This window comes from Neovison vison, chromosome 1 (genome assembly GCF_020171115.1).
Source record: "Neovison vison isolate M4711 chromosome 1, ASM_NN_V1, whole genome shotgun sequence".
In the NCBI taxonomy this organism is placed as follows: Eukaryota; Metazoa; Chordata; class Mammalia; order Carnivora; family Mustelidae; genus Neogale; species Neogale vison.
This window is the reverse complement of record NC_058091.1, coordinates 134254842-134326726: the sequence shown is the minus strand read 5'-3', so window position 1 is coordinate 134326726 and position 71885 is coordinate 134254842. Positions and strand designations below refer to the sequence as shown.

At 46.1% G+C, this 71885-nt stretch overlaps 1 protein-coding gene across 1 annotated transcript; it reads left to right on the top strand.

Annotated features, from left to right (window-relative positions):
• The first annotated feature begins 15612 nt into the window (after nucleotides 1-15612).
• NEDD9 (neural precursor cell expressed, developmentally down-regulated 9) lies at nucleotides 15613-71279 on the top strand. The gene is made up of 7 exons (XM_044258918.1): nucleotides 15613-15777; nucleotides 35346-35792; nucleotides 61157-61258; nucleotides 61954-62055; nucleotides 63436-64680; nucleotides 66007-66096; nucleotides 68941-71279. Exons 1-7 carry the CDS (start codon nucleotides 15766-15768, stop codon nucleotides 69448-69450), a joined length of 2508 nt encoding a protein of 835 aa, XP_044114853.1. The 5' UTR covers nucleotides 15613-15765; the 3' UTR covers nucleotides 69451-71279.
• The last annotated feature ends 606 nt before the right edge of the window (nucleotides 71280-71885 follow it).

Below are 71885 nucleotides of genomic sequence, written 5' to 3'. Positions count from 1 at the left end.
ATGAGGCTTGATCCCAAGACTCTGAGATCATGACCTGAGCCAAAGTCAAGAGTTGGTCGCTTAACCAACTGAGCCACCCAGGCGCCCCCCAGAGCCGCATTCTAACAAGAGCTCCAGGAGACGGGCATGCATGAGAAAGTCTGAGAAGCTATGGTATGGGGTCACATTGGAGATCTATGTTTTGTTTCATTTTGTGTTGTTACTTTTTCTTGAGAAAATTGGGAGGTAACTCTTTAGGCATCAAACGAGCACCATGGGATTGGCCATTCTAAAAGAGAGATTCATGGGAGGCCTGAGTGGAAGCCCAGAGACTCAGGGAGTGACGAGAGTGGCCCGAGCTGTACAGCTGGGGACAGACAGTACAAAGGGATGCTCATAGTTTGAAAGATACATGCGAAGCGTAAATATGAGCACTAGCGATAGGTTGTCAGCTAGGGCAAGGAGATGCCAGTTTCTGACTTGCTACCACGGCTGAATGTGGAGCTATTCTTCTGGGGAGCTCTGGAGAATGAAAGAGAGCCAAGGGTCCGTGACTTGATGTGACCGTGAAGAGTTTCCGTGAACACTGATGAACACTGGGGTGTAAATCTGTGGGACCGTTTTCGTCAGGGCTCTACCAGAGAAACAGCACCAATATGACGTGTGCAGATATAGAAAGAGATTTATTTGATGGATATGGCTCATGTGTTTGTGGAGGGTGGCTAGGCCCAAATCGGATGGGGGATGCTTAGGAAAGAGTTCAAGTTCAAAGGCAATCTGAGAACCAGGAAGAGCCAGTGCTGCAGATGACGTCCAAAGGCGGTCCTCAGAAATTCCTCCTGCTCAGGGAAGGTAGACCTTCTGTTGTATTCAGGCCTTCAAGTGTTTAGATGAACCCCACCCACAAAAGCAAACACCCTCACAGAAACACCCAGAATAATGTTTGACCAAATATCGGGACGAAGTGGCCCAGCCAAGTTAACCTATAAAATTACCCCACCCGGAAGACCGGAGAGTCTTCGGCATGGGGACGGGTGGCTATGGAAGCATTGTGAGTGGAGGGGGCATTGCCTGGGGAGAGAAAACCAAGGGAGAAGCTCAGAGCCCCCGAGGAGCGTCAGTAAGTAATGGTCAGGGGACGAGACAGCAGGTAGCTGGCAAGAGAGACAGCAAAGACACTTGACCAAGTTCTCAGAGACTCTCCCATCAGGGACAGCTGTGTGCTGGGCCGCCCAGGGGGCAAGACTGGGCCTCTGTCTCCCCTCATGTGAGTTACCAGAGCTGGAGAAGGTCAGAGGAGCTCTGGCATTCGGGAGGCTTAGTGCCAACCGGGGAGCTGATCTTGAGGTCTGGAAGAAGCTGCTGCTGGACGAGAGAGGCTTCAGGGAAGCCAAAGGCCTGAAGTTCCAGTGGCTTTTCCATGGAGGCCGCAGAGACTGGGCACTGGAGCAGCCGTATACCTGCCCCTGTTTTCTGGCTGTTTTCCGTGAAAGAACAATTTCCTCATCAGGGTACTTTTTAGGTTTTTAGGACCAGTTCTAAGATCCATGGCTGCACAGTGTTCAAAAGAAATAACACAGTATCGGAGCATGGGATCTGAGACCAGCAAGCTTTGATTAAACCCTTGCTGTGTGTCTTGGGGAGGACATTCACCTCTCTGAACATCAGATTCCATCCTCATCTGGAGGATCGGATTCCTAGCTCCTGCCTGATCCTTACGGTTTAGATGACGTCCTTGCTAGGCTGGATCCAACAATGATAAGACCTTACAAGGTACATACCAAGACAGTAATGTCCTTGTCCCTGTAAGATAGTGTTTCTCTTCTCTCTCTAAAGCCTTCACTCCCCAACCCTCTCCGACTCACCAGGCACTTCCCTCCGCCCCAACCTTTGCTTTCCCTTTCTGTATTCAATTACCATTTTTTGGTTGTTATCGCTCTGCATTCCCTCGAAAGTATTAAATATGCATGTGCATTCACACAACCGAAGCGATCCTTTTCAATGCATACAGAAATTTTAATGAGCAATCTCATGTTTGTGCCAGCTTTTGGAATGCTGCTGGAAAAAAAAAAATGCATGAAGCCCATTATAATTTGCTATTGCCAGGCAGAAATTAGATTGCTGGCCGTGGTTGCCAGGGTAGGGAGGGACAAGGAATCGCGAGACTGCTGTAGGGGAGTGGGTTTCTCTTCAAGGTGATAGAAATGTTCTGGAATTAGTGATGATGTGTGCTACAACCCTATGACAATCCCCAAAACCACAGAATAGTACAGCTGAAGATGGAAAAGTGTATGTATGTGAATTGTGGTTCCATACATACAAATGGCTATTGCCTAGGTCAGATAGGGGATTGCCTGCTTCCAAGGTCAACGGTCAATGGTAGACATGAGGCACCCGCCCCCAAACAAGACACAGCCAGGGGTTCACAAGCGATACACAGCAGCCCCGTGATGCCACTGTCCACGGCAGGCTGTGAGCATCCCACAGGATTCAGGAAAAAGACTCACCAGTAGAGGCTGGAGTCCATGTCAAAGAAGGAAGTGAGGCTTGAGCTGAGGGTCGGGGAGAAAGAAATGCAGTTGAAGAAAGTGAAGTGGGACGCACTCCAGAGAAGATTCCAGAAGGAGTGAGAAACCATGGTGTTCCTTTTCTTCAGGAAGACTGGTTCCAGGGAGGGGCAGAGGATGTGGAGAACCAGTCTTGGCCAGACAGGGAAGAGTCACATTCGATAGCTTCTTGCTGCCCAAGCTTTGTCTGGATTTGGGAGAAGATCCAGGACTGAGTTCAAGGCCCCCGAGCCGTGCTAGACGGTCCCCTGTCATTCCTTCTGAGGCACTGGGTCACCTGCATCCTTTATATCACAACCTAAAGATCTCCCGCTCAAAAGGAAACATTTCGATGGCCTGGGCTTTGCCATTTTTTTCTTTTACAAGAGTTGACTAAATTCTGTTGGAGAGAAATGAGGTTTCTTTGTTTTAAAGAAATGCAAAGCTGCAGGGCGGACGGGGAATTCCTAGGCAGCCATCTTATTGTATGTGGGTGCGAAGTGTAAAACCTTCATTTTTTTGGTAAGCTGAGCAAAGCCTGGGTACTGTGGAAGCCAAATACATACACACAAGCATTAAATTCCACTTTGAAGATGCAGGGCAGCCTTCGTGGGCATGTCTGGGGCCGTGAGTCTCCGGCAAAAAGGTTGACACAAAGTCTGGATTTTTCTGTGACCAGGTGAACTGGTCAAGTGAGCGGGTCAAGCCCAGAGCCCAAAAGGTCACGTAGAGGCGGCTCGTTCCCAGGACCTTGGGACAGACCTACCTTTGCCGCTTTGGTGGGTGAACACGTCAGGGAGAGAAGCCGTAACGCGTCTCCTGAAACCTCGCGCCTCTGCCCTGCTGGCCGGTTTATGTCCACATTCTCAGATTCCATTTTGCTGGAATAGTTGGTAAGCTCCCTCCAGAAGTCTGAGTCTGTGACACTCTGTATCCTTCAGTATTGACATTATTAGTATTTCGTTAGCGGTGGAGTAGAGTGTGACGGCCATTTAAATACCACCCCCCAACACACACCCTAAAGTACTTGTTTGCCCCGAAAAGAAGTGGTTTGGCATAAGGTGCAAGTTTTTAAATATCCATTTTCCAGAACTCTCAGTTAAATTTATATACATATACATATACAAAAAAAAAAGGCTAAACCATGTGGAATGATCCTAAGTGAGTATTAGTGTTCACTGGACTTCTTATTCCATCTTATGGCATTTTATAATAAAATATTACCAAGCTCATAAAGAGGCTTTTTTTTTTTAAGCTCCATAATCTTTCTAACCATAACAAAAGGGCGGTAAGTACATTGTACAAGAGTGCGATGGAAAAATGTGCTAAAGTATTTCCATAAATCAAATGTAGTACTTTGGCATTGACTCTAAAGCATTAAATTTAGTAAATTAGAACCAGATGATTTTAAAATAGAAACTTACATAACTTTACGGTGTGATTTTTTTTTTTTTTTTCTACACGAGTTTATCTTCATGAAGTCCTCTTGGCTGCTACCGTAATAGGTATTTAAGAAGGAAGGGCAGCATCTGGGTATAGTCATCTTTGTAATTCCCAGGGTGCCTAACATTCTGGTGGGCAATTAGTAAGCATCGGTGGACGGATGAGTGAAATCTCGGCAGTGATGAACAAGTACAAGTTAATTGGAAAGGCGATATAATATAAATATTTATACGGATCTATAGGTAGACGAAACACTGCTACCCCACACTTCATAGTAAAAATATGTCTGGCTTTTCCTTTCCTTGTGAAATCTGTGTCTCTCAGTCAATGAATTTACAATGAAAGAGTGGATCTGCTTCTCATTTGGGCCACCATGACCCCAACTGCCATCACGCTAGGACGTCCCTATATTTATGGGCTCTATTCTATTTTTGCCATCATAGAAGCTGCAGAAAATGTTCCTTTCTGTCATTTCTCCCTCTCCTCTCACACACAATTTCATAATGTAGCTGATATCTTAAGGACAAGCTAGGAATTCAGCGCAACACATAGACCGAGAAAATCCTAATTGTGGTGTCACATTTAGGAGATACATATAAATAAGGGACAGTCTTTGCCCTTTAGAATAATACTTTCTGGCAGAAGGTTAGTCAGGACACCGTAGCTGCAAATAAAAGAAGCTCAACTCTGAATAGATTAGGCAGAAAAGTGTGTTCATTGCCTTACGAATTGGGTTGTCTAAAAATGAACGTCAGGTATGGCTTGATCCAGAGGCACAGACAACAGCCTCAGTGTTCTCTCCATTCCTCCACTCCAAATATCTTTTGTTTATTTTTGTATGTGGACTCACTCTCTCTTGCTATAGACACTCTATACAATGAGGAAAAGATATTCACTACCAAATGTACATTTATACATTATGATCCAAAGAAAGAGAGGTCCTCTGTCTCCAAGCTTCTTTTACAAAACCTCAAAGAAGATCTCAGGTTGGCTCTGTGAGTCACATGCCGATTTCTTGGGCCTATCTGCGTGGACAGGGGAATACCTTTTATGGTTAGATCAGGCATGAGTGGTGGTTGGGGATCTTCATTAGCAGATGAATGGAAAGAAAGGTATTTATGCCATAAATATTGAGGATGTGGGATGGATGTGGGAAGAAGGAAGGGGAAAAAAAAAACAACAAAAGATCAGTCTGAACTCTGATTCAAGCACCTGAGACACAATCATAAATAGAAATAGAATAGTTAGAAATGGACTCTGTTTCAGTGGGAAGTTCATATGTATGTTAACCAGAGTTCTCCAGAGAAACAGAACCAAGAGGCATGAGTGCGTGCATGCATCTGTGTGGAGAGAGGTTTTAGAGAACTGGCACATGATTGTGGAGGCTGACAAGCCCAAAATCTGCAAGGCAGGCTGAGAAGCTATAGGTCCAGTTAAGAGTTGAAGAGTTGATGCTGCAGCTCAGGTTCAAAGGCAGCCTAGAGCAGAATTCCCTTCTCCCAGGGTGACTTTTGGCTCTTGGGACCTTCAACTGATTAGATGAGGCCCACCCATGTGAATGGAGGATAATCCACTTTACTCAAAGTCTACTGATTTACATGTTGTTCTCATCAACAACATAGTTTCAAGCAATGTCTACACTCATATTTGACCAAATATCTTGGCACTGTGGCCTATCCCAGTTGACATATAAAATTAACTGTCATAATATGTGAATAGGGAGGTACTTCTGGACTATTTGGGTGTGGTAGGAAGTGAGTTTGGGACTCAGAAGACAGGCCAGGAGATCCGATTGTCATCTACCCAAGAATGAGAGTGGAAGTCGCTACAGAGGATTGATACATAATGGGACAGCACAGAAGAAAACAGGCTGAGGACAGAACCTGGTGTAAGTCCTGCCTGGAAAGCAGACTTAAGGCTTGGCGAGGGCCATGGAACAGCAAGAAGAGCCTGTGGCCGTGGAGGTGGTGATGGAGATATTGGAAGCCAGGGAAGGCAAAGGGTCCAGGAGAGCCCCCAGCATGGGCAGAGGAAGGCCCCCAAATGTGACCAGCAGAGTCCCGCCTACCAGGCCACACACCGCCCCACCCCAGGTCCACTAAAAGAGTGAGGTGGAGAGCAAGCCCTTCATAGCCCAGTGACAGTTAGAGGGGGGCCATTTTATATCCCTGGATTCCAAAGTAAAGACAAGAGACAAGGCTTGTATTCCAGACGTCTTTTTTATTCCATTTCTCTAGTAACGTATTGCTAAGTATCTTACACCACAACGGACTGATGTGTTGTAAATGATTTGGGAATGGAAAGTCCCAGTACGTCCCCATAGAAAGCCTGAGAGACGCTGGCCTGAATGGTGGTCCATGGAGTGGACGGCAGAGGCCGAGGAGACGAGGCCCACATGGGAGGTCAGGCTCCAGACTGCTCACTCTGGCCCTCTGGTCATGGGGAGCGTTAGAGAGACAGTGCTCGGCCTGATGCTGGAGGAAGAAGTGGTGCCCAAGGGAAGGCCCAGAGGAACTAGGGGTATAGTGGTCCCTGCTCGCTCACCCACACTTATGAAGGATGAAAGTCTAGAGTTCTTTCACAACTCACTTGGCAGCAAACCCTGACCTGGCTTGGCCCAAGGTGATGCATATTCTTCTTTTACCCAACTTGGCGTGAGTCTTTATACATCTTCCTGCTGAAATATGAATGCGTTTGCCTACGGGAGGCTGGCCCCAGGCCCACTGGGAACTGTGTTGTCTGGGGGATAGGTCAGTCTGTGTTTTTAAATCTGAAATATTCGGAATCCCATAACACGTCTGGCCTCTGGGTTTTTGAACAAGGAACTGTGGCTCTCTATTTAGGATAAGGAAGTCCTGAATGTACCCGGAGAGAGCAGGATATGAGAGATTAGGGTTAAAATGAGAGAAGGGGGAGTGCGAAGCTGAGTCCCAGGGTGGGCTTAGGGGAGAAGCAGAAGCACAGCCCTGACTGGGCAAGGAGGAAAGAGATTTGTTTTCCTGGTGACCAGAACGGCATGGGAGATGGCTTTGGAAGATGTACGAGTGATTTCGAGGTGACGATATCTGGATCAGGGGAACACGTGGCCCCAATCTTCTAGGGGCAGAATGAGCAGAAGCCTTGCTTCTTCCCCCAGATCTCTAGCCACTCTGAAGACCAGAAGCTCCCAAGGCTGGCCAGAGCATGAATCACGAGAACCACAGGCACCAAAGTTCTAGAAACCCTTCACAACACCCCCCTCTTTTCCACCCCCTCGTTTGAAGTCTCAGGGTGCCAGGACATAAGTGAATGATGGAAATTTACACTCAACCTCCCTAAGCCCCTGTGGTGTGAGTGAGGGAGCCTCAAGGTCTCGGGCAGCCTCATTAATTAGCAGGGCTCCCCCTTGGCTCTTCTTCGAGGAAGAGAGCTGCTCTGCATTTCTCAGCTTCAGTGGGCGGAAAGGAACGCGCCGTCCACACTCCACATGGCAAGTCAAGGGTGGACGCCCGTGTCTCCACCGCCGCCCCTTGCCCAGCCCACGCTGGAGAGGCATTCCTCTCGCAGACAAAATAAAAGATTGCTGATAGCTGGAGCAGTTTGTTTGCTTTCTAAAACGAATCAAAGTCTTCAAAAGCTTGGCTTGAACAGTGCCGGCTGAGCTGTGTCCCCACATCACATTCCTCCAGTCCTGTCGTCCCCCCTCCAGCCCCCCCCCAAGGCCCCCGCATTACTCAGATTCCTTCCCCTCTCTCATCAGCGCCAGCTGGCGGCCACTGGGGCTGGCTAGACAGGCCCGATGCCCTGGGACGGGGCCTGCTGGATGCTCAGTGGCCCCAGCTGGTGAGGGCGGCAAGGGACAGGAGGCCACCTTCCTTGGAGGACTGAGTTAGCTGACCCCTCTCAGGGCCAGGGGGGCTGGGGAGGAATGCATCCCCAACCCCTGAAGAAATGCTTTACCCTGTACCTTCCAGAAAAGTGGTCATCTGGTGTTTAAAACTCCCACCCCGCCCTGCTCCCTGATTCTTGCCCACCCCACCTCCGCTTGCATCTCCCTCCTGCCCACCCTCACCTGGAGCTAGGCTGGAGGCTGGATGCGGAAGGTGAATTTTAGTGGCCAGTGTGTCTGGAGAAATAGACTGGAAAAAGAACCCCCGGCCCTTTCCAGGCGCGTCGGGCTCACAGTCCCTAAGCGTCTCTTGTTTACTACGCCTGGACAGGAGCACAAAGCAGAGAGGCAACAGTGTATCATGTCAAGTTATCACGTCACCTCGTAGATACAGATGCAAGGAGAGAACAGGAAGACTTCAGACTTGAGAATGTATAAAGGAAGAACAAAAGGGAGCAGGAAGGAAGCTTGGTGCGTTTGTCCTCTCTTAAAGGATACGTATCACATAGCAATGTCCTTGTGGCGGGTACATCCACCCATCCACCTTCTGCCCAGGCATGGAATTTCTATCTACATGTTTGTGGCAGATCACCTTGACCTTTGTAAAGATCCGTGGTCTGCCATTTCTAGCAGCAGAACAGACTTCAGTTTCACATAATGAATGGTTTATTTGGACAACCTGAAGCTTGAAATAACAGGGTACCTTACAGCAAGAGAAAACGGGAGCGAGCCTTGCCCGCAGCCTGCACAATTTTACCAGTAAAGCCCTTTTGTTCCACCGAACCTCATCCGTGTGCCCAACTGGAAACTGAAAGAGCGGAAATGTAAACCTGCGCACATTCGTCTTTCTCATCATTTCAGCCCTAAATTAACTCCCCAAATCCTTCACGTGGAGAAAATCCTAAATGCTAGAATGGGGCCTCATCCTTGCCTATCATATTTTACTAGACTTGAGCAAGGTTGCTTGACATATAATTTAATCTGTTTTGTTTTTTATTCTTTGTGGGGGGAAAGGTAGTAATTAAGGATTCCAAAGTTATAATAACACTATTAGGATGTACATATAAAACATCAAAAACTTCACAATTACAGTTTTTCCAAAATCACGTCCAGGTATCACCCATAATCACCAGGGGCGATTTACAAGGAGTCTATGTAGGTTTGTAGTAGTGTGTTGATGATGCAGGATTTCACGCGTTCTTTCATAGGTTTATAGAGGACTGATGGGGTCTAAGACACGCCATTTTAGCACTTCCCCCTCAGGAAAATTAAAAGCCACCTCGAAGAATCTGTGACAGATGGCAGAAGGCAGTGGGAAATGGGGTAGAGGGAAAAGGACGGTTGATTTTTTATAAAGGAAGATCACAATGACACACTGTTAAACTTGGCTCAGTAAAACAGGGTGGTGAGATCTTGTAAAGTCGTCACAGTGTGGGAATCCATCATGTCGCGTTGTAAAGAGAACTCTAGAGGATTCATTTCTATTCTCTGCTGTTTCGAGTCCTACCCCTCCCCAGTGGCTCGTCACTGAGTAAGAGTAAGAAGTCAGAGGGCACCAAATCAGAAGTAATTTGGGGATCATGAGTCAACAAGCCTTTTTAACAAACAACATCCTCCATCTGCAGAAACAAATATTGTAAGACAATATTTTGAACAACTCTTTCAGAAAACAGAGTTTATCCTTCAGACACTATCGTTAAAAGGGAGGGGGTAGGAAGAAAAACCTAAATAAAAATAAAATCATTGTTAAGGGAGGGGTTGGGTGGGAAGGGTTAGGATTGGGTGGCCTTCCTGGGTCTCTTTTATCAAAATATTAGAGGCGAGAAAGTGAATGAACACTCCATTTCCCAGCACACGAAGAAACAAGTGTTCGAGACTATATCTGGAACATCTCTTTAATAATAGACTTTCATTCATTCCAAGAACTTGACCAGCTCAACAGATTAAAAAAAAAAAAAAAAAACAAGCTATTGCCTACGGCGAGAGATGTCCTTTCCCCTGCTGGTTGAAAAGTGACTTATTTTTTCCATGTTGGTATCAGTGAAGGTTGGGAGCATGGACAAGGCACAGGGCTCTGGGAAGATGTACCACGAGACTCAGTTGCCTACATAAATCCTTCCCCAAGTGGCTTGAAATCTCATCGCAGAAAAGCAGCTCTTCCTTCCAGGAGAAACAGTAAGGGCAACACCTAAGCACTAAATGACAAGGCATATGTGCCACACTGTGTACGCAATCATCTGGGAGATCTTTTAAAAAATGTACAAATGCCGGGTTCCCACCCCAGGCCCACAGAGCATTCATAATTGCTTTGAAGAGGGTCAGCTTTGGAAAGCACCGATGCAGGGCAGAGGTAGGGAGAGGGACAATGGCTGGGGAAGAGATCAGCAATGGAAAGGAAAGGTCTCATGAAGGAGACGGGTGCAAGCAGGGGAAAGATGGGATCTAGAGAGGCACGATGGTTAAGGGAGATGGTCTAGACAAGCCGGGCTCGATAAGGTGTGTCACAACTTGACAGCTTGCTCTTTAGCTGGGTTTAGTCCCACTCTGAAGGACAAGCTACCTTATTGAACTAACTGACAAGTAGGGGCTCAGATAATGAAGACTCCCAGGGGATACTGGGGGCCAGTAGCGTAATGGCAAGGACCCACAGACTCAGGAGCCAGAGAGCCTGCCTTCCCACACCAGACCCCGCACCCCTCCCCTGGAACCTTGTGCAAGACATGTGACCTCTCTGGGTCTCCAATTTTGTTACCTGTAAAATTAGGGTTGTCATATTAGAGAAATATTCAATGAAATCATGTTTGTGATATGTAGCACTGTGGCCTGGCAGCTGGGAGGGTTTCCATCAAGGCTGAGTAGGACAGGGGTTGGTGGCTCGTCTTTGTTTAGGGAGGTTTCTGGAGATTTGCAGAATGGAAAAGTTGCTGTGTTGGATTATTTTTTTTAATAATTTTGGTTTTTGTAGATTGTTTTCAAACTAGAAATGGTAACACATGGCCCTAGAAGGGGTATTTCTAGATCGCTTCTCTGTAGATGTGGAAGGATTTATACTTGAGTCCGAACTCAGAGATAGATATATTTTGCAATATTCTAGACTATGGGTCAGCAAATATTTCCTGGGGAGAGCCAAACAATACCTTGGGGGGAGCAATTTACAACCACCCAAGCCTGCCATTATAGCTCAGAAGACACCGTATAAAGGAAGGGATGCCTGTATTCCAATAAAACTTTATTTATAGACACTGAAATGTGAATTTCATGTATTTTTCACATCTCCCAAAATATTCTTCTTTTTATTTTTTTCCAACCATTTAAAATGTAAAAGCTATTCTTATCTCATCGGTCATACAAAAACAGGAGGCCCACAAGCTATAGTTTTCAGACAAAACCATGTCCAAGAGCCAGAACCAGAAAGAGGCCTTGAGTTGGCTCTGAAAAGTTGCATCTTATCTCTGCTTCTTATCCATGGAAGCCACACTACTGTCTTCAAACTCAAGTTTTCTCCATTCCTTTCCTGAGTATCACACAGAACTTCCAGACAGTAGACGTTTTTTGAAGTTACTTCTGTCCTCTTCTTCGTCCATTCATGCAGGAGACACATGAGTCCCTGTGAGGCATGAGCCTGCTGGGGACACAGAGATGAATGAGATACCACTCTGTCCCTCTGAAGCGCACCTCGAAGCTGGGGCCCCAGAGATCAACCAATATTATGGCACAATGTGGAAAAGCCTTATAAGAGGGCCGTGTTCCAAGAACAATGGGGGCATAGTGAACGGAGGGAGGAATTAGTTCTGAAAGGAGGAGGTGGGCAGAGTGGGGGCTGTTCACGAGGAAGCACAAAAGGGGTAGTGTTGGGACTCGGCTTGATAGCAGACGTGTGAAGGGAGGACACGCTAGGCAGAGGGACCCATCTGTGCAAAGTCAGGACAGTACAAGGGTGTCTTGGAATTGGTGAGTTCCCCCAGTCTGGCTGGAGGGTGGGATGGGGGTGGGGGGATGGGAGGGGATGAGGCCAGAAAGGAAGGGGGGGGTGTCAAATTATAGTCTATGCCAAAGTCGGCAGATTTTGCTTTTAAAGGCATTGAAGGGTCCCTAGAGATTTTTAATCCCAGTAGCCACGTGAGGCACTCTGGACTCTAGAAATTAAACAGTAGCGATGTGGAAGATAGATTCCAGCAGGGAGAGGAAGCAGGTCAGGAAATGACAAGGGAAGGACTGGAAAAGATCAGAGGAGAGAGACAGAGAACGGGCCTGAAGCAGAGATTGCTGTTACGAACCAACATCGCGGCACCCTGTGCAAGGCCCCCAGCCTCGGAGTAGCTGCGTCCCCTTCCGAGGGACCGCTCTAGATTCCTGAGCTCGCTGCCTGACCTCCCACATTCTGACCTTGCCCTTCACTCTTAGACAGCAGCCACATGGGTTCCTCCCGAGTCGTGCATAGGAGAATCTCTTCCCTCTGGCATCCTCTTGATTTCTGGCCGTATCCACGCCCGGGTCCAGCAGCAGCTGGAAAATCATCTGGACGGTGCCTGGTGCAATGCCCCTTGCTCCTGCCTGTATCAGTGTCTGGGGAAATAGAGCCCTTGGCCGACCAGCAGGCAAGTGGCAGGGCTGAGAGCTGCCAAGATGTTGGTGAGCACAGGGTAGCTGTTAAAGTAACAGCTATCTGCGTTATGTAAGCTGCATTAAGACTCAATATTTTAACCAACAGCCTGCTGCCCTTGAGTGTTTACACAAAGGGTAAAAACACTGAGAAATAGATCACATCATTCGCTGCTCAGATCAGGTCGATGATTTCCTCTGGCACTGAGAGTCCGGCTGCCACCACGCACCTGTCTGGGTCTGCTCCACCCGAAGCCCAGGTCCCCGACTCTAGGAACACTGGCTTGGATGCTGGTCTTAAACATACCAAGCTCACGCCCTTTCCTTTGTCTGGAATGTTCTTTCCCCAGATCTTTGAGTGGATTCCTCATGCCATTCAGATTTCTGCTTCGATATTACCTCTCTAGAGGGGCTTCCCTGACCTCTCTCTAAAAGAAGACGCTTCCCCACCCAACCCTCTTCTGTTTTCCTTTAGCAATTTTCCCTGCTTAATTTTTCTTCATGGTACTTATTACTCCAAAACTGTATTACATCTTCATTGACTGCTTGTCCCGCTCTCCCAGTAGACTGTAAGCTCCGAGAGGGAAGTGACTTTGTGTGTCTGGGCTGCTGCTCTCACTTCCCCACCTGAAACAGTAGCTAAGAGGTGCTCAGTAGAGCTGTGCTAAGTTAGAAAGCCATTCTCTACCTTTTACTGAATGCTTATCATACTTAAAATATTGACAGCAGTCTAACAGTCATAAAAGATATAATTAATATAATTAAATAAATTTTGATATATTTATATAGCATAATAATGTTCTACAATATAGCAATAAAATAATATGTGATGAGTTTAAGATGAAATAATAACAAAATATTAATAAGCAAACATTAATTAAGGTCTTACTATGTACTGGGTACTATTAACTTCTAGGCACATGATCTCATTTTTTTTCTTAAGATTTTGTTTATTTGTCAGAGAGACAGAGAGAGAGCGCAAGTAGGGGCAGAGGGAGAAGCAGACTCCCGCTGAGCAAGGAGCCTGACGTAGGACTCATCCACCAACCTTGTGATCATGACCTGAACCGAAGGCAGATGTTTAACCCAAGCCACCCAAGTGCCCCTATGCATATTATCTCATTCATAGTCCTAATTCCAGCAAGTAGATAGTATTATTTTCTCTAATTTATATTCAGGGCACCAAAATCAAGACATTAAGAAAATTTGTTGAGATTCTAACACAGTTTACCCGACTCCAAGGTAACTAACACCAACCCATACTGCCCTAAAATGAACTTCAGGTAGATTTAAGGTGTCTTACCCAACAGGAGAGAAACAGGAAAGCAAGAGGGCCACTTAGCATGAATTAAACTTTCTAGCGAGAGAACAAAATGACAAAAAGCCCCAGCAAATGCTTTGGGGAACCATTCGAAAGCCCTGAAAAGGAGTGAGATAGTGTTCATCTACTCAATGGTACTCATCAAATGAAACGATTCAGCTTTACCGCTTAGGAAGGCAAAGGAATGTTATCTCAATCTTCTGGAGGCCACAAGACTCATCTTACAGATGAGAAGGCCTTTGACTGATCCAGGCAGACACCAGAAACAATTTCCTGCAAACTAATGACTCGCCCAGAAGACTATGGGACTGTCAGGAAGATCCTTCGCAGTGCAGTATGCCACATGCTTGATTTGTGTTCAGAAAGACCTTGCAAAATCACTCAGGCTCATTTTCACTCCAAGGCTAAATGAGGAAAAGCAAAGTCCAAGCTGAGGCCCGAACGGGTGTGTCAACCTCATTATGATCGCTGGGGTGGGGGGTGGGGGGGGCTTCTGCTCACATCCAGGCAATCGGTGCCATATTAAACTGATCTAAAACTATGAGCCCTGTATCTGGAAACCACTTTTGCAGGACAGCTGCTCTCCTGTTCTTTTTTGTTTGGATCATGAAAGTAAAATTTTAATCCACTGGGAATTTGTGGGGGAGGGGAATCAAACTGATTCTGATCCAGCTAGGTCAGGAAAAAAATACTGGCCGATTTTTCCATCCCAGGCATGTAGTCTGGTTGGAGCCCATCCCACTCAGGGACAGCTATTGTCTGCAATCACCGAGTCTCAATCCTGAGACCCCGTGAAAAGGAATTTTCCCCTCTATCAGCTCTATCCTGCTGCAGAGTTGCTAAAGGTGACTGTTTTCTGTCTTCTCCTGGGTGATCTCTTTCTCAGTGAAGCTGAGCCAAAGGTTCTGTGCTTCACTGGACAGACTGGTCTTTCTTAACCAGGCTCATCAAACAGTGGGCATTTTTTGTTCCCCGGATAATAAGTGTTGGTGGGTCATCTTCAGGAGAGAGGTCAGAAGGAAAACACTGCAGTGTTCAAAGCTGGGGCTAGAAATGCCCGCCATCAAAGGACAGTGCTCAGTGGACAGCGATGATGTATAGGGCGTGCACTGGCCAGCCTCTTCGGGATAGGTCACATCTAACCTTTATCCTCCACAAAGCCAGAGGAGCTCGCTGAATGTGCTTGACACTCAGCCCTCTGAGGCCCCGGTGAGAAGCCGGCCAGGGAAGACTGTGCTGGGGGAGCTCCTTTTCACTGAGAGAGAATTGTTTTCTGGTTCCTCTGCAGACTGACGTCGCAAGGACTTTGAACATTGAAAAGAACAAAAAAAGCAAACAGCCACAAAAAAGGGGAGGGTGGGGGGGGGGAGAGAAAGAGAGAGCGATATCAGCAGGGGTAGTTAGTAAAAAGGGGCCCGGAGACAGAAAACCTTTTGTTCCCCGAATTCGTTTCATGTAGAGATTGGGAGGTGAATGGCTCTGAGATGAAATGGGTTTACGAAGGAGTTGTTGGGTCACAGGAAGCACGACGGTCAGACTGCTCTGTGAATTCGATTTCTTTCAAAGTTAGGTTAATCTGAAAAAGAATCTCCTTTTCCCGGTTTTTTTTTTTTTTTTCTTGGAGGGGGAGAATGGGGTGTAAAGCTCGAGAGGGTTCTCCACTTTGTTTGATTTTCCATCCTTTCTGCTAGTGTAAAAAGAAATAACCACAGGACAAGCTGCTTTGTGGGTTTTCCGAAGTTAAGAGGTGGGCGGAGCCCCGCGCTACCTTGGCCCGCCAGCCAATGGCGAGCGGTATGCAAATGTTGTCTGCGCTCGGCCGGTCTCAATCAAAACAGTGAGCTCAGAGGCTGCTCGGGAGCTCGGCGCGCTGCGACTGGCAGAGCAGCCCGGGCCCGGGCCGTTCTCACTTTCATTTAGCAGTGCACTCCATGGAGGGCCGCACTCGCCAGGGCTTCATGCCGTCTCACTAGCGTAGGAAACCGGCTCAACTCTCCGCCGCCGAGATGAAGTATAAGGTAAGCGGGCGCCTCTTCCGTAAGGTTTCCGCGTACGCGCGCGTGTGTTGCCCACTGTGACAACGTCTGTGCAGGGACGCCCACCGCCACCACCACTTCTGTGCCCCGGAGAGATCGGTCTCTCATCTCTCCGAGGCTGGCATGCAAGCAGGCAGGCAGTCACCCAGTCTCTGAGCCCCACTCCGGGAGTTCACGGCTGACCAGGGTCCATCTCCCCTGAAAGTTTTGGGAATTCGTATTAAAGGCGCCTCGGGAGCCACTGGAATTCGGAGGGTGTCTAGCTTGAAGGGGAGTTCAAGTCTCCGGGGCTCCCCCAGGTCTGGCCTCCACTGTCCTGGAGCCGTAATGAGGGAGGAATCAGAACTGCTGAGTGTCTCAGACTGGCTCTTAACAGCAGTTTTCAGCCTTTGCCTTAAGCATTTGGTATGAGAAGCAGTTTGCCTTACGGATTTTTGGTGGGAGAAATTAAAAGCCGCAAGTGCTGTTACACAGCGGATGGTGGAGACTTCTGACATCCTTAAATGATACTGGGTATAAGAACAAATAAGTATCTGCCATTTCTTGAAAATACTTTCATTTGTGTTTGGATGGGCAGAGGGTCTGAAGTGTCCAGCCAGTTTATTGTCCCCGTAGTATACAGAATGTCATGCTACCTTATTCCCCCGTGCATTTTGCTCCCTTGTTGTGTATTCTTGGGAAAAGGATTATAACTTGCTAGGAATATCCTTATTTTGTTAAGGCTCCCTCATCTAACCAGGCAAGCAGCTTCCAGACATACTGTTCTCAGAAGCACATTGCAGTGAATTGGGTGTGACTTTTAGAATAGACACGAGACCTAATGCTTTTAAACAAACATGCTATTATTAAAATGACGGTTGGCCAGGTGGTTATGCTTTCGGACTGACAATTTGTGTTACCTGTCTAACCTGCAGGTTTGTGCTAGCTGCGAGCCGCTTTGCTTCCTTTCTGAATTATGTAGCTTCTGGCCCATCCTTTTTTAATGTGAGGTTGTAAATACTCGGTTCTGGCTAATAGCCCCTGGCTAACCTCGGTGATAAATCTTTTCTTTAAAAGCTATAAATCGCGTTGAAAAGCTCTAAATCAGGATGTCGAAAGTCTTTATTATAATGCATGAGTTATGGTTCTCCATGGAAAGGCTACAACTGTGTGAAGACACAGGTATCAGTTATCTCTGTACTATTATCTTTCCATTACTATTATTATTATTATTCCATGATTTCTCCATAGGAGAGAGCAGAGGAATGAATAATCCTGAAGATTCTTAATACTTTTGACTTTAGGATGGCCTAGCAACAAAACCTTCTACCTGGCAGGAAAGTTCCCCTTCTTGAAGTGGTTCACCCCATATTTCCACAGTCCCTTATTTAGAACAGTGATTGGCCTAGAGAGTCTTGAGCCTACAATGATTCTTTCCCCCTATCCCTATTGCTGAATGTTTTTAGTCTCATAATAACCACCTTGCAGGGAGAAAACAAAGAGAAAATATGTTCATACATTTATGATTGGAAATCATAAATGGTGGAAACCAACACTGAGTACCTTGATCTAGAAAGTGACAGACGTGACAAAGTCTAGGATCACTTTTATTCAGTGATGTCATCTTGTTTCATTTGACTCTTATGGAGAGAAAAAATCATGGCAACTGATGAAATAAATTGGGATTGGCACTCATGGGGGAAAAAACTCTTCTCTTTGCAAGCTCTTACCAGTGTTGATCACCCTGGTTGTGATTGGCACATGTTATTAGCTTTTTGTCACCAGAATAAAACACTGATTTCTCTGACGGGCCAAATGCCAAGTTGACACTTTGGCTATAAAATAAACCAGTGGCTGAAGAAATCTACAGTGCTTGACTTACAAAGCCTGTCCACTCTCTAATAACAGACAGTTATTATTATCTCTATTTTAGGAGAAGATTTTGTCATTTTAAGTAGAGGACATGATCCAGAGGTAAAGGGATAAGAAATAATATTAAGAGTTACCGTGATAATACAGGATTGTCATATTTAACCCTTCCAAAAACTCTATGAGGTGGGTGTTACTATGTACTCATTTTCACATGTGGAAATTGTGGCACAGAGAGGCTAAGTGGTTTGTCGAAAGCCACACAGCTAAAAAGTGGGGGAGCTATTAATTGAACCAAAGCAATCTGGCTCCAAAACTTGTGACTTTAAACCACTATTAAAAAAAGAATCAGCTGTCATGTCCCTGAACTGTCCTGTGTGACTGCTCTTTTTGTCCCCCAGGGAGTTTAAAACTATTTTATCTCCAGGATTCCTGCAAGATAGATTCTCTCTCTCTCTCTCTCTCTTTTTTTTTTTCAGCTATAACTTAACAAAGTAAAGTGTACCGCACGTTTGGCAGTTATTTGTTTAATTGGAGCCACTCCGGTAGTAAAACCAGATAATTATTTGATTGTAAAATCCTGGAGTCAGGAATTATCTTTGAAACCTTGTGTCGCTCTGCCCACTATAAATGTAGCACAGTCAGACTTCTGTTCACCCAAGAGATTTATAATTCAGCCGCTATAAGTTTTTTTTTTTTTTTTTAAACCAGATTATCTGGTTTGGCTGCTTCAGGAAACATAACTAGAGGGCAACCAAACCCCTAGTCATTCTGCACTTCTCCACAGCTCCAGGCCGGCCGGTCGGCCCTGTATTCAGAATAATCTTGAGAAGTGTGGAATATAAGCTCTTACTAATGAACACAGCAGTTCTGGTGAGCACACATCTAGCCTAGCCTGATTTAATTTCATGGTGGTGGTGTTCTGGGGAGGCTGCCGTTTCCTATGGACTTTCTGTTCCATTTGTCTTAAGAGGCTTCAGTGCCGGGTTCTGTGATGGGAAACAGTAAATCAGGCCGCCTGCATTCATTAAGAACCGTCCACAAGCCCTTCCCCATAGGAAAGTAGGTCCTGCAATGGGGGTAGGGCTCCGGCTTCAGTGGTGGTGGCTTGTCCAGGGAAGGCTCCCTCCGTCCCCTCACGCCCCCGTTCCACTTTTTTCAAAAGATTTTATTTATTTATTTGACACAGAGAGACACAGTGAGAGAGGGAACACAAGCAAGGGGAGTGAGAGAGGGAGAAGCAGGCCTCCTGCTGAGCGGGGAGCCCAATGCAGGGCTCCATCCCAGCATCCTGGGACCAGGACCTGAGCCAAAGGCAGCTGCTTAACCGACTGAGCCACCCAGGCTGAAGGCTCCCCTTCTAAGGGGCTGGAGGCACATGGTCGCTACCGCCACCTTCTGCCAGCAGAGGGACTGCAGCCTGCAGGCCCAGCTGTGTTTGATGGGAGGCCCTGAGACCCCGCCCACTTTGTGCAGGCCCAGGCCTGGCCAGGGCTCAGGTGGCCTTACCTCTCTGATCTCTAATACCTCAGCAGCTTCTGTGGCTTTGCCCAATTTCAGAACCCTGGGTGCCTACCCTAAAACTCTAAGTTATGTATCGAGGCTACCATTCCACAAATTCTTTTTTTTTTTTTTTTCACTGAAGTATGGTTGACAACAAATGCACTCTTCAACGTTTTAAGAGAAGAAAAAGTGGAGCTTATACTACAGATAAGAAAACTGGATTTCGGAACACAGCTCCCTGTGTTCTGGTCGCCTGTGGGCAAACAATGTGTGTGCCATGAAACGCTTTTGAGGGGGACTTTGAAAAGTCTCTTATTCTCTTGAGCTACATGGAGGGAAAAATGATCGGGGGTCTTGAGGCGAGTGGACACTGTCATGTATGACTTCAAGAATCCCCCCTTCTTCGCTGTGAGACATCGGCTTTGAATTATGTCTTCTCTTGGAAGTGATCTGTTGCCCTCCAACTCCGGTCCCTCACGCTCCTTTTTAAATCTTAGGTGAGAGGGGTGCCTGGGTGGCTCCGTGGGTTAAGCCTCTGCCTTCGGCTCAGGTCATGATCTCAGGATCCTGGGATCGAGCCCCGCATTGGGCTCTCTGCTTGTCGAGGAGTCTGCTTCCCTCTCTCTCTGCCTGTCTCTCTGCCTGCTTGTGATCTCTCTCTCTCTGTGATAAATAAATTAAAAAATCTTTAAATCTTATGTGAGATCTAGGAATTTTAAAAGCACCAAAAGATTTTATTTTTTAAGATTTTTATTTATTTATTTGACAGAGAGAGATCACAAGTAGGCAGAGAGGCAGGCAGAGAGAGAGGAGGAAGCAGGCTCCCTGCTGAGCAGAGAGCCCGATACGGGGCTCGATCCCAGGACCCTGAGATCATGACCTGAGCCGAAGGCAGAGGCTTTAACCCACCGAGCCACCCAAGCGCCCCACCAAAAAATGTTTTAATAGTTACTGAATTGTTGACAGATGGATGTATTTATTGAGCAAACCCACTGTGAGAGCTACAGCACTTGCCCACATAGAGATGAAAGTCTTTGGAGAACTAGAGGTGCTCGGCCCATACCAAATTTAGCAAGCTGCACACTGTGGGACATACCAAGGATTCCTTTAGCATCCTTTCCTTACTGTAATATACATCAGTCCTTTTCTCAGAATTCATCAGTGGCTTCCTGTCTGCTACTCCTCCCACCGTGCACCAACCCCCGCCCCCCAGACTTCTAAAAAAACTTCCTGTCAACTTTTTCCCCTTTGCAAATTCCCTCCCCACCGTGTGCCCTTATGACCTCATCATCTCTTGTCATTCACGCAGTCCGTATGTGACTCTAATACCAGACTTTCGTACAGCCCACTTCCCTGACCCACGTAGACATGGCACCCTTTTTTTTTTTTTAAGATTTTATTTATTTATTTGACAGAGATCACAAGTAGGCAGAACGGCAGGCAGAGAGAGAGAGGCAGGCAGGCTCCAACTGAGCAGAGAGCCTGATGCGGGGCTCGATCCCAGGACCCTGAGATCATAACCTGAGCCGAAGGCAGAGGCTTTAACCCACTGAGCCACCCAGGCACCCCCCCCCCCTTTTTAAAAAGATTTTATTTATTTATTTGACAGAGATCACAAGTAGGCAGAGAGGCAGGTGGAGAGAGGGGAAAGCAGGCTCCCTGCTGAGCAGAGAGCCCGATGTGGGGCTCGATCCCAGGACCCTGAGATCAGAGGCAGATGCTTAACCCGCTGAGCCCCCCAGGCACCCCGGACATGGCACCCTTAAACCCCACCCTGTTACCCCCTACCTCTCACCTCTCTTTTGACTCTGCTGTGGGAAAGCTTGGTCTCTGGCTGCTCCCATTCACTAGCCCCATCTCTCTCTGGGTCTACCTTACTGGGTTATCCTGTCACCTCCCAAAGGCCTCAGCTGACAGTATTCCCTACAACAGGCTTTCTGTTTTCCACCTCCGCCCTGCTCTGTTAGCGCTCCCTTATTTATTAACCTGTAACTCCCACTGGGTGCCCCTCTCCCCACTCCCAGAGGCGTACCATTTGAAGGAAGCCCTTCTGAAAATTTGGAGGTGGAGGCAGACTGTTAGGCAAGTGCTCAAATAAAAAGTGTGACCTGGGATCTGTTACAGCCTGGAGGGGCATGGCCTTGACCTTATATGTACTTGTGGATAGAGTGGGGCTTTGGAGAAAGGCATTTCTGTTCCATGTGACTTACGGCTAGGCAAGCTCTCTGAGCCTCAGTTTTCTTATCTGTAAAACAGGGATAATAACTGTGTTGGACTATTGTTCTAAGGGCCAAACCAGATAATACGTGGATGTAAAGTACTTACCATGCTCCTGGCATACCATAAAGGAGACCATGCTAGTCAGCCTCGGCTCTCTTTGCGTTGACAGGTGTGGAAAGGGTAGTGTGGACTCAAGACTTGGTGATCGGATTATGTCGAAATCCCAGTGATTAGGTAAAAAGCTGGTTGAGTATTGTCTAATGTTCCATGGGCCTGGTTGTGTAGTGTGGAAATGCAGATGCAGACAACGGGGGTTGACCAGGACACTGATGGGCCTCCTTGCTAACAATTTATGAGTGACAGGACCTCCATTGTTCATAAGATTTGATATACCTGAAACTACAGGACCTCGTAGTCAGCACTCAACAGATACTGAATTCAGTGTTGAAGGACATAAAATATTTGCACAAATAGCTATTAAAAAGAGGTGGCTGTTGTTTGTTTTGTTTTGGCTTTGTTTTGTTTTGGGTTTTTTTGCCGCTAAAAAGAGTCAATACTGTATGGCATAGTGGAAGGGACCTGGGTTTGTTGCAAATTCCACTTTTGCTACCAGGCCTCTGTTTCCTCATTTCTAAGATGGGAGCAATAGTACCTATCTTATCAGATAATGGCAAGGATATGGAAATCATACATTTTTGGCAATAGGCATGTGAAAATGGCAATTATTATAGGATGCATTAAAAGACATATATAATATATAGATATAGAAGCATTATAGAGATAAAAATTTAAGAGGAAGCATTTGCTAGAATCACTTATCCATAACAGAAATATTAGTGAGGACGAGAGGAAGTCACCAGTGTACAAAATCAAAGGTAAAACACGAAGGAGGTGATGTGGGGGGTTACGGAAACTCGGGGGAAACTCTATCCCTTATTCTACTGCAGGGGATGTAAAGTAAGAGGTCTTGGTGATCCATCTTTAGATCGTTTTAGGGTTAGAAAGAAACCTAAACAAATTGGTTTGAGATGCCAGCCACTGGGCCTGTGGCATTCCTCAGCAGTAACATACAGATTTAATTACCAAGCCTCATTGCCAAGATAAACAAAAAGGGCCACTGGGAAGAAATGCTGTATTTCCAACTTAAAGTGCAGAGGGTAGCTGCTGGTTTCCTAGGTGATGGGTGATTGCAAAGAATATGGGCACGGAAGGGGACCTCCCCTCCCCTCCCCCAAAAGAACCCTGTTCATACTCCATCAACGGCACCCCCTCCATCCTATTTACTTAGAACATTCCAGTCATCTCCCTGCAGTCATTCGTACTGGTGAATGAGGACAATGCAAGCCTGGGGAACATTACAGCTTGGCTTCAAAAGTCTGTCTTCCTGAAGAATGGTCCTTTTAAGAAAAATGGCCTTGGTTTTGAACGCTGCCACCATCCACTGGAAAGAGTGATTCTTTTAGAAGGTAGTTTTTAGTTGATAGTGAGATCCAGGGGGAACTGAGGCATATACTTTGCAGAAAATGGAACAGGTGCTCCAGAAAATATGCATACGTTGTGACAGCATGTGACAGTGATGTTTTCATGCCTGCAGTGGGGCTGGGGCAGCTGATCATGGAGATGTGAAACTTGCCAGTCAAGTGCTCTCGAATACATTTGTCTGCCTGGGCCCCATCATGGACTGCCAAATACCAGTTTATTCTTTAAAAAAAGCTAGTCTCTTCCCTTCTTCTCCCCGTCCATTCTTGATACTGAAGGATGTTTAAGTAGGCAATTCGGGATCATTCCTCCAAAGCTGGGTCCATCGCTTAGGAGGTGTCTTCTCTCTTTGTAAATCATGGTGTACATGTTGCAAATGAGACCTCCTCCTGATATTTCTAATATGGCAAGGTAGTAGTTACATTTCAGCAAATGTTTCTTAATGGAATGTTGATCCTCTCGATTACCAGAAATAAAGACTGAGCAACCATGAATATGCAAAGGTACAAGCATTGCACAAAGATGTTTGATAGGATCTTTGGAGTTGAAGTTTAATTCCTTTCTTTACTCCTTGTGTATATGTGTGTGCATCAGTGTGTTTCGGGGAGGGGGGGGCATTATTCAGGAAGCTCGATAGAAAGTTGCAGCAACCAGAAAGTGTATAAGGTTCAGATTTAAACCAGATCTTTCCTATTTATTAAAGCAATGTGTATTAATTTATTTTTTTAAAGATTTTATTTATTTATTTGACAGAGAAAGATCACAAGTAGGCAGAGAGGCAGGCAGAGAGAGAGGGAGGGAAGCAGGCTCCCCACCGAGCAGAGAGCCCAATGCGGGACTTGATCCCAGGATCCTGAGATCATGACCTGAGCCAAAGGCAGCGGCTTAACCCACTGAGCCACCCAGGTGCCCCAGCAATGTGTATTTGGACAGAATGATGTGCCCTTAGAACTTTTTTTTCTGATTTTTGTTTTAGTTATATGGAAATTTTATGCTCTTGTGTGAATTAGCCTTAATCTCATTGATTTGTAGTAGTCATTTCATTATTGTTAACTTAGCACCTCACCCCCATGGGGAATGTGGCTAACTGGGGACTCATCCAGGCTTCTCTGTCACCCAGCCCTGTGCTCTGCTGAAAGAACAAACTAGAATTCACTCCACCCCCACCCCCATAACCATAACCAAAATAAAAACAACACATCGGGAAGCTGGTAAAGTAGACTCCTAGATGCTCCAAGCCTTGTTGGTGTTCAAAGTCTTTAGTGTGTATCAGGACAGGTCCGTAATGTGTCGATGAATTTTTTGTTTATTTCTTTCTTTTTTGGTTACCAGCCGTGTGTGGTATGAGTCCAAGTTTGGCAGGAAATGGGTTAGAGGACCAGCAGTGTTGCCTTACCATGACAAGGACAGCGGCATGAGCAAAATTTTGAAGACGTCTTTTCCTTGAATGCTCCTCTGGGATAGAGCTTCACGCTATTCTCTGATTCTCCAGCCTGCGACACCTGGAGCGAAGCGTGTTGAGCGGAACTTGAAATGGAGGAAGGGAAAGGACCAGTTAGAATACAGTCGGCTCAACAGCGTTCTTTCTCTTAACCCCATTCGCTGGGAAGCCAAGACTTCTCCACCATCTCACAGAGGCCAGACGGCTTTGAAATATTTCTCATTTCCTTATGAGAATCATCTTGTCAATTAGAGGGCATGTCCATTGACTGAATCAAAGACCCTTATCAATACCCATCTTTTTTTTCCTCCCAAATCCTAAATTCAACCAAGGCAGACCCATTAGCAAGATATATACTTGCATGCCTACCTTTTATTTTTAACTTAAAATATATATAACCTCTGTGGATAGGCACCCATGTTTCACAGCCCAGCAACGGGACATATGGGAAAGATACTCCTGACAATGGGAAAGATACCTGAAACCGATACTGCCTTGCAAAGTTCGGGAACACATGGCCACCCAAGACAATCAACATGAGCTGCTCCAAAGATAAACTGTGGAAGGTGTCATCGCTTTTCCCTTATGTCAGCCTTTAACGGAAATTATCTAAGAGGTGCTTTTTCTGAATTCAGGTGAATTTTTCATATAATCAGTACACTTTACTGGTCAATAATTACTTGGCTCTTTTCTTTTCCCTTGCAGAAATAGGCATGTCTAAAAATTAAAGGCATTTTTTGAAATGCGGACTTGTGGGGCACATGGGTGTCTCAGTCATTAAGTGCCTCGTTTGGCTCAGGTGATGATCCCAGGGTCCTGGGATAGAGCCCCGCATCAGGCTCCTTGCTGACGGAGAAGCCGGCTTCTCCGTCTGCCTGCCACTCCCCCTACTTGTGAGCTCTCTCCCAATGGCAAATAAATAAAATCTTTAAAAAAAAAAAAAAAAAAAAAAGGAAAGAAAGAAAGAAAAGAAAAGAAATAGGTCTTGTGCGGAGAACACCTGAGAGGGAGAAGCCGTGAGGGAGGTTGTATTTCAATTGTTCTTGCTTCCAGCCGGGCAGGGCGGCTCTGCCTCCTGGCCTGCGGGGGCATTAAGCCTCCTGCCTCCCTTATTAAGATCTTAATTACAGACGCAGCTTACTTCATTGCTGCAGGGAAAGAATTTAGTTTCTCTGAACTGTGTCTGTTTTTTGGTGTGGCAGGTGTAATCACGATGAGATCATTTCTGGTTTGTTTTCTTTTCCTGGAGGAATTTTTTTTTTCCAAGGGGGAGGAGTACAGTTCTTAACACACAATTTCATGAGCTCATAATAGTGCAGTAATAATAACGTGCTTTGATTTTATAGAGACCCTTTCTTCTGAAGAAATCAGAGTGTTCTGCATATGTAATTTCATGACTTCTCATAATATTAGAAAGAACATGTTTACTGTCCCGATTTTGCAGGTGGGGAAACAGAGGCACAAAAGGTGTGATTTCTTGGCCATTACTCGTACAATCTGAGGACTGAGACTAGATTCTCTTAATTCAGGCTCTGTCCGTTCCTCTATGCAGGACTCTCCCCTCAGTGCTGCTGACTTTTAGAGCTCGATCATTTTTCGTGGTGGGAGATGATCCCGGGCATTGCAGGATGTCTCACAGCTTCTGGGCTCTCCCCACCCGCTACCAGCAACACACACGCATGGTGACAACTAAAAAATGTCTCCCGACATTGCCAAATGCCCAAATTCCCCATAGTTAAGAATCACTGGTCTCATCCTCCCCTACTTCCTTCTGCTTAAAAAAAAATTGCCTTACTGGTTCTGTATGACAGAAGCACAAAATACAAGAATAGAACCGTTCGCCATAATTGTATCATGATGGACGCCGAGCTTCATGTCACAGGCCTTCAGCAAAGGTGCAACTTCCTCTTACATGTGTGTCCCCAGTGTGTTCAAATGTGCCACAAAATGCTAAGAAGCATGAGGTCTCACTCAGGCCATGTGCAAAGGCATCAGACCATCTCTAAGGCAACCTTAGTTCTCTGAAGCCTTCCTCTAGCCTGTGTGTGTGTGTGTGTGTGTGTGTGTGTGTGCACGTGCGCACACGCACACGTATGCAAGTGTGTGCATGCGTAATGGAGATATATAATTGTGTGTGCATGCGTAATGGAGATACATAATTTTATATTGACATATATAGTGAAACATGCATTCACAACGGAACTTTGAAGAAAGCCATTTTATTCTTATAAACGGGTATATGATACGTACATGTGGGAGCTTGTCTCTATACCTGGCGGTGGAACCATTTCATTTAGAGCTTTTTCTTCCAGTGCACATGCTCCTGCTGTATTTCCTCCCTCTTCTAGCTGAGAAGCTACAGCATTTGAAGGTTCTTTCTTGAAACCCCCACTACAGGTGCAAGGCTGGCAGCATATGGTAGATACCCTTTCGGCCAAGTATACTGGTCCATTTTTGGTTTTTTTAATTTTATTTATTTATTTGAGAGAGAGAGAGAGAGATCACAAACAGGCAGAGAGGCAGGCAGAGAGAGAGAGGGGGAAGCAGGCTCCCTGCCAAGCAGAGAGCCCGATGTAGGGCTCGATCCCAGAACCCTGAGATCATGACCTGGGCCAAAGGCAGAGGCTTAATCCACTGAGCCACCCAGGCACCCCTACTGGTCCATTTTAAAAAAACTCTTTGAGGACCTCACCAGTGAAGTGGGATAACAATAATCAGGCAGTGAACCTAGGTAAGGGGACATCTCAAAGAGTTGTGGGGGGCATCCAAGGTATGTCAACTGGGTCCGGCGGGGGGGCAGGCCGGGGTTGCTAGTGGGTGTCCATATTGGTGTTGGTGGGTTTAGATACGTGGGAATGGGAAAAAATAAGAAGATCTTTCCCCTCTTTCAAATACTTTATCAGATGTTATAACTTTCGTGCTTTGACTTTTGAGAAAGGATCCTGTTTGGGGAAATAAAGCATAATATAGTGAGCTGCGTCTCCTACTCCTTTATAACTTAATTCTCATTTCACTTCCCCAAGTACCTGGATGTTGGAGGGAATCTGTCTAGACAGGCAGATAGATGTGGTCCAGTGCCAATACTGTAATGTTGGCTGAAATCCAGCTGGTTGTTTTATTGTTAATAAAAACCTATCTTTTGACTGAGTGGGTGTCAGGCCTTCATCATTATATGGCGCCTGTCAGATTTATCTAGGGACAGAACCCTGAAAAGAGTTTGTGCCTGCCCCATGTTTTTGATCTTTTGCCAATATACTCTACTTAAATCTATCAAAACCAGGCAACTTGGGACAAAAGCTTATGAATTCCAAGGCTTAATAGCAACAGTGCTAAATTCTAAGATGGAGAGGTTCTCAGGAAGTACATCCTGGTCCAGTGGAAAAAAATCCTAGATTAAGAAGGGAACCAGATGCTAGTTGTGGCTCTGCTTCTAACCTAATCGATGACCTTCTGGGCTATAAAACTAGATCGAGTTAGAATGATCTCTAGAATCCCTTCTTCTTCTAAAATTCTAGACTGATTGGTTCTGGTCAGGCTGTGGGGTGACTTCCGGTTCTAATTCATAGAAGCCACGGTGTCCTTCCATCTTCTTTAAGACCCTCAGGAGTTGCTTTAAAAAAATCTCAAAGACCACAGAGGAGTAGAAAACGGAGCTCCTGAAGACATGTGTATTATTTCTGATCCTGAGACTTAGGAGGAAATGCTATTTTCTCCCTCTGGTCAGGATTCAGATTCATCCTCTGCAATTGCCTAAGAAATAACACAAGTTGAATACAAAGTCACACATACACACATACACACACGCTTCCCTAACAAGGCATTTGTAATTTTTTTTAGATGAAACAAAGGATTTGCTCCAGGCTTTTCTTGGTTTTGTGGTAAACAAATCCCATCGTATGGATGTTTTTTGTCCCGCATCAAGCTTCTCGAGGGAAAACAGGTGGCATTCACTCTAGTCCAGAGGAGGAAGGAAGACCAGCACTTACATAAGAAGAAATACTTATATAATCCCACATCTATGCTGTACATATGATGTGACCAAATCCAGTCAGGTGGAAAATTCGTTCTGAGTTCCAAATATCCTAATTGGTCAAGAGCCTCAGATCTTCTCACCAACTCTGAAGGGGTAGTGTCACTTTGGAACATGAACCATTAAAATAATGCAGTGTTCTAAATGATGTCTCGTCAACAGGTATGGGCCAATAATGGAAGAGATGTTAAGATGTCCAAATCTGGGTGCCTTTGGTCTTGACCACACATGGGGTGCAGCCTCACAGTGGCTGCCAGGGCTGCTGTGTGTCAAAGAGTACCTTTGGGAGACAAGTATCTACTGCCAGATTTTTTAAAGCATCTTTCATTCAGAAATGCTCAAAACAGAATGCTCTGGGTGAAATTCACAAGGCTAGAAAATCTAAGAAAATCTGAGAACCTGAGGCAGAGTAAACAACATGAATATTCAGAAGGTCCAAGATACTCAAGTAAGCTTTGTGACCACCATAGGGGTTGAGAAGCACTTTCCAGAAAATGAAAATCATTGGCTGACTTGTTGTCTCAGTGCCAGAGAAATCTTCACAGCACATGTTGGATGCCCCTCATGGGGTGTCAGAAGTATGACTAGGGAAATCCTCCGGCTGCCTTTCCATGGCTAGTTCAGATCACGTAATGAACACCGTGTCAGACTACAGTTAAATATCGCTGAGAAAAAAAGCTGGAAGCGATATGTATGTATCCTATCTTCTAACTCCTGAACTTTCTTGAAAAGTCTCACATCTGCTATTTAACCACCTCCAGAGGATTCAGCTCTAAAAATTCAATAACTCAGATCATCAGATGAAAAAACCCAGGTGTAAACCAAGTGTTCCAAGAACTGAAACCAGACACTTGTAGATATCCATGGATTCTGAATATTAGCTTCTTTGGGGGAATTCCACATTTCCCTATAACCTAAAGATGATGGTGGGGGGAACCAAAGTGGTTTGATCGCCCTCAGACTGAAGCTGATTTTTGTCAGCAGGCACAAGAACATGTGAGCCTTCCTTTCCCATCCCCACTGTATCCTGAGACTGACCTTGATGATGCTCATTCCTTAGCCACTTCCTTTAGGACTGATTTTCTTGACAATGGCCGTTTCCTTCTCTACTGTGCCTGTTTCTCAGGCTCTGTCCACTGTGCGTGTGTGTGTGTGTGTGTATGTGTGTGTGTGAGAGAGAATGCGTGTGTGCATGCCCACGTGTGTGTGTGCACCCCACCAGAGTCCAGGGCAAAAGTTTGGGAAGTCAGATACAGGAAAGTCATGCTGCTGAAGAGTGTGGCAGCCGCAAGGTCTTGGCAGGAGCTCCTACATGATAAATATAGAATGAAGTAAAAATAATAAGGGGAAGTCGGGCCATTGATGATGCTATCAGTCCTAGCAGGGTGACACGTCAGCCATTGTGTGTCTCATTTCTCTTCAAAGAACAGCACGAATGGTCATGGAAATTATAAGTCACACCTCTCCATATTTGGAAAAGCAGATAGTTTCCCTGGCAGTGGGAGTACTAATAAGCTTTCTTGACATTTTGATAGCAATGAAAAAAAGGGGGGGGCAGGGAAGAGTGGGGGATGATATGGAGACTATCATATGACTTAGAGCCCTCTGTACCCACTGTTCTGGATGGTTGTGCAGTATTTTATTCCCACTCCTCAGGCACAGCTGAACCAGGAACAGCAGAACCCAGCGTCCTGGCAAAGCATGAATGGTGCCCAGTCATGTGCTGCCCTGCAGGGAGAAAAAGCTCCTCCAGAGATGACTGTATTTAATCTAGCTGAGACGGTCGGTTCCTCCTGGCTTTCCTGTTTGCTCAGTCATTGTGGACACTAGATTCAAGGTCCCATCTACGTCATTATCCTGTTTAATAGGGAGGGGCGGGCACTTTCCTGCCATTTATCTTTCTGCTCCCCTAAGTTCATCTTTCCATATCCATCTTTTACCAGGTGTCTTGATGACGTTTCTAGAAAACCATTTCACCTTCTCTGTAGAGAACCAGGAAATCAGAGTCCAGAATCCATTTTAAGTTGGCAAACACTGAATGCGGTGCATTTTTGTTTCAGACACTGGGCTCAAGTTCTGGAAGGGCCAAAGGAATGGATCAGCCTCCCTGAACTTCAGGAGCTCACAGTCTTGAATGGGATATGACAGGTCATACTGAGAGAAACAGGATGACAGAGAACTGGAAAGGGAAACCAGTAGATAGGTTGGAAAGATAACTCTTCTGGAGAAGGTGGAAGGTAGATTTTGAGGTGGGAGAAGGTGAATGCAGGAAGGTCAGTTGAGAAGCAATTGCCAGGCTCCCACTTCATGGTTGTTGAAGGCCTGAACTAGGAGAGGCAGTGAAAGGAAAGACGGGGGCCAAGTGGATTGAGTTCCAGGTTGGGAAGAGACTCTGCGAACCTCTGAGCCTCCTATCTTGGGCAGCTGTGTACATGCTGTGAACAAGAGAGATAAAGCAGGAGAAAGGGGTTTTTACACTTGGCCATTTAGAGTAGAAGACACCTATTAGCCAGTTGGAGATATGGGACGGGAGAGCAGAAGTATTTCGGCTGGAGCTATGGTTCTATTCTCTGTGTGTTTCCTCTAGAGACTGAGGATGCAAAGACAAGCAAAGACCAAAGGAGGGATCTCTTTGGAACATGATTAGTCTGTGAAGAAGCAGGTAGATGAGTGATCACGAGAACAGAGAGAAGAGAAGAATTCAGAGGTGGAACCATGGGAGCCAAGAGAGCCTCAAGAAAGACCAGGGCGGGGGGATCAATGCTAGAGGCTACTGTAATTAGGGTCCCCTCAAAGAGGATTTATAACTCTAATGCTGATTCCCAATCATAATTAGAAGCACAGCTTTGGTAGTCCATGCATTTGACTTTGTTAAATACTATCCCGATTCTAGAGCTGGGGGTGGGATGCCTGAATTTTTGCCCCAGCGCTGTGACCTTTTGGCCAGGTGGCTTGGCAAATCATTAACTTCTTGAGCTCATTTTTTTCTCATTTGTAAGGTGAAGGAGCTGGAGTGTAATTGTTTGAAGTTCCCCTGGCTTTGAACTTCGGTGCCCCAACTGTTCTGGCCCTTGGCCAAGCCCTAGCTTCATTTCTAACTGCCACCCTCCGAGGCTCACCATCCCACTGGCTCTAGAATGACTTAGCTCTCTTATCTCTCCTAGATTTGTTTCTCTGCTGACCTTTCCTGCCCTAGAGATAAATATCCTGGGGCGGCTGGGAGAAAGAGGCGGATCTTGAATAGACAAACCCCTTCTCCCGGGTTTTTCTAAGATAGTCAGATAAGCACCCTTTTGACTTTGTGGCCTTAAGGCATCACACCTCCCATCCAGAAGGAGGAGGCCCCTCCACCTTCTTTCAGCCAGGCCAATTAACTCTTGATCTGCCTATCAACTCCATGCACTTTTGAATGAGATGGTTTGCGTTCGGGCTAATTTAATTTAATTTTACTGTTCTCTTCTCGGATGACCGCTTGCCCCCCAAAGCACCAAGCGTTTTCAAAAGCTAAGCACCTCCCCCATTTCCCCCCCCCACTTTCTCATAGCTTGTACTCTGCTGGAATCTAAAGAGGTGTATCCAGGACTCCTCAGAGTAATAGCAATAATAATAATATTTTGTCTTGCTCTCTTGAGGGCAATGAATAGTTTAATTATTGCTGTTTGCAGGCAAATATGCCACAAGAGGTTGCAGGAACCATGACTCGTTATTAATTCAGAGAAATACTGCAAGATACAGTTCTGATATGTCATTGTGAGCAAGAGAAATATCAGCTGTGTATGAGTATATATTTATATTGAATATATGACTCGTAAATTAATAAATAATATAAAAATAATATTATACAATAAAATATACATGTAAATACATATATTACATATTTATATGTACTATTATAATATATATATATACATATATATATATATATAAAATAGTATAATTAGAGCAGCACCCAGCCCTTGATGGAGAACTGACTGGAGGCTGAGTGGGGAGGGAGCGTAAGTTCAAAGAGCCATCCAGCACATTAATAAGTTGTCACAATAGTTTCCTAAGCCTCCAGCCCTGTTAAGGTACTTGACTTGGATTAACTCATTTCGTTTTCACAGTAAACACGTGAGCTGGGGGCCCTTACCCTCAACCCCATCTTACCCATGGGAAGTGGAGGCACAAAATGAAATAATCTATTTATTCTATAGACATAACCAGAATTGTCGTCTTCAGCACTTCACTGTATAATGGAGTTGAGCCCAGTTAGGAGGACACTGTGTAGTCGAGCTAAAGTTGGCTTAGCGTTCTGGAAAGAGAATTCTCGTCTCTGACATCAGCAGTGGGGCTTTGGGCGAATGATAAACTGGCCTCCCCAGGCCTGTCTCTTTATCTGTAAAACGGGGAGGTTGGGTCCAGGTATTTTCTAAAGGTCTCTGGAAGTGTGTGTAACCTTCTGTGTGGGAGAGCGGTGGGTGTAGACGCGGACTCTGTAGCTTGCAGAGATAGTACGTCCAAGGCTGAGAATCCCTGTCAGTGTGGCAGGCGTCAGGCAGCACCGGGTGCGTGCCCCCCACGGTCCTGCCAAGCGAGCTCTCCTCCTAAACCCTCACCTCCGTGGGCAGCAGGGAGGACCGCCGGGAAATCACAGACCACCGTCAGGAGAACTCACCTAGGGTGCTGCGGTGAGCCAGGACAGCAGTCTCACAGCTCCTGGGGCACGTCTGCAGCATTAGCATGCTGCTTCCCAGCGGGTGGGAGGGTCCCTGGCGTGGGAGAGGAGGAATATCCAGAACGACGCTCACATGGGATTTCGAGCCCCCCCCCTCCCCCACATCAAGCACGGTCCGGTGCTCCGCTTCCGGGCCGCATGGAGTCCCATGGCAGGGACCCAACTCCACATGCCTCCAGTTTATTTGTGCTGATTAGGTCGGAAGTCCCTTGCCTTTCTACTGTTTTATGTTTCTTCTCTTTCCCTTCTTCGTGGCCGCTAGAATCCTACCGGCACCCACCCTCAGCTTTTACAGAACTGGTCCTAACTCTGTGACTTTGGACTTCATCCAGGGCTTTCTTACCAGCCATTCCCGGCACTGAATGGGGCCCCAGAGCAAGGGACAAAGACCAGAACGCTCAGCTCTCTCCCTACTCTAATCACAGCACAGCCCCAGTGGAGTGATCGCCCTCAGGTTACTTTGGTGCAAAGAACCACAATCTTTTTGTCCATAACTCTGTGACTTTTCTTTTAAGTCACACAACTCAAAAGATGGAAGAAAAGAAACAGATTTTAGGATTATGACACATCCTTAAGTGGTTCCTCAAGCTGGGCTAGGGATGCTGTGTGATTTTCTCTTCATGTATGTGAATTTTTGTTAGGAAAAACCCCAAAGCTTCCTAGCATATAAATACTCAGCAAAACCAGCTCGATCACAAACCCCTCCGTTTCCCTTGAACTTCCCTTACTGCTCACCTGTCTATGTGATAGACTTTACGGATCTCAGAATTGTCAAGAACAAGAACTTCAACCTTATTCTTAAAAAGCATCATCAAGCTCCCTGGGCACTGACTTCTATGGCTTGATCTCCTTTTCTCTGGTTGAGTAGTTGCCCTAGGAGGATTAACAGTAAAAGTAGGACCCCCTTCCCATATACTGACTAGAGCGGAGCTGCCTTACATAATGCAGCACCCCTGCCTCAAGAGGGGAGGCCCAGGACACAGCACAGGACTGTGGTTATGGGGCACAGAACAGGGGGAGATGATTAATATATGTCAGTTCTAAAGGAATGAAAAGCCCGGGGCTGGCAGATCAAGTCCATGTTTCTAGAGAAGCAAATCAAATGTTGGGGCGGGGGGCAGGAATCCAAACAACACCTGCCAAAAATTCCACGAATATGTAAAGTCCCAAGCATGCTCCACTGGAGAGGCAGCCCCTCCCCCAACAACTGATCATGGTCTCAGTGACTCAAGTGCATCCAGACACTTCAGTGAAACAGCAGAGAGGTCACTTTTAGTTTTTCAAGTGCTTGTGATGAATTTACAGCATCCCGACTCCTCTGCGCGCTGGGAAGGAGCGGGCGCATGGTAATATCTGCCATCACACCGTGAAACATGACTAACGCCAAGAAATGAACTCTTCCGAGCCTTTGAAAGGCTTCCAAGAATGTCAGCACGTACTGCTTGCCCACTCTCTGCCGAATGCCTACTTTGGCTGTCTGCTTAGTACTGAATGTGCTAGACAGGCCTTCGTACAAAGGGAGAGAGTGTTTTGGGCCCATGAAAGGGGAGGGCAGAGCCTTTCTGATGGGAATGGTGACATTCAAGAAGTAGGGGGGGAAAGTGGCTAGGTGAGGAGGGGCCTTGAGGAAAGGTATGAATCAAAGACCAAAGAAGAAAGAGGTGGCATCTACCTACAGGTGACAAGTTCTTCGTAGCTCCCAGCCATCCAGTCTGGAGATGTAGACTACGGCCATTCTATACCCATGCTTGATTATCATGGAAAAAATGCTTGTCGATTCTCCCTGTATCCAAGGACTTCTTGATCAGCTTAGAACAAGAATTTATAAGCCCTGCCAAGGCATATATAGTCTACTTTTGTTTCCATTTGAACACCAGATATTAATGCCATGTGTACCGTTGGTTATTTGGGATTTTCTCGGACTCTTTCTGCCTCTAGTGTATGCAAAGCTTGAGAAATGTCTGGTGTGGTCTTGGAATATTTTATTCTTTAAGCTGGCTTTAAGAAAGGAAGAAAAGTGTTTCTGTATAGTGAACTCTTTACCAGTGCTACTCATAATTCCTTGGCACAGCGTCTGGTGTTAGAGGAAAGAACGCTTCGCCGAGGAGGCAGTCTGATGTCATTGGTGGCAGACACAGGACGTATGTATCTGTGTTTTGTCTGCACCATCTGTTTTTCTCTTTACAGGCTATTGTTCCCATTTGTTTTTCGCTCCCTTCCAGGAATTCTGCCTCTCCATAAGAGCAAGGGTTCTTGGTGTTTAAAGGACTGAGCTAGCATTCTAACATGATGTCCCTCTGTTCTCTTCTTCCTAGAATCTTATGGCAAGGGCCTTATACGACAATGTCCCCGAGTGTGCTGAGGAGCTGGCCTTCCGCAAGGGAGACATCCTGACTGTCATAGAGCAGAATACAGGAGGACTGGAAGGATGGTGGCTCTGCTCCTTGCACGGTCGACAAGGCATTGTCCCCGGCAATCGGGTGAAGCTCCTGATTGGCCCCATTCAGGAGACCCCCTCCGGTCAGGACCAGCCTACTTCTGGACTGATGCACCAGACCTTTGGCCAACAGAAGCTCTATCAAGCGCCAAACCCACACGGTGCTCCTCGAGACACCATCTATCAAGTGCCGTCTTCCTACCAACATCAGGGAATTTACCAGGTCCCCACTAGCCACGGTACCCAGGAACAGGATGTGTATCAAGTACCACCATCAGTGCAGAGAAGCATTGGGGGAGCCAATGGGCCCCACTTAAGCAAAAAGGTGAGTGAGCGGCCGACTGGATTTGTGTTTCTGCTTGCTTGTTTCCATTGCACTCAGAGTGGTAGAAATGTTCCCAGAACAAAAGCTTGAAACTCTCAAGAAGGAAATATATCTTCCGAAGAGTAAGTATACCCAAATACCTGAACTTGGGCATTGGTTTTGCATCATTTTTTCATTCATTGGTCAGCAAAACTTTGTTCCCATGTCATTATAAGTTCTTGTATCATTCCAGATCATACTGGACCATTAAGTTGTTTCTTTCTGATAGATCTGCTTTTTGGCCTAGGTTCTATACTCAGTTTCTAGTCTTTTCTCTTTCCTCCTTGAGTTGTACAAGGCACCAAATTTCACACAAGTACAATGATGCAGAAAGGACTCTTCTTTCACTAACAGCTAAATCATGACCCCATTGACCTGGCTGCACAAAGAACCCACCAGAAGTAAAGGGAGCAAAGAAGCTGGAAGTGGGTAATGGCTTTTCTGTAAAGTTGTTAGTTTCAAGGTTGTCCAATTAAAACATGTGGACACTAGTGAATTTAGGAAAGAGCCATCCTCTTGTCCTTCAAGTAATTCCTGTAATAATGCCGGAACCAGTGGATGAAAAGAGTACAGCTAAAATAGTTAGGAAACCATTATGTTAAAAAGAAAGGGGGGTGGGGAGGACCTCTGCAGCACTCTGTACAATTCCAGATGTCTCAACAATTTGACATAAATAGAAATTGTTCATCAAATTCATTTTAAGCATTTAGTATATGTATTTTTTTAAGATTTTTTTTTTAAAGATTTTATTTATTTATTTGACAGAGAGAAATCACAAGTAGATGGAGAGGCAGGCAGAGAGAGAGAGAGGGAAGCAGGCTCCCTGCTGAGCAGAGAGCCCGATGCGGGACTCGATCCCAGGACCCTGAGATCATGACCTGAGCCGAAGGCAGCGGCTTAACCCACTGAGCCACCCAGGCGCCCCAAGATTTTTTTTTTAAAGTAATCTCTGCACCCAACCTGGGGCTGGAACTCACAACCCCAGGATCAAGAGTCACATGCTCGACCAACCAGCTGAGCCAGCCAGGCAGGCACCCTTCATTTAGTATACTTTTGATGCTTGTGATACAGCGATGAACCAAGGAGTGAGCAAAGCCTTCATGATGCTTACATTGTAGTGGGAAGACAAGCAAACACTGTAATGTCAGGTGGAAACACCTGGAAAGAAAATAATGTTAATCAGTGTTGGCCAACACCAAGATCAGGTTTACGTAAGCACTACAAGGGAGGGCTTTTTTCTTTCATTGATGGGCAAATTCCAAGGGTCTGCAACGAGTCCTTTGAGGTTTGGTATCAAGAATGGACTGACTTGGGGGGGACAAGATGGCGGGGTACTAGGAAGAGGCGTCTTTTCAGCTGGTACCCCAAAGTGAGCTGATTACCTACCAAAGAACTCTGATCACCCATGAAATCAGCCTGAGATCAGAATTATACACGTCTGGATCTCTACAGGGGCAGAAGACGCCAGTGAGCAGGTAAAGCGGAATGGGAACAGCGGACTGAGATCGGAAGATAAACAAAAGGGGGAGGGAGCCACCAGAGGCGACCGGTGGGAAAGTAATACCCCGATACGAGCGAGAGTGCCCTGCGTCTGGGGACCAGCATTAACTCGGAGACTGGTTGAAAGCACTCCAAAAGAGCAAAGGATCACGGGGGCAAACTGTGGGAATCGGGGCGGCTAGGGACAGGGGCTTGAGTCCCCGGTCCCAGACGGCCTCCCCGGCGCGGAGGCAGAGAGAGTGCGGCGGAGAAACCGGCTCCTGGTCCCTAAGCCGCCAGCGTGCCCCAGAGCGCGGGGTTCCGGCTCCTGTGAGGGGATGGGAGCCGGTCTGCAGAACGCGCGCTAGCCCTACCACAAAGCTTGAGATGCGTGTGAACGTCGCTCCAGCTCTCCTGGGTTTCTAAGGCCCTGGGGCGCTTCTAGACCCGGGCCATTGTTTCAAAGTCTAAGCCTCGCGCCCGCGAAACTCTTCCCCGGACAGAGGCGCGCAAAAGCCCAGCCTGCGGCTTACGGACCAGCGCCCCGTTCTCAGTGCCCCAGACGCGCGCCCGACCCACAGCCGCCTCTGAAAAGAGGTGCGCGCAAGCCGGGCACTCCCAGCCCCGGCCAGCGGCAAAATCTCAGTGTGCGATCGCTGCTTGGAACCTCTCTGGCGGTCAGGAGCTCCCAGACAGCCGCCACTGCCTTGGCTTTGGGGACGAGCAAAAGATCCTGCGCCCCCAGGGTCTTTAACTTGGAACCTGCACTGCCAGCATCCAAGGGGGAATTTATTCAGCTTCTGCACCCAGACTGAGGCTTCTGAGACGGAGATCAGGAAGTGTTCCAGGGTGCACCTTGACTGCACCAGAGTTGATACATCCAGCTACATCTGTTCAGTCTTCTCCCACCAAAATGACTAGGAGGAGGAATGCCCAACAGAAGAAAAATACAGAGGATGGACCTTCCACAACAGAGCTAACGGCTATCAACATAGACAATATGTCGGAAAGAGAATTCAGGCTAACAATTATCCAGGCAATAGCTAGGTTGGAGAAAGCCATGGATGACCAAACAGAATTGATTAGAGCCGAACTGAAAGCGACCAGACAGGATGTTCACAATGTTAGGGCGGAGCTTAAAGCTACCAGGGAGGAGGTCCACAATGCTCTCAATGAGTTCCAATCCAATCTAAACTCTCTCAAAGCTAGGGTAACTGAGACAGAAGATAGAATTAGTGATCTGGAAGACAAACAGATAGAGAGAAAGGATCAGGAGGAAGCCTGGAACAAACAGCTTAGATCCCACGAAAGCAGAATTAGGGAAATAAGTGATGCCATGAAGCGTTCCAACGTCAGAATTATTGGAATTCCTGAAGGGGAGGAGAAAGAAAGAAGTCTAGAAGATGTCGTGGAACAAGTCCTTCATGAAAACTTTCCGAATCTCGCGAATGAAACCAGCGTTCATGTACTAGAGGCTGAACGGTCTCCACCCAAGATTATACACTCCAAAAAAACATCACGACACCTGATAGTCAAATTGAGAAATTATAATTGTAGGTATAATCTCTTGAAAGCTGCCAGGGCAAAGAGGCTCCTTACTTACAGAGGGAAGCCCATCAGAATAACGTCAGACCTGTCCACAGAGACCTGGCAAGCCAGAAGAGGCTGGCAAGATATATTCAGGGCACTAAATGAGAAGAACATGCAGCCAAGAATACTTTATCCAGCAAGACTGACATTCAAAATGGATGGAGAGATAAAGAGTTTCCAAGACCGGCAGGACTTAAAAGACTATGCAACCACCAAGCCGATACTGCAGGAAATATTAAGGGGGGTTCTATAAAAGAGGAAAAATCCCAAGAATAGCATTGAACAGAAATATAGAGACAGTCTACAGAAAGAAAGACTTCAAAGGTAACTCGATGTCAATAAAAACGTATCTATCAATAATCACTCTCAATGTGAATGGCCTCAATGCACCCATAAAACGGCACAGGGTTGCAGATTGGATAAAACGACAGGACCCATCCATATGCTGTCTACAAGAGACCCATTTTGAACCTAAAGATACACGCAGACTGAAAGTGAAGGGGTGGAGAAGCATCTTTCATGCCAATGGGACTCAAAAGAAGGCTGGGGTAGCGATTCTCATATCAGATAAATTAGACTTCAAACTAAAGACTGTAGTCAGAGATACAGAAGGACACTACATAATCCTTAAAGGGACTATCCACCAAGATGATCTAACAATTGTAAATATCTATGCTCCCAATATGGGAGCAGCCAATTACTTAAGAAAACTGTTAATCAAGATAAAGAGTCATATTGATATGAATACACTAATCGTAGGTGATCTTAACACGCCTCTTTCAGAATTAGACAGATCATCGAAGCAGAAAATCAATAAAGAAACAAGAGCATTGAACGACACATTGGACCAGATGGACCTCATAGATATATACAGAACATTCCACCCTAAAACAGCAGAATACACATTCTTCTCAAGTGCACACGGAACCTTCTCCAGAATAGACCACATACTGGGTCACAAATCAGGACTCAGCCGATACCAAAAGACTGAGATTATTCCCTGCATATTCTCAGATCACAATGCTTTGAAACTGGAGCTCAATCACAAGGAAAAGTTCCGAAGGAACTCAAACACCTGGAAGCTAAAGACCACCTTGCTTAAGAATGCTTGGATCAACCAGGAGATCAAAGAAGAACTGAAACAATTCATGGAAACCAATGAGAATGAAGACACTTCGGTCCAAAACCTATGGGATACAGCAAAGGCGGTCCTAAGGGGAAAATATATAGCCATCCAAGCCTTGCTCAAAAAAATTGAAAAATCCAGAACACACCAGCTGTCTCTACACCTTAAAGAACTGGAGGATCAACAACAAATCAAACCAACTCCACACATAAGAAGGGAAATCATCAAGATTAGAGCTGAGATCAATGAGGTAGAAACCAGAGATACAGTAGAACGTATCAATGAAACTAGAAGCTGGTTTTTTGAAAGAATCAATAAGATCGATAAGCCACTGGCTACACTAATCCAAAAGAAAAGAGAGAAATCCCAAATTCATAAAATTATGAATGAAAGGGGAGAGATCACAACTAACACCAAGGAAGTAGAAACAATCATCAGAAGTTACTACGAACAGTTATATGCCAATAAGCTTAGCAACCTTGATGAAATGGATGCATTCCTGGAAAAATATAAACTACCAAAATTGAACCAGGAAGAAATCAACAACCTGAATAGACCGATATCTAATAACGAGATTGAAGCAGTGATCAAAAATCTCCCAAAAAACAAGAGCCCAGGACCTGACGGATTCCCTGGGGAATTCTACCAAACCTTCCAAGAAGAAATAACACCTATTCTCCTGAAGCTGTTTCAAAAAATTGAAGCAGAAGGAAAACTTCCAGACTCTTTCTATGAAGCCAGCATTACCCTGATCCCCAAACCAGGCAAGGACCATACCAAAAAGGAGAATTTCAGACCAATATCACTGATGAATATGGATGCTAAGATTCTCAACAAGATCCTAGCCAACAGGATCCAACAACACATTAAAAAGATTATCCACCATGATCAGGTGGGATTCATCCCTGGGCTACAAGGATGGTTCAACATTCGTAAATCAATCAATGTGATACAACAAATTAATAGGAGAAGAGAGAAGAACCACATGGTCCTCTCAATTGATGCAGAAAAAGCATTTGACAAAATCCAACATCCGTTCCTGATTAAAACGCTTCAAAGTATAGGGATAGAGGGAACATTCCTGAACCTCATCAAATCTATCTATGAAAGACCCACAGCAAATATCATCCTCAATGGGAAAAAGCTTGCAGCCTTCCCGTTGAGATCAGGAACAAGACAAGGATGCCCACTTTCACCACTCTTGTTCAACATAGTATTAGAAGTCCTAGCAACAGCAATCAGACAACAGAGAGAAATAAAAGGTATCCAAATTGGTAATGAAGAAGTCAAACTCTCTCTCTTCGCAGATGACATGATTCTTTATATGGAAAACCCAAAAGACTCCACCCCCAAACTACTAGAACTCATACAGCAATTCAGCAGCGTGGCAGGATACAAAGTCAATGTGCAGAAATCAGTGGCTTTCTTATACACTAACAAGGAAAATACAGAAAGGGAAATTAGAGAATCGATTCCATTTACTATAGCACCAAGAACCATAAGATACCTGGGAATAAACCTAACTAAAGAGGTAAAGGATCTATACTTGAGGAACTATAGAACACTCATGAAAGAAATTGAAGAAGACACAAAAAGATGGAAGACCATTCCATGCTCTTGGATCGGAAGAATAAACATCGTTAAAATGTCTATACTGCCTAGAGCAATCTATACTTTTAATGCCATTCCGATCAAAATTCCACCGGCATTCTTCAAAGAGCTGGAGCAAATAATCCAAAAATTTGTATGGAATCAGAAGAGACCCCGAATCGCTAAGGAAACGTTGAAAAACAAAAATAAAGCTGGCGGCATCACCTTACCTGATTTCAAGCTTTATTACAAAGCTGTGATCACCAAGACAGCATGGTACTGGCATAAAAACAGACACATAGACCAGTGGAACAGAGTAGAGAGCCCTGATATGGACCCTCAACTCTATGGTCAATTAATCTTCGACAAAACAGGAAAAAATATACAGTGGAAAAAAGACAGTCTCTTCAATAAATGGTGCTGGGAAAACTGGACAGCTATATGTAGAAGAATGAAACTCGACCATTCTCTTACACCGTACACAAAGATCAACTCAAAATGGATAAAAGACCTCAACGTGAGACAGGAATCTATCAGAATCTTAGAGGAGAACATAGGCAGTAATCTCTTCGATATCAGCCACAGCAACTTCTTTCAAGATACGTCTCCAAAGGCAAAGGAAACAAAAGCGAAAATAGACTTCTGGGACTTCATCAAAATCAAAAGCTTCTGCACAGCAAAGGAAACAGTCAAAAAAACAAAGAGGCAACCCACGGAATGGGAGAAGATATTTGCAAATGACAGTACAGACAAAAGGTTGATATCCAGGATCTATAATGAACTCCTCAAACTCAACCCACACGAAACAGACAAACACATCAAAAAATGGGCAGAAGATATGAACAGACACTTCTCCAATCAAGAAATACAAATGGCTATCAGACACATGAAAAAATGCTCATCATCATTAGCCCTCAGGGAGATTCAAATTAAAACCACATTGAGATATCACCTTACACCAGTTAGAATGGCCAAAATTAACAAAACAGGAAACAACATGTGTTGGAGAGGATGTGGAGAAAGGGGAACCCTCTTACACTGTTGGTGGGAATGCAAGTTGGTGCAGCCTCTTTGGAGAACAGTGTGGAGATTCCTCAAGAAATTAAAAATAGAGCTTCCCTACGACCCTGCAATTGCACTCCTGGGTATTTACCCCAAAGATACAGATGTCGTGAAAAGAAGGGCCATCTGTACCCCAATGTTTATAGCAGCAATGGCCACAGTCGCCAAACTATGGAAAGAACCAAGATGCCCTTCAACGGATGAATGGATAAGGAAGATGTGGTCCATATACACTATGGAGTATTATGCCTCCATCAGAAAGGACGAATATCCAACTTTTGTAGCAACATGGACGGGACTGGAAGAGATTATGCTGAGTGAAATCAGTCAAGCAGAGAGAGTCAATTATCATATGGTTTCACTCATTTGTGGAGCATAACCAATAGCATGGAGGACAAGGGGCGTTAGAGAGTAGTAGGGAATTTGGGTAAATTGGAAGGGGAGGTGAACCATGAGAGACTATGGACTCTGAAAAACAGTCTGAGGGGTTTGAAGTGGCGGGGGGGTGGGAGGTTGGGGTACCAGGTGGTGGGTATTATAGAGGGCACAGCTTGCATGGAGCACTGGGTGTGGTGAAAAAATAATGAATACTGTTTTTCTGAAAATAAATAAATTGGGAAAAAAAAAAAAAAAAAAAAAAAAAAAAAGAATGGACTGACTTAATGGAATGAGAAATAAGGGAAGTCGCAGTTAGATATGAGAAGGACCTTGCTGGCCCCCAAGAACACCACATATGCCTGTGTCCTGCCTCAAGAAAATCTGATCCAAAGGCTGAATTTACACAATGACATCCATTACGGAATATCTGTTCTCAGGATAATGGAATTCTCTGTTGGACAAAAAATGGGAGGGGGAGAATCACTGTTGGATTCCTTAAAATAACAAAACCAGGAATGTATTTTCAGATCACCTTTTATACAAAAGGTACGTAAGACCAACCATTGCTCAAGAGCACCTGTGTTGCATAAGCCTGGCGCATGCATGCCAGGAGGAATTCCTCAAGAAAAGGTGACTTGTTTTGCCCAGGACGATGATCACCCTCTGGAGGCAAAGTGACTCCGTCATGACCTTTCAGAGTCCTTCTTACCCAAGGGACTTTAGATTTAAAGGGAAAGCCAAACCAAGCCTCTGTCTTCAGAGGGGTGGGGGGGTGGGGAAAGAACAGTTGAAAGGTGTAACTATAAATAAATAACTTCTCTCATTCTTAGTCCTGGTTGTTTGCACCTTAAAAATAGCTCTCCCTCCTCGGAGCTAGTATGAGGCAGACGAGGAGGACCAGAATAGGAAATGCTTGGCTGAAAGGTGGTGGGGTCTAAACTTTCATCACAGTTTATTTTGGCAGAAGGTGACATGTTTTCCTTTTTAGACTCAACCTTTTTAGTTCCAAGTCTAAAAAGTACTTCGGATTTCTTCCCATTTTATGTGCTGTCACTATACGGCAGATTCGCTCCTTGACCCTCCATCCTTTTCAAGAGGACGGACTTGGACCACACCTTCCCTTAGATGGAGGTTGGAGTGTGCGCTTGAACTCAGTGTTTTGTTTGTTTGTCTAATTCAAAAATCAGTGAAACATTTTATGTTTACTGAAAGGTGGGTGATTCCTGTTGGAGGAAGCCCTTCAGAATTGGACCTCTGCCAGCCTTCACAGCAGGGAGACTTTTACGAGAACTGAGAACTAGAGAATGCCTGCAGTGCTAAGTTTTGAGCCGGGGGGGGGGTCTGAGGTGGCAACATGGCGGCAAGGATAGGAAGGGCAGGACAGAATGGTCCTGGCTCCTCTAGGCTGAACACCAAGTGTTCTGCAGCATATCCTGACCTCACCTTGAAAGTCATCTGAATGCCTCTGGTTCCCTAGACTGACTTCTTCCATCATGTCCACTGGGCCACTGGCTCAAACCTCCATGAGTGTGAGGAGGAAAAACCTCTTCCTTCCTTTCCTCTCCCTCTCCTCCTCCCTTTCTCCTTCCTCTTTTCTCTCTCCCTCCCTCCCTCTCTTGCTTGCTTTCATTGTTGTGCTTTCTCTCTGCCCATTTCTTTCATTTTCACCTTCTGTCCATCGTTCCTTCCTTCCTTCCTCCCTCCTTCTTAGTGCAGATGGCTTGGCTGCTAAAAAGTCACGTTAACCTTCTAGATAACGGTTGTTGAAAAAACTTCTGTCAACATCTTCCTCTGTGAAGGGATCTTCTCAGTGGGTGAGAATCACACTGATGACTTAAGCCAAGGCCCAAAGAGTTCATCTCAGTACAACAGGGATCGGGCAGGCTTTATAGGTTTTTGTTTTTGTTTTGTTTTGTTTTTGTTTTGTCTTCAAGCTTTTTTTTTTTTCTTCCAGTTCTTATTGTAGCTGACTTAGTGAATAGCCCTGTAGGCATTTTTCTCCTTACTTTCCTATCTATAAAAGGGTGGTAAGCCCAGGACTAGACATTTCTGGAAGTTTAAGCTATAGTCCTTAAAAGCTATTGAAGAAGAAAAGGAAGAGGAGGTAGAGTTTGTTCTAAAGCATGAAAGTGTAGTTTAAAATTTTTAGAGAACATAAGAATCATTTGGAGAGGTAGGGGAGGTGAGCTGAAATGCAGATCTCCAGGCCTTTACCACCCGAAATTCTAATCCTGGGGCCTGGGAATCGGCCCTGGGTTGAGCTCGTGGGCTAGTTCTTGGGGGAGGTGACCCAGGACTGCATTTTGAGAACCTACCATAAAGTGACCATGATGGGGGTTTGGATATGTTCTAATCTGATTGTGATTCGGGACTTTCCATAGTGAAAGATTCCCTTATTGTAGCTACGGACTGTGGGCTTCAGGAGTTTCATCTACCACAGTTTTTTCCATGAATGAATCATATAGGAGGAAAAAAAATATTTCTGCCTTCTATCACTTTGACTTTGCTCTTTGGGAAGGTGCAGCTTCTACCACCTAAGATACCTGTCCTCGTCCCAATCACACTAAGTGCCATGCATCACTCATTCTATCAGCGGTTAGAAAAAGAAAGATAATCATGTCATCCCCACCCTTTTATGAAACAAGACAGCGTGAGTATTGTGCAAAGAGCATGGGCTCTGGGGTTAGGCTCACCCCTGGCTCTCTTCCTTCATAGCTGTCAATCCCTTGGCAAGTTCCTCGACTTCCCTAGGCTTTGATTTCTCCATCTGTAAATTGGGAACAATCCCAACCACCTCACAGAGTTCTTGTGAGAATTCAGTGGAAAAACAGGCAGGAAGGACGTTGCCCAGGGCTTCAGTACAGGACCCACGGGGAGGTGGGGGGTGTGTGGCTTACAAGGGGCGGGCGGTGGAGGGTGCAGGGGACCCACGGGGAGGTGGGGGGGTGTGGCTTACAAGCTTAGTTCCTCTCCTCTCCCTTGTTTGTCCTTCCTTTCTCAGAGTTTGTTTTGAAGGGCCTCAGCCCTGTTTGTGTTTCTGATTGTGCGTCAGATATGCAAATATTTTACTGCTAACACAGGGGCTGTTCCCTTGGAGTGTGTGGCTCTCTCTCTCTCTCTTTAGTTCTGTAGGAACTTTGCACAGAGTGGAAAATAACTGACACCTTTCTTAATTTCACTGGTCTTTTGCCCTGTGGGTTCTGGATGCAGTGATGTTTTATCCATTAGGCATTACAGGGCAGAATGCCCAGGGATGTTTGAGAGCCCCCTGCCCCCCCCACAAAAAAAATTTTGACTCCAAAGTATGAAACACAAAAACTGAAAAATATAATTAATAAACATTTAGACAAATGTGTAGGAAACAACTATCACGTCTGCTTCATTAATTGCTACATTTAGAGCTATTTTATTACACTTGAAAACAATTTGTAGGTTAGATTCTTCTCACTTTGCAAGGATTTCTAAATATGCCCTGGGATTGCCAAGAACTCACAGGCAATTTTAAATTAACTGAGTTACTCACAGTCCAATAATTTGAAAAGCTAAATTATGTCTATGTTTTAACCTTCTCGATTGCTTAAAAGCAAAAATTCTACTTATTAAGGGGCTATGGCAGAGAGTGGAGCTCCTAAGGATCCAAAAGCTGATGGGCCTCAAAGGTCTGAAATAGCTTCATTTTTCTACTTAAGCGGTCAGCAAAAACTGGCCCCAGAGTTCATCCATTCTGTGCCTTGATCCGCATGGAGAATGATACGTGTTTCTCTGATTATTTTTTGGACACGTTGCTTTTATTTTAACTGATGGAATTGAGTTTGTTTTGTATCCTTCTGAAGATCAGTTTTGAATTAAGGGATGACATCCATTAGGGCAGGCAGAGATCGGAGCTGTCCTTTACATGTGGCATTCCCATGTATGGCATCTCCCACTATAGGCCACACTCACAGCAAAGTGTCAGCACACAGATGACAGCCCATGAACACGGATCACAGCCACTGGACGAGGCAGAAGCAAGAAATGAAGCATCTGATTTGAGTTGACCTTTGAGTAAACTGAAAAATGATTCTGATCTTATTGCCCATCAATCGTCACACGTGGTTCAAATCTTATCATCCAGCTCATTTCCATCTCTTGATGTCTGTCAGATTCTACTCCGGAGTTTTCCCCTAAGAAGGGAGTTGGGGGAGCACTTGGGTGTCTCAGTGGGTTAAAGCCTCTGCCTTCAGCTCAGGTATGATCCCAGGGTCCTGGGATGGAGGCCCGCATCAGGCTCTCTGCTCAGTGGGGAGCCTGCTTCCCCCCGCCTCTCTGTGTGTCAAATAAATAAATAAAATCTTAAGAAAAAAAAGAAGGGAGTTGAGGAATGCCACCATCTCTTTTCTGTAATCATAACTATCTCTACACAACAAGTGAGAGCATTCAAAGCATGACTGTAAAGTTCAGCGTGTCTGAGAACCTACCTTTTATTATTTATTTTTTAAAAGATCTATTTATTTATTTATTTGAGAGAGAGAGCACATGCGCATGGAGGGGGGCAGGGTAGAGGGAGAGAGAATCTCAAGCAAACTCCCCCACTGAGGGCGGAGCCCCATGTGGGGCTCAGTCTCACAACCTAGAGGTCATGACCTGAGCTAAAATCGAGTCGGAGGCTTAACCAAATATGCCGCCCAAGAACCTACCTTTTATGCATTTTTCCCAGTAGCCACAAGATTAGCTGACTCTTCCATGGTCACATAGAGAGGAGAACGACACTATTTTTACTGGAGAGCAGAGCTTCCTCTGCATATTCTGTGATTTATCTAGAATGACTTTTCTTCTCCATGCTTTTTTTTTTTTTTAGATTTTATTTATTTATTTGACAGAGAGAGATCACAAGTAGGCAGAGAGAGAGAGAGGAGGAAGCAGGCTCCCCGCTGAGCAGAGAGCCCGATGCGGGACTCGATCCCAGGACCCTGAGATCATGACCTGAGCCAAAAGCAGAGGATTTAACCCACTGAGCCATTCAGGCGCCCCTTCTTCTCCATTCTATCTGTAAACCCTTTGTCATATTTTAAAGCCCATGTCAATGTTCATCTCCTCTGAGAAGCCTTCCCATCTGCACCCCAGACATTTTCTCTCCTCCTCCATTTTCTCCCCCAAAATATGTTCCCCTCTTCACTTAATCTCAAGGGAAGCTCATGGGTTCATTAAAACTACAGTGGCCGTTACGATGGGTATGATGGGCTAGACTGGGGTGGCACTCAGAAAACTCTACATTTATCTAGACCCTGTGACATCATCTTTAAAGACCATGTCCTACCTTCCAAACTGGGACACGGCCAAATGTTGGCAGGAAATGATTAGAAGAGTTTCACCAGGTCTTCCAGGCCCATTCCTGAAAGGTAACATAAGGACCAGAAATAGATTTGCTATAATATCTGTACCTTCTTAGACACTGAGTCATCACGAATTACACACATATGGACAGACGCGCACACACGCGCACACACCCCCTCACCCAAAGCCATGGGTTAGGGAACAGAGGACTTCCCTTATTGGGATTTGAAGGATTGTGAAATCTGGTTGCCAGAGGCAACACTCAGTAACCAGCCAGCTAACTGCTATATATTCACAGTATGATTTGTCTACCAACAAGTAAAAATAGATTTAGAGGAAATGAAAGCTCCCTGAGAAGATAAACTCTGACTACACCTAACTTTCCTTTGTTCCCTTCCTATGTACACACACACAGACCCCTTGAAAATAGCAGGGAGAATCAGAGTGGGACAGGGCACAGAGGACGTCTGGTTTCTTCACTTATAAACTCCATAAAGTAGGACCAGGTTACAGAATCGTGCATCTATGAGGATAATCTGAATTTAAATTATTTTCCCGCTCAATACATGGCTTTTGGGGCTGTGTAGAGAAGTGAACATCCATCTAAATTCCTTACCCGCAAGAGTCAAGATGAATTCTACAGCTTACACAGACCTGGAGGACCTTGAGCACTTAGGGGCAGGACTCGATGAGCTCATTTTGAAAATGAGAACTCTCTCCTCCCAGCGGAGCCACCCACGCCAGGGGAATGAGCAAACTGGAACACCTCCCTAAAAATGTACAAAGCTCTTTTTTGTTTGGTCAATGCCAAGGCCGCCCAACTCGGTCGCGGTTTGTCATAAAGCTCACAGATAGTGCGTATTTCTGAGAGTGCATCAGTAACTTATTGTAAACCCACACCAGAGCAAACCAAAGTCATCGTCCTTCCTTCTTCAATGATTTCATGCTGAGTGACTGTGCTTACCAGAGCAATTGGGTCAGATGTTGTGTGTGGTGTGTTGGCTGGCTGAGTGGATAATGCCGTGTGAGGGAGGGAGGAAAAAGAAAACATTTATTTTTTGATTTGATGACAAAATTCAGCCTTCATATTGGTGGAACAGGAACGTGCCTTTAAAAGCAGGCTTGTTGGGTGGCTCAGTGGGTTAAAGCCTCTGCCATCAGCTCAGGTCATAATCCCAGGGTCGTGGGATCGAGCCCCGCATCGGGCTTTCTGCTCAGCGGGAGCCTGCTTCCCTTCCTCTCTCTCTCTCTACCTGCCTCTCTGCCTACTTGTGATCTCTGTCTGTCAAAGAAATAAATAAAAAATCTTAAAAAAAAAAAAAAAGGCAGGCTTGTTTGAGTATGTTGTGGAAAATGCAGAGCCACTCCCATCAGGAGTGGGCTTGGTTCTGAATAGTGCCGGACCCTGTTGCCCAGGTGGGTTTCTAGAAAGGTATGCTGCTGCTGCTAAGGAATCCCGTTGTGACTCACTTAGGTCAGCGCGTCTTCTCTCCAAGTTCTGTGTAACTGCGGAAACATGTGACGAGTACCAAGGGACTCTCTCTTGAAAGCGACTCCCGAGTAGGTTGATTTTTGGAGCAAGGAATCTTCAACCATGCCATAATCACCTCTGATTTGAGTAGTGTTTCTTGGGTTTTCTTCAAGCAGAGGGTGCTTAAAGCAGTGGTTTATCATACCAGTCATTTATTTTCCAATTTACCACCTATTGTCTGTGTAGCCCTTCGCAAGCTATGAAATTACTCATTTTTCACGATAGTTTTAGGATGAAAGCAGGGGAGACCTGAAAGTGCTCTAGGGTCCTAGCTCCATGTTAGGGACCTTGCATCCGTAATCTCATCTGATCTTCTCAACAGCTTCATAAGGAACCGGGGGTGTTCCTTACACCCCCCCTCTCTTTACAGGGGAGGGATCTGAGGTCTGAGAGGTGAGTTAACTTTAACTTGCTGAAGGATATACCTCTGGGAAGAGGCGGCCTTGGTATTTGAACTCAAGTCTTTCTGACTCTGAAGCTGATGATTTTTACATCCAGGCTAACGGTTGATGTTGCCAAGCCCTAAAATAAGAGGGCTTGTTTAGGACGTTTCATGAGCAATTCTAGCTCATCACAATCCTGGGTGCTAAACAGCGTCGTCTTGGCCAGGAAGGATTAAAGTCACTTCAGAAGGCTCCCACCCAAGCTGGAGAGCAGCCCCTATGCTGAGGGAGTGGGGGTTGAGGAAGGTGGAAATTCCCGCCACCCAGCGGCAATGGTCTGTTTCATGGCAGGCTGATCCGGAAGTCCCGAGCAGATGATTAAGGTGATGTGAAGACTGTGGCATCACTGAGAACATTGCTGTGTTGGCTTTCTCTACCATTGGAAGCACCATCTTTTCAAATGACTTCCAATTAGTCCAGATGGATAACTTCATTTAACCAGATACCATGGTCTCCCCTTATCCACAGTTGTGTTCTCATGATTTCAGTTACCTACGGTCAATCAGGGTCTGGAAGCAAATGATCCTCCTCCTGACATATGGTCAATGCCTGTGTCACTCACCTCACTTTCCCTCATCACGTAGGCATTTTATCATCCCATGTCATCACAAGAAGGGTGCGTACAGTACAGCAAGATATTTTGAGAGAACATGTTCACATACAGTGTATCATTATAATTGTTCTATTTTATTACTGTTGTTAATCTCTGACTGTGTTGAATTGATAAATCAAACTTTACCATAGGTATGTATGTGTAGAGGGAAAACACATAGTATATATAGGGTTCTGAACTAATCACAGTTTCAGGCATCCCCTGAGGGTCTTGGAACATACCCACCATGCATGAGGAGAGATTGCTATCTAATTGAATCTCCCAGAATGGGCTTGCCAGGGAAAGGGGCACCCCCTAAATTTAAGATACCCAGATTTCAAGTTTTGCTTCCCAAACAAGGAAGTGAGTTTCTCGGTGAAACTAGGAAAGTAGTAAACTTCTAATCTGTCTTGCTAATGTAAGCAACCGGACATTGACAAAAGTAGGGGTGGACCTCGGGACCCAGCCAACCAGGTTCTTACTTACTTCTCTGCCATTTACCAGCTGATTAACCTCTCTGAACTCCAGTTCCCTCAACTGTGAAATGGGGAGTAGGGTTGAATTATCTCTAATGGTCTTTGCTAAAATTTTATGATCCAGATATCCTTATCTGATTCTTTCCCAGAGTCACTGGAAAAGTAGTAAAACTGCTTGATCTCAAGATTCTTAAAAAAAAAAAAAAGAAAAAGAAAAAGAAAAAAAAGACACTCAGGCATTGATCTAAATTTCAACTTGACCCCGTAAGTTGTGGCGAATCTTACTCCTCCTTTAGGATGCAGTCCGCCTTCCCATCTAGAAACCGCAGTCGCCTCCAGAAGATGGAGCTGTGGGGATAGAAGGCAAGGAGCAGGAGGAACAAGGGGGAGGGGTGGGGGGTGGGGAGGTCTGCTGAGCCAGCTTGCAGCCCCATCCCTGTACAGGAGAACACTTCCCACAGAGCAGCTTCTTCAAGAGAACTATCTTCCCCGCTTTGGTACCAAAAGCTAAGAGAATGTTTCCTCCTAGAACTTACTTTATTTTTCTGTCCATTTTCCTCTGTTTAATTCTCTCAGATATGGCAGAAACCCTTGTCGGGTCAGGTGTCTCTGGAAGCAACAGCCATGCCCACAGCACCACGTTCTGCCACGTGATGGGTCTATCATCTCAGCCACGACGTCCCTTCTCCCAGGGAGGCCCTGAGAGGTCTCCTGCGCAGGGTCTCCTACCAAGAGCTCCCAGCATTTGGGTCCTGAAATGCTCATGCCTTTCCCCCATTTCCACAATCACAGCCCCTTTCGGGCTGTCTGTGGGCATCTAAACTCCCTTCCAAAATCCAGACCTTGTGGTTAGTGTCCTGTTGAATTTATTTGGGCATCCAAAGAGCCAAAACGCTGGTGCCTTTTCTAGTTCTCCAAGAACATCTCGGTCCATGGAATTAAAAAAAAAAAAAAATGACTTCACTGGACCCAGCTCTGTCACCATGGGTCCCATTCAACTTTGTGCGGAGAAAGACCTCAACCGCGGCAGGAGCCCAGACGTCATTCCCCGCCGTGCTCTTCCGCATTAAATGCTTCGAGCTGCTCTTTGACGCTCGGTCACTCCATAACTAAATATTGCTTTAGCACTTGCTGCACAAAGAGCTTCCTGAAAGCAGCAGGGGAGGCGTGCTGGAGGCTGGACAATCGGGGCACTGTTTCCATGGAGTGGTTGGGCTCCTGAATGCTGTGTCTAATGAAAGTGACCCAAGAGCCCTGTTCCACTTCTGAGCCTTCGGTTGTGACTTTTTCCTCATTTGGAGGGGAAAAAAAGAGAGAGAGAGAGAGAGAGAGAGAGAGAGGCTGACCGTGATTTAGATGGGGCGAGTGAAAGGCTGAGTTCTAGCCTAAAAATCAGACAGCGAAATATCTTTGAAGGAAAGTAAATCACTGCCCAAGAACAGAAGGGGGAGAGACCTCAGTGGGCTCAAGAGAAGCTTTAGGAAGGGTAAGCCATGCACTTGGCCCACGAGGGTGTATTTTCCGGGCCAGACTCGGTTTTCATTATATTGTTGCTATGCGCACAGTGAATGCGCTCACTGCTACACCCAAGCTGGGCAGAGAGCATTTATAGAGAATTAATAAACCCAGTGGAGGCAACATGTGGCTTTTCCTCTGGTCGTAGAAAAGAAACTAGTAATCTTCGATCTTAAACAGACGAACCTCTGTAACTTCGCTGTTTCTGAAAGCTGGACCCCAGTTCTAACAGGCAGACGGTGATAATAGTGATGTTTCTCTTCCTCAGGGTTTTTCTTTAAAGGGAAAGGGTCACACAGTTCATGAGCTTTAAGACAAAGAGGTTATTATAAGATCTAATAAACACGTTGTGGCTCTGTGAATGCTTTTTAAGGGCATTTATATGAAATGAGTTCTTTCCAGCGGGCAGTTTTTGAAATCTAAATACTCCTGTTAATGCATGAAACCCAGAGATAGTATAAATTAAACTGGGGGGTTAGGGAGATTAGAGATAGACAGGAAGCGATCTGATTTTATTTTCCGCAGATGCCAAGAAAAATGCAGATGGCCGACTGCTGGTCGGTGAGGCCTACTTCTGAATTCAGACAATCTTAGGAACTGTTAATGGCAGAGTTATAAATCCGGACTGTAATTATTACGGTACGGTGGCACTTTTTAACTTCTCATCAATTACTCATTATACTTCCTGAGCACCACCTGGGTTGCCGAGGCCTTGACAAGGCCCAGGGGCACAATGCCAGGAGCCGGGTGCCCACATTCCTGCTCTGCAAGGTTGATGGGTAAACTCGGGGGAATCAGTTATCGAGGCATTATCTGGATATCAAGAAGACACGATTGGGTCGTTCTGGCCACTTCTGATGTTGCTTCGGGATGGAGAGACGTAGACCCAGAGAATTAAATCATGGGACACAGAAACCCAGACGGTTACAAAGACCCCTCTGTACCCTTCCAAGTGGGATGTCTTGTTAAATTCTGCTAAAATTATACAAAATTCTGTTTCTGTGATTTTTGTATTCGTTGAAGCAGGCATCTATCCAATGTAGAAGTATGGGCCATAATAATGATGAGAATACCCTAGAACCTGTGCTCCGGGCTCCCCGTCCCATCTAGGCCTCTTATCCATTCCACCCAGTTCTTTCTGTCAAACAGTAGGATTTTTCCACTTCCTTGTTACTGTTTTTGTTCTTCTTTACAGTTGCTGGTAGCACGGGAGGAGGGAAGGAATGAAAACAGGGCTGGGTGTTGGAGGAAAGAGACAAGAAGTGAGTGGTAGGGCTGGCGTCAGAAAGAAGGAGGGCACAACATGGCGGAGACCCTATTCGTCAGCTTTCCTGGGACTCTCGGGGGCGGGGAGGGTCTGCCCAGGCACAGCTTGCTCCCCTCCCGTTTCCACAGCATGCCACTGAGCAGGAGGCATGCGCTGAGAGGCTAAGGTCTTCCCAACCTCAGGGCCTTCACAGCAGTGAGGCCCCACTCCCAGGCACCCCCGAGCGAGCTCTGCCCTGAGGAAGTGAAGTGGATGCCCACGGAGTCTTACTGAGACCTTGGCCCCTGGGGTACCACATGAGCAGGAGTCCTCTTGAAAGTATTTCGCTACTAGATTCCCAGCGGGGTATGTGCCCCACTTCTTGGTGAGGTCCTCTTGACAAATCCAGCTTTTGATCTCCCACTGAAAAGGCCTTGTCTGAGGAGAAACCCAGTCAAGGGTCCTGGGTTTGGGATGTTGCCATCTTCCTCTTGGATAAATAGCTTCATGTCTATGCCTCATAAAGCATGTTTATCTCCTGGGGTTTTCCGCTGGAGTGTCTTGGGCGGTTAGGGTGATCGCTGTGACAATGGCAATACTGAGAAGACCAGAGTAAAACAGTAACCCAACTCAATCTCCTGATGGCCTTGGGAAACCAAAGTCTCTTTCACTGGCTGCTTTGATGTGAAATTCCCATCGCCTCACAGACCTCACTGGGAACACTATGCATTTGTAAAGATTCATTTTTTTCTATTCAACTCATATCTAAATGATTACATTTAGTTGGCTCCCCTGGTTTAATCACGAAACACTCTGAAAGCCAACAGCCTGTGAGATCTGTGGTCACTAAGACACAGACCACATCCTCCTCATATTGGGAAGAAAGCAAAAATTGGCTCTTATCCTTTTCTGCTGTCTTGTCTCCTATATTTCTGGGTACCTTTGTAGGACGGACGCTGGATTTACAAATATTTGTAAGAAATAATTGAAGGCCCATAAAGATGTCGTCTACTTCCAGAGAGTATTTTATTCCCTTCTGCCAGCCTCCCAGCCACACAGAAATCTGATTTCGGGCTTTGAGATAGTCTTACCAACCCTGATGAGGGAAAACATGGCTTCAGCCTGTGCGTGGGTGGCTTCCCTTCTAGCACCTTCTTACTTTTACATCCAACCCAAAGTGGGGTCCCAACCTTGGGAAGCCCTAGAGTCCAATATTCCCCCACACCCGAAGACATGGCAAAAAGACACAGTGTGGCCTTTTAGACACACTTCTCTCACATCAGTCAGTGCCCCCCACCCCCGGAAAAAAGCAGCCTTAAGGTGTGGGCTTACCTCTGTGAATTCCTTCTCTGCTCCCAAAGTCAGACATGATCTTTCTTTCTTTTTCTTTTTCTTTTTCTTTTTCTTTTCTTTTCCTTTCCTTTCCTTTCCTTTTCTTTCTTTCTTTCTTTCTTTCTTTCTTTCTTTCTTTCTTTCTTTTTAAGATTTTTATTTATTTATTTGAGATAGAGCAAGAGAACAAAGCATGAGCTTGGAGAGGGGGGCAGAGGGGAGAGGCAGGGACAGACTCCCCACTGAGCAGGGAGCCTGATGCAGGACTTGATTCCAGGACTCTGGGATTATCACCTGAGCTGAAGGCAGCCACCTAACTGATGGAGCCACCCGGGTGCCCCTCTTTACTATCTTTTAATGCTTTGAGGTGATGAAGACGATTGTTAATATCTGTTCCTCATTCTTTTTTTTTTTTTTTAAAGATTTTTTATGTATTTATTTGACAGAGAGAAATCACAAGTAGATGGAGAGGCAGGCAGAGAGAGAGAGGGAAGCAGGCTCCCTGCCGAGCAAGAGCCCAATGTGGGACTCGATCCCAGGACCCGGAGATCATGACCTGAGCTGAAGGCAGCGGCCTAACCCACTGAGCCACCCAGGCGCCCCTGTTCCTCATTCTTTAAAAGCTGTCTTCAGTAGGTCCGTTGATCTGAATTCCCAGGTCCACAACTTAAGTCCAAAAGTAAAGCTGTATAACCCAGCAATTATAATAGAATTATCATAGACAATTATAATAGAAATAACTAAGACTTAAGGGGTTTGCTGGATGCCAGGCTCTTTATGTACTTGATCTCATTTAATATACTAATAGCCTCTAAGTGTTATTATTTCCATTCTACTAATGAGGAAACGGGCTTAGAATGGAGGGATGCCTTGGTCATGTTCTCACACGTGGTCGAGTCAGCTCTGACCTGAGTCTGGCTTATGTTCTCAGTCCCTTCCCTCATCAGATCAAATCCTTTCCATGAGCTAAAGACCTGGTGTGCCCTTGGCCTCTGATTCACAGCTTCCCGTGACCCGTGTCAGAGCTCCTGTTCCTTGTTGTGTTTTCCTTCTGATACTGAGGTAAACGGCGGAGTTTGTTTTGATTTCTTTTTGCAAAACTCCCCCATACGTTTCTAGCTGGTGGTTAAGAAGAACACAGATGGTCAAGTCACATGCAGACTCGAGCCTAGGGAAAAGGGAAGCAGCTAGCAGCCCCTCTTGGCCTCCGAGTGGTTCACACCAACCACTCGCACAGGTGATCATGCTTCCGTGGTTTCTGATGGCTTGACTTTATCTAAAATTCGCTCTGCTTTTTTTGCCATCATCACTTGCCCAACCTTACCATGCATGGCTGAGAAGAGCCCGTTCCGCTCCTTCTCCTGTGGGTCCCACTCATCCTAGAGCTAACTCACCTAGACACCAACCTTGTCCTACATGGGCCGGTCTGTTTCCTGTCCTGCCCGGTTCCGCACCATCTTGTGTAAGAAGAGCCTCGAGTTTTCCTTTAGTTCATTAACATATCCAGTCAGTGCATTTATCCAAGCCTTACTACAGTCAAGGCACTGTGCAGAGCCCTGCTGTGTATCTACAAATGAAGAAGAAACAGGCTCTATCTCCACCATGCCCAGAGAAGAATGGGAGGCACCAAAACAGACCACAAGTGATTAGTTCCCTTAGAGACGGACGCATCATGTGCTTGGGACGTTCCAAGAAAAAGGTGCTCTTGTCTGGAAAGGCTCCATGGGAGAGAGACACTCAGCCTGGCCTTGAAAGTTGAATAAAATATGAATCTGAGGACAGGAGGAAGAGTATCTTGGACAGAGATACAGCGTGAGTGAAGGCATAGACGTGTGGCACACGGGGCATGGGTATAAAATGGTGGACTTCAGTCTTGTCAAGGAATGGAATTGCTAAAGAGCTTTCTGGGCCCTGGCAGAAAAGGGATGACAAGGGATTGAGGGAGGAGGGCAGAAATACATAGATGAAGGCAGGACGGGCCCCCTGAGGGCCAGAGACACGTTTAGTTTGGCCAGGACACTATTTGAAATATTTGAGCCAATTCTGGAGATCAGATTTCACGTTAAAAAAATCCAGATTTCTGGCTTCTCCTGAAAATTTGAGAGACTTAGCAACACGGGGCATCTTTTCTCAGGGTGGCAGCTGGCTGGAGCTGAGGAATGGCTGCTTTCCTCCGGGAGGTTGTGGGTTCTGTCTCCCCAGCATGAAATCCCAGCTTGTTTCTCCCTCCACCTCATCTGCTGGGCCCCACAGGCATCCAAGACCCGGTCCCTCGCTGGGCTACAGGTGCAAAGCCACGCCAAGGACTGGGGAGGTGTGAGTGACCCGGCCCAAGGGCCTCTCTTCTAGCTCACTGGCTCACACGTGCTGGCTGCTGGGGAATCCCTCGGCCCCCCACTGCCACCCTTTAAATTTTCAGCATGCGCGGCTCTCAAAATTATGAGACATTGGAGGTATTTAAAAGCAGCTCTTGATGCCCAGGCTCTAACGCCGAAAATGGTGAAAATCAAACACATCAGAGTGGGGGATGGAAGAATGTGTGTGTGTGTGTGTGTGTGTGTGTGTGTGTGTGTGTGTGTGTTTGCTTGTTTTTAGGCAAGCACTTCATTAGAGCACTAATGTAACCCCACTCTCTGGACTTTGGATGCCACCCTCCACTCCCGGGGAGATTTATTAAATGGACTTTTTCTTTCCTAAATGTCTACATCTGGCCGCCGCCTTCTCTTCTCAAGTGTCCACCTTCAGTTTCTTCAGTTAGTTGACAAGAAGAGTATACTAACATCTGAGGACCAGTCAGATTCTTCACAGGGCAGAAAATCCCATATCCGGAAAATGCACTTCCTCTTCCAGGGTCCTCAGGAAGGGGATTGCCTTAGCCCTTGGTCCTGAGAGCCCCAAGAATCCCCCTTTCTAGCTCCATTTGCATCAACTCCAATGAGCTAAGAGGTCAATATGGGAGTTCCTTGTAACTATAAATAAATACACAGAAAAAAAGGAAAACACAAAAGAAAAACCAAGGGAGGAAAAAAGGAAATGAAAAACCTGACTTTGTTTCCTTGAGAAAATTAGATTTGAAATGCCCTCTGTGTAGCAATGCCATCGATGCCTTGCCTCGCAAACACCCAGGGGAATGCTTCCGAAATTTAAATCCCCTTGGCTAGACCTTGGTGTTCCTTGGAGGTTGAGGTTCAGTAATTCCGGGACAGTAGAAAGGTTTTTGTGTACTGTGTCAGGCAGGAAGAAAAGGTCTTGTGACCACAGAACTGGATACTCCGTAAGGTACAGAACAGTCAGCACTTTCCTCCGAGGAGAGAACACGCAATTGGCATGAAAGTCACCCAAGCGACGGGTTGAGGAGGGAGATGTCCAAAAGAAGAAGACTTCAGCGGCTCGTGCTTTCAGATGTTACAGAGTGAATCGCGGTCTGCCCTGGCTGTGTCTGACCAGAGGCAAAATGCTGGTCCCTTTTAAATGCTGTTTGTGGACCAGCGTGAATTCGATGGTACCGTCAGGAATGCTGGAATCGGGGAGACTGTATTTTGTTGGCTTTTTCCCCCCTGTGGTTTTCGCCATCTGTTTCTTTTAACGCATAAACAAGGAAAATGACTGACTTGGAATGCAAAGTTTTTAAAAACCAGATGACCACAGGCATCCTCCAAATGAGAAAGAGAGAGCGAGTTGAGGTTTTGTGACATTTGTCAGGAAGTGAGAAGTTAAATACCGGGAAGCACGAATGCCCTCTGCCAGGGAAGGTCCCACAAAGGCAAGGAAGAGCTTTGTCGAGGACCCCGCCTTTCTGAGGTCTTGCCATATGTTTACATCTCACCAAGGACTATTTTCAGATACTGGCACCTCCCCCTCTATCTCCCAGCGCCCCCTTCCCATCTTTCAACTAAAGATGGAACCACTCAGCTGGCCTTCAGCATAACCAGCCTTGGTTTTCCATTAGCATTATTACCAACTTGGCAACCTTGGACAGAATCCGCTCTTAGAAGCTTTCAGACCGCACAAAAGCTGTGTTGTGTGCAGGTTCTATTGTAAAGCCAAAATAGAGAGCTATAAATAGAGGGGCTGATGAGATACACTCAGAGAAGATCCTTCACTTCTCTCCTAGACAATAGTGAGTGAGAAAAAAAAATCCTATATAAGGGCACTAGGAACACAGCGCGTCTTTCTTGAGCAAAGGGCACGCCGCTTTTTAAAAGGACGATTTACTAGGCACGGTGCAGTGTCCACTCTACAAATGGTTCTGTATGCTACATGCCAACAGAGTTTAAAGCCACAGATTCCTTTTCTTAAACCCGAGGCAGTGGAGAGATTTGATGGGATGATGACTGCAGTTCTAATCTTCTTTACATCCATGGCAAGAAGTAATGAGCCGCAGGCACTAGGGCAGTAGTTAGCGTCGTAGAGCTCCCCGGGGAGGAGGGCATTGGTGCCTTTGGCTGTGTTCCATCCACTGCAGCAGAAGATGAAGGCGAGCATTTTTCACATAGTTTTGCAGGCAGCCTGACGCCAGAATTTTCACATTAGGGAAAGGATAAAAGATGACGGCTTCTTAAGGAAGAGCCAGCTCTGCCTCATTTACAATGCTCAGTCTCCTAAAAAAATTTAAAAAAAAGTGATGGGCAATACTAAGGGGGGGCTGCTGTTAGTCATTTGGGGGGGAACAGGGGTTAGGCAGACACAAGACGCTGGTCATTTAGTAGCCCCCTGGAGGATTAAAGACATTTCCAAATGAGTTTCAAATTAAATACATTTCCAGTGAGTTTCACTTCAAGAGAGTTCTCTGCCTGTGCTTAGGACACGAGGAAGGATGGTAGATGGGAAAATGCGAGCCTGCTGGGTGAGGTTCCTTCTGTTGGCGTTGCTTCCAGATGACAGACTTGTGATGAGTGTGTTTGACTTCCCACATCCCTTGGATGTAGGTACTGTCTGGGATGTCTGTTCCCCCGGTGGAAATGAGAAAATGATTCGAGACCTGAACTCTGTTCCCAGTGGCTCCCAACTCAGTGTGTCATTTGTTTCAAAGGTTGGATTGAAAGCTCCTGGAGGCTTCTGAGAGCAGCTCTGCTGAGCTGTTGGCTTCATAAAAGTCCTCTAGTGACCTATGGAATTTGAGTTATAATAATAATAATGTCACATGAAGAGGCGTCCTGGGGAAGGCATGAGAGGAATTTTAAGTAGCTCAAGTCTCTATTTGCATTATTCACTTTACAAATAGTTTCAGAGCCTTTTAAAAAAAAGTGGTTTTTTTTTTTTTCATTATGCTGTGGTTTTGGTGCTTCAAAGGAACGATCTAGGATCATAACTTAAAATTTCATAATTTAAAAATGGTTCTCCCTTAAGGTACATCCTGGGAATTGAAACTTGGGCCAACTTTGATATGGTTTTGTCATCAGGAGGAAGAGGGATGGAGCTATTTCAGGGATTTGTCCTTTATTGGGATTCAAGAGGGGATTTAAAAGTGTTGTGCTGTACAAAAAAAAAAAAAAAAAGTGTTGTGCCCTAATGTCCTCTTGTCCCCTTCCTTTTCTCTCTTCCCTTCCGTATTTTTCTTTCTTTCTTCTTACGGGGGAGAGGTGACTGGGGAGTGCCTGATTGGGAGGCTGAGGCTTGGAATTTGATCACTCTTTGTCTTCCTGCCCACAGGTAGTAACCCCCGTGAGGACGGGCCAGGGCTACGTGTACGAGTACCCGGCCAGATACCAGAAGGACATCTACGACATCCCTCCTTCCCACGCCACGCAAGGGGTATGTACCAGCACCCAGGGTGGGGCAGGGGGAGCGTTCCTTCAGGGCTACGAGCAAAGGGAAGTTCACCACGTAGGCATGTTTCACTTGAAGCTAGCTATACAGAAGCCATTTCCAGCAATGCTATTTAAATTACGTTTTCTGGATTTGCTCAATCAGGAAATCCTAGGCCTTTATCTGACAAAGCTTTTGTCACTTATCATTCTCAGTCAGGAAATGTAAAATTTTAAACTATAGTTTAAAGCGCAGACAGTGGGGCGCCTGGGTGGTTCCGTGAAGTGGCCGACTGTGACTCAGGTCACGGTCTCAAGGTCCTGGGATTGAGCCGAGGGTCCTTGGGGCTCCCTGCTCAGCGGGGAGTCTGCTCTTCCCGGTCCCTCTGCCCTCTCCCCCACCCCGCTCATGCTCGCTCGCTTTCTCTCTCACTCACTCTCTCTGCCGCAAATAACTAACTAAATTCTTTAAAAATAAATAAATCAAGTCCAGACAGTGCAGATACTTCACATCAGGTCATTTTTATACTCAAATCTAAGTCGAAGAACATGAAATCTAAAAAGAATTCTACCATCCCCATATGACACAGAGAAAGGACATACATAACCTGGCAAATTAGTCCCTAGTGAAAGGCTTAGTAACATAAGAAGTGACACGTATGTGACATTTCTGTTCTGGGTAACGCAAGTGTTTCTCTTCAGGTGTACGATATCCCTCCATCATCAGTGAAAGGCCCCGTGTTTTCAGTTCCAGTCGGAGAGATAAAACCTCAAGGTGTCTATGACATCCCTCCTACCAAAGGGGTAAGTGAGCTACCACAGAGCAGCAAAAAAGGGGTGTGGGTGTGTGTGTGTGTTTTTATTGGGGTAATACAAGAAGGGCAAAGCAAAGGGGAGAAACCAGTCTTAGTGAGAGTGAACGGGAAGATGGAAAGGCAGTAGGCAAAGGCAATAAGCCAAAGGGTTCCAGGGGCACCTGGCTGGCTCAGTCAGGAGACACTCGACGCTTGATCTCGAGGTCGTGAGTTCAAGTCCCCCGTGGAGCCTCGAGATTACTTTTTTAAAAAGGGAAAGGAAAGAAAAATCTCAAAGTCTAAGGGTTCCATAGTTAGGGCATTCCATTAAAAATGAGATAGTCGATAAGGAGAGCCAGTTAGAAGATAAAATAATTCAGTCTGGCAAGCAACGGACATATCTCGTATTTATGAGAAGCGTTACAGCGTCCTCTGTCGCTCTCACCATCAAGAACGACCCGGGGGCACACAGGGTGGCAAGCTTCTTTATTGCGCTCTCCTGCGCCGCGATCTGGGGGCAGCCCTGTCCCTGGGACGCCCCGCTCAAAGCAGCCCCGTCTGGGGCCCGGGGGTCTCCGTCTGGGGCCCGGGGGTCTCCGCCCGGCGCACTGCGCGCCGCAGCGCCGGATTCCGTGCTGGTCCGCCGCTCCCGGCCCGCGCACCTCCCCTACAGGGAAGTTCACGCACATATATACGGTTTGTAACAGCCAATGAGCAGCCCTATCATGCAGCGCGCGCATGATCATTCCCTTCCACCACCTAAGGGTCCCGCAGTGTTCATGCACCTCTTACATAAGCTGTCAGCCAATCACATCTCGTTCCTCAAAGCGCATGCGCCATCTTGTTCTTATTCTGCCAGCGTGGCTCCCGACAGTCCTCAGTCCATAGTTAGGGGTTGCTGCATCTGACGTCCTCTCTTGTCCTCTGGGGCACGCCTGCCCCGAAATACAGTTACGCCTACTGTGCAGAGAAGGGAACTGTGTGTCAGAACATGGAAGCAACTATTCAGCGTGTCACAGCCGGGAGACCCGATGCCTCGTCCTGTGTGTGACGGCACGGTCTGCCTCCCTGCCTGGATCAGCCATGGAAGGAGACCCAGGAGGTGGTCAGAAACTCGGGCCTGGGACCCAGGGAGGGCCACTCAGCCAGGAGGGGTCCACACACAGGCGGCGCTGAGGCCATGGGAAGGATGCTCCCGTCCAAGGATGAGGGAAGTGAGAGCAGAGCCGAGCCTTGGGAAACAGAGGCCAGAAGTGAGAGGAAGGTGGAAAGCCAGGAGCCAGCGATGAGGACTGAGAATCGTAGCCTCATTTTTAGGTCCTTTTCAGCTTCTGCACGTTCGCATGAGCCAGCTGAAAAAATAATGGCTCCTTTTCCACTTGCTTTTCAGGTATATGCCATCCCACCCTCTGCTTGCCGAGATGAGGCAGGGCTTAGGGAAAAAGAATATGATTTCCCCCCTCCTGTGAGACCAGCCGCAAGGCCGGACGTCAGACCCGAGGGCGTCTACGACATCCCCCCAACCAGCACCAAGCCGATCGGGAAGGACCTTCATGTAAAATACAGCTGTGATGCTGCAGGAACCACGGATCTGGCAACACGGAGACCCCAAAACGTCTCGCCGAACCACCCGCCCTCACAGCTGGGACAGTCCCTGGGCCCCCAGAACGACGCCTACGACGTCCCCCGAGGGGTTCAATTCCTGGAGCCGCCGGCAGAAACCAGTGAGAAAGCAAACCCCGAAGAGAGAGACGGCGTTTACGACGTCCCTCTGCACAGCGCCCCGGACACCAAAGGCTGTCAGGACGTGGTGGATGGTATCAACCGGTTGTCCTTCTCCAGCACGGGCAGCACCAGGAGCAACATGTCCACATCTTCCACCACCTCCAAGGAGTCCTCCCTGTCGACCTCCCCGTCCCCGGACAAAAGGCTCTTGCTGGATCCGGACTCGGCCATCGAGCGGCTGCACCGGCTCCAGCAGAGCCTGGAGATGGGCGTGTCCAGCCTCCTGGCGCTGGTGACCACGGACTGGCGGTGCTACGGGTACATGGAGCGCCACGTCAACGAGATCCGCGCCTCCGTGGACAGGGTGGAGGTGTCCGTGAGGGACTACCTCCACTTTGCCAAGGGAGCCGCCGCCAATGCGTCCTGCCTCCCCGATCTCCTCCTGCAGAACAAAATGAAGCGGGAGCTCCAGAGGGTGGAAGACTCCCACCAGATCCTGAGCCAGACCAGCCACGACTTGAACGAGTGCAGCTGGTCCCTGAACATTCTGGCCGTCAACAAGCCGCAGAACAAGTGGGACGACCTGGACCGCTTCGTGATGGTGGCCAAGACCGTGCCCGATGACGCCAAGCAGCTCACCACAACCATCAACACCAACGCAGAGGCCCTCTTCCGGCCGGGCCCCGGCGGCTCGCACGCCAAGAGCGGCGCCGAGAGCATCACGAACTCCCCGGAGTACCCGCATGCGGCGTCCCAGGTGCAGCTGCTGCTGCCTCCCGGGGACCCTAAGGCCCAAGCCCTCTCCAAGCCGCTGCCCCCGAGCCTGGGCAGGGACCAGCCCCCTGACTGCAGCAGCAGCGACAGCTCCGAGAGGAGCTGGATGGACGATTATGACTACGTCCACCTGCAGGTAAGGAAATCGGGCTCCTACGGCCTGTGCTCGCCTTCAGGGAGCCTGGGGGTGCCGCGGACGGCAGGTAGGCTGGACGGCCCGGGGCGAGAACGTGGTTCACAGTTCTCAAGCAGAATTCATAGCTCAGGTATGAAGGCGACAGCACTGGCCCGAGAGTGCTGAGTCCTCAGTTCCTTGGCACTAACGGTGTGACCCACTGACCGAACCTCCCGGGGCTGTCATTTCTTCATTCGCAAAGTGAATAGAGCACGGGATTGGGGTGATCCATTGATATGCCTCGGGCAAGCGGGAAGAGACTCCCCAAATAGGCATGTGTTCCTCTCACATAATCACACCAGCTCAACCTCTGTGCACATTTTATGATAGAGTTCTGCATGGTATTTTATTTGAAAAAGGAGGGAGGCACTGTGACGAAAGAAAGAAGGCTCTACACTAGAGAAATTCTCAGAAATCCCTTCAGCTCTGCAATGTGTGTTTGTGTGTTTAATTAATTACTGAAGCTTCAGGTTGACCTTGAAGAACACCGGGTGTTTGTCAGTTGACCCAGAATGTCACCAGCACATGGGAAATAGGGCAGGCACAGTCTGACTCCTACACATGGAAATTCCACCACGTTGACCCAGGATCCCTTTCACTTTGGGGAATTCAAACTTTTATCCAAGATCCATTATTTAGAATTTGCTATCTCCTTCGGCCATTCCTTTCATCTGACTGAGAGGGATGGGTCATCTGGAGGACTGTTGGACTAACTACAGTTCCGTTGCACACAGGAGACTGGGGAAGGGAGAGAGCCGAGCCCTGCCTCCCACCCCACACCCCCACTGCTAAGGAAAGGGGCAGGATAGAGTAGATGGGGGCATTCACCATTCCCGTAGTGCGTCGTTCAGCTCTGCATACCGGGAAATACTAATTTGGTGTAGAGTTGTAGACAATCCAAAGAAACTGGGAGTGCAGTGTGGACCCCGCTTAGACCTGTGTTAGGTTTATGGGTTTGCATATAATCTGTTAGAGGAGAACCCTGAGAAATAGTACTGAGTAAGGAGGTTTGCAGGGGAGCATGGGTCTCCCAAAATGGGAAAGTCGAGTAGAGATGGTGGCACCCCCCATGAGAACAGATTTTAGTTTTCAGCCCTGCCCTACACGGGGATGCTGGAAGTCTGGCCGGGAGCGCGCCCTCCCTGTCTGGCATTCACAGGGCCTAACAGGGCCTACTAGGGCCAAGGCAATGGAAAACTAAAGGGCGTTTACACATTTGTCAATGAAAGTTAGCACAAGTGAACCACAGGGGTGATGTTATGTTTTGTTTATGTTGACAAATAACAGGGGAAGGAGGAGTTTGAGAGGCAACAGAAAGAGCTGCTGGAAAAAGAAAATATCATCAAACAGAACAAGATGCAGCTGGAACATCATCAGGTAAGTCGGGCAGGACAGGACCTACCTGGGCTTGAGGATTTCTCACTTCGTAAGGGAGGTAGCCCTTCAGAAGATCATCGTTTTGGTCCTTCCAGCATTCTTGGGCGCAGATAAGCTCCAAGGCTCAGGGTGCCTGAGTGGCTCAATCGATCAAGCGTCCGACTCTTGGTTTTGGCTCAGGTCATGATCTCAGGATCATGAGATGGAGCCCCATGTCGGTTCCGTGGCTCTGTGCTCAGTGTGGAGTCTGCTTGGGATTCTCTCTCCCTCTCCCTCTGCTCCTCCCTGTGTGCTCCCTCTCTCTCAAGTAAATAAATCTTTAAAAAAAAAAAAAAAAAGCTCTGGGGTACCTGGATGGCTCAGTCGGTTGAGTGTACGACTCTTGATTTCAGCTCAGGTCATGATCTCAGGGTCATGGGATCGAGCCCTGAGTTCCATCTGGCTTCATGCTCAATGAGGAGTCTGCTTCTCTCTCTCTCTCCTTTCCACCTCCCTATTGCCCCTTTCCCTCACTCTCTCTTTCAAATAAATAAATCTTTAAAAAATCATAATAATAATAAGAAGCAGCAGCTCCAAAGCTTATAATAGGGAATAAGAACAAAGAGAATGTTTATAGCTTTAGTAATCCAGCTGGTGTACCTAGATTATGTCTAAATAGCCATTTTTCCAGGCTATTTCTGTATACCTAACATGTTAGGACTTTTTGGGTTAAGGCTGTTGGTCTCAGAAGCAAAACCCAGTCAAGCTAGGCCAAGCAAACAGGTTTTATAACAAAATCATAGTAGGGTAATGTAGGAAGAGAAAACGCAGATACAGCCAATGAGCCTGATCGTACATAAGTCTGATGAGAGCTCAGACTGCAAATTCTCTCTCCTTGGACTTTCTTTTCTCTAAATTTGCTTCCTTCTCCTCTATTATCTGACAGTTTCCTCTACTTGTCTACTTATTTGGCTACTACTGAACTTCACAGAACCCATACATGGCCACCCTGACTCCTTCCCACAGATGGCTTTTCAGCTCAGCATCTTTAGCTAATAGCTCCCTACTGTGGTTCATCAAATTACTAAAACAAAACAAAACAGAGAGAGAAAGAGAGAGAGTCTGATTGGGCCATCTCTATCTATCTATCTATCTATCTCCTACAACACAAGTGTATGGCTGGGCTGTTCTTGGTCCCATCTAAAAGAATGAGAGCAGAATCAAATGTGTTCAAGATATATCCAAGCCCTCAAACAAGGGATTTGGGCAAGGCAGGTTCACTCCAAAGCTGGGCATGAGCGGGGCTGATAATGACGAGTCTTGCTGGTATGGGGCATAAAAATAAAGAGTAATGGATTGAGGACTTACATGCCTTTTAAGCTGAAATGAAATGTCACATAGAGACATGAACTGTCACGTTGCCTCAGGAAGCCAGAGTTCCTTTTTAAAAAAGATAATATTTTATTATTTTTTTAGAGACCAAGAGAGCACAAGAGTTGGGGGCTAGGCAGCAGAAGGAGAAGGAGAGAGAGAATCTCAAGCAGACTCCACACTGAGTGGAGCCTGATGAGAGACTCCATCTCACAACCTGAGATCATGACCTGAGCTGAAATCAAGAATTGGTTGCTTAATCGACTGAGTCCATGTGCTGTAGGAAACCAGAATTCTAGTCCTTGCTTTCTGACCAGCCAACTCTATGACCTTAGGCAAGTCATTTAACCTCCATGAACTACAGTTGCTTCTATATAAAATGAGAAAATTCTCCCATCTCTCTAATAAGATGATATATTTATGAACATATTTGTCAAAGGATAAGCGAGATACCGTCAAACATCACCCTGGATCCATTTATGTCTACTTTGGCATTTGGCCAAGGAGGACTGCAGGGCTTTAGGGAACTTGTTGAAATCATAGTAATTTCTAAGAAGAAAGCAGATTCTCTCAAAAAACATAGCGTACAGTGCATTTCTTGGGTGCAAAACTGGATGAGGTTGGCCCTACTCTGACTGAGCTCTGTCTCAGAGCAGAAGATCGTAGAGTCCTAAGCTCAGGTCACAGGTAGTCCTTACCTGCAAAAGAAAGGTCTTTCCTGAGATTTGGTGGAATAGCATGAGATTATAAGTACAGTTTAAATAATAACACCAGCCAGGAGCAGTAAGGAAAGAAGGAAGGTAACACTTCTTGAGTCTGACTATGTGCGAGTTTCTTTTCTTTCAACAGGTCTGGGTGGCTAAGCGCTCTGATGAACAATTAGCATTTGCATTCCCTTAGAGATTCTGCACATGTATTTATAGGTGTTAATCTCTCCTGTAGTGCTGCCTAACATTTACAAATCTTGCCTGCAAGAGTAGGAGAAACAGAAAGGGGTCATGGATGGTCAATTATCTAAGAGTTTGGAAGGGACAGAGTCAAGGCTTTCCCAGAGGAGGAGCCAACTGTCAGCGATTTACTTGATAAGGAGATCCCCCCCATTGGATTTTCCCTCGCCTCCACTCAATGCTCAATAAACATTTATATAGAGATGACGATATACCAAAAACCACTCTAAGCACTTGGTAAATGTTAACTCATGGAACTTTCATAAAGGTGCAGGTGACAGCTGAGTATAACAGCTAGTTGCCTTCCGGCCGTAGGGTAGAAGAGACCAATATCCAACCGCAGTGGCCTGAGCTGGGAGATTCCCTAGCGATCCTCTTTTTCAGCCTCCACATTTTACAGTTTAGGAAAGCAAAGCCTCCCATCTAAGTGAGCACTAACCACTTACTAGGGATTGAAATCCCTGTCCTTGAACCCCAGGCCCCGGTTAACTTCCAAGATGGCGCACTGCCTTCCCCTTCACAAACTCTGCTTTTCTCTCCCTTGCAGCTAAGTCAGTTCCAGTTGTTGGAACAAGAAATCACCAAGCCCGTGGAGAACGACATCTCCAAGTGGAAGCCTTCTCAAAGCCTCCCCTCCACAAACAGCAGCGTGGGCACTCAGGATCGGCAGCTGCTGTGCTTCTACTACGACCAGTGCGAGACCCATTACATCTCCCTCCTCAACGCCATCGACGCCCTCTTCAGCTGCGTCAGCTTGGCACAGCCGCCGCGCATCTTTGTGGCCCACAGCAAGTTTGTCATCCTGAGCGCACACAAACTGGTGTTCATTGGGGACACGCTGACAAGGCAGGTTGCTGCCCAGGACATTCGCAACAAAGTCATGAACTCCAGCAACCAGCTCTGTGAGCAGCTCAAGGCGATCGTGATGGCAACCAAGATGGCGGCCCTCCATTACCCGAGCACCACGGCCCTGCAGGAGATGGTGCACCAAGTGACAGACCTGTCCCGGAACGCCCAGCTCTTCAAGCATTCTTTGCTGGAGATGGCCACCTTCTGAGAGGAGAAGGACGGAAAGGGGGACTGAGTGCGCTTCTAACGAAAACTGGAAATGCTATCTGGTTTTTTGTAAATGTTATCTATTTTTGTAGATAATTTTATATGAAAATGAAATATTTTAACATTTTATGGGTTAGACAACATTCAGAAATTCAGGGAGCTAGAGGGTTTTTTTTTTTTTCCCTGTGTGGTTCTTACGTAAACACGGAAGCATCTAAGGCCTAAACTGTACAGAAACTGGTTCACGTACGTGTGTATGCCTGTGTATTCATGTTCGTTTGTAGATGTTTGTCCAATACATTCCATTAGAAAACATGAATGAAGAAGCACCTTAGTAAGCATGTCCTAATGCTGCATTTTTTTTCCTTCTTATTTTTTTTTAATTTTAGAAAACATACCAGCTAGTTGTAATATTGCTCTACATATACTAGTGATTATTCTGAGCCTGTCATGTCCAAGTGTGGGAAGCACAGCATACGTGAAAGTGTTCACCTTCCAATAAAGAGGCATGGCATGACTTGTTCTTGCTTGGACACCCCTTTCAAAACTGATCATCTTTGGCCCATTGTGGCAAAATGCCTCACTTCTGATTGAAAATGCCCTTTTAAAAATGGAAGAAGATTCAGGAAGTATACGTTAACCCAAGCACCCCTATTTTAGAAGTATGCGGAGGCTAAATCCCTGGTTAGGGCTGGGTTGTTTGAACACAGGACCTTATGATAAAAAGAAAGCAAATGTTTTCCCCGGGGCTTTTTGATCATCCACATTTATGAGTGACTTGGCCGTGAAGTTTTCCAAAGGGTGTTTTTAGATTTGCAAAAACTAAATTATTTGCAGCAGGAATTCATAAAGACACATCAGACTACAACTGTCCACAAAAAGAAGGGATGGTTCCACCTGCCAGTTTTAAGTAGAGGCCCTTCTGACTCTCAACTCTTAGGTGCTACTGCTTCCATTACCTGACAAAAACTGACCTGTTCCTGAGTCACTTCAACGTTAGAGCCACCAGGCTATATCCTATTCTAAGGGAATTCACTATTTGATCTTGCAACCTTCTTAATCATGCAGCTGCTGACCCGACACTCAGCCCATCCAGTCTCTACAATTCTCTTTGGCCTTGATCCTGTGTATACAGCCCACCGCCATCTTCCAGCTCATCACAGCCCCCATGCCATAGTCTGTCCCATTACACCTGCTGGCGTTGGCACAGTAAAGACACCCACGAGCCATCTGACTGGCCTTGGGGCAAATGAGATACTTCCTACCTAGTAGGTAAATGTATGCACATATTAACAAGTCAGTAAGCATGTCATCCATAGGCCCTCAGTCCAGTTCTTATTTAATGGTTCTAAACTAGACCATTTGGAAACATTTTTATTTGCCATGTATGCCTTGACTTAATAAAGCTTACTTGTTTTAAACAACCGAGTCATTGGAACAGGAAAGGATTTAAGAGAGAAGAATGTGCAATCTAAGTATGAGGGAAAAATTCAGCAAAACATGACAGAAGGTGCTTTTCAAAAAAACTGTATCATAGTTCTCCAAGGTCTGTTCTGTCAAGAGATGACTACGTTTCATGACGAGTTGTATCGTTTCATGACGAGTAAGTGTGTGGGGAGAAAGAAGACTGCTAAAAACCAACTCAGTCGGAGTTGAAAGGTGCCCCTATAGAGTTCATTGCATAGTATATTTCTTAGGAGATGACAGACTTTTTTTAAGCTAAGTGGTGACCTTTCACGTTTTTAAAACCAAAATTTCAATCTGTATTACTCTCTTCCCCATCTTGTATGTAAAGGCTATTTTTTAAATCATTAAATTTTTCGATCTCAATTTCCATAGGCACTGGGTTTTCTTTTCCTTGCTCTTGTCTTTGTCTCAGAATTTGTCTGTTGGTGTATTTGGGCACTCCTAATAGAGGAAGTTAAATTATGGTTATTGTATCAATAGTACAGGTCTGGATTTTTTAGAAAAATTGAGAGTTGTTTATTTTTTCATTTTGTATCACTTCAGAGTGTATTTACATTTGAAGAAAATTCTGGGTTCTGTGAACATTGTGAAACCCAAATATCTGGAACAAGGCTTAGCTTCACCAGAAATCTTATACATTTAAGCGATGAGTAGAATGATTTCTACTATCATAATATGGATGTTGCCATTCATGAGGTTTAGAGTCAAAGAGAATGACTTAACTCACTTTGGAATAGACATAAAAAAAGAAACAGTTGAAACTATTTGAAGCAAATTCGAGATTCATAGCCACATAAATTACTTTTAATGCTTAGCCTACTTTTTCACACAGGTATCTTACTGAGATTTACAGCTAAGGTATTTGAATATACCTTGTATTATTTTGCCCACATCTGTAAGTGTGAATTGATTTTCAAGAAAAGTGTCTAGGCACTTCATTGGGGAATAGAAGTCTTTTGAAAAAATGGT

Excerpts from the sequence above, each read along its gene's own strand:
- NEDD9 (XM_044258918.1), top strand. Across the intron at positions 61,259-61,953 it reads CTTCCCACGCCACGCAAGGG|GTGTACGATATCCCTCCATC; the intron begins GTATGTACCAGC and ends GTTTCTCTTCAG. Across the intron at positions 64,681-66,006 it reads ATGACTACGTCCACCTGCAG|GGGAAGGAGGAGTTTGAGAG; the intron begins GTAAGGAAATCG and ends GACAAATAACAG.